Here is a 72,089-nt window from a genome sequence, read left to right as displayed (position 1 = left end):
ATAACATCTTGGACCACTCCGGTCCCTTGTGGAGACCACCTCTCACTGGCCCAACTCATGGAGATAGCCAAGTTGCAAAAGGAATTTTCCGACGTGTTCTCACCCCTTCCTGGTCATACCCACCTCATAGAACACCATATCGAAATGCCCCAGGGGTGGTAGTGCATAGCTGCCCTTACCACTTGCCCAAACACAAGAAAAATGTAGTTCGGGATGAACTCAAGGCCATGCTCAAAATGGGCATAATTGAGGAGTCCCACAGTGACTGGAGCAGCCCAGAGGTCCTGGTTCCGAAGACCGACGGGTCTGTCCGGTTCTGTGTGGACTATAGAAAGGTCAACATGGTGTCTAAATTTGACACATACCTAATGCCTCACATTGATGAGTTGCTTGATCGGTTAGGTGCTGCTCACTTTTATTCGACACTGGATCTAACAAGGGGATATTGGCAGATCCCCTTGACTCCTCTATCCCGAGAGAAAACAGCCTTTACCATACCATTTGGTTTACACCAATTTGTCACACTCCCTTTTGGGTTGTTTGGGGCGCCCGCTATGTTCCAGTGGCTTATGGATAGGGTCCTCCGCCCTCACGCTGCCTACGCGGCCGCCTATCTAGACGATATAGTAATCTACAGTCATGATTGGCCATGGCATTTGGAACACCTGAGGGCCATTCTAAAGTTGCTGAGGCGAGCGGGCCTCACAGCTAACCCGAAAAAGTGTGCGATTGGGCGGGTGGAAGTACAGTATCTGGGGTTCCACTTGGGCCATGGGCTGGTGCGTCCCCAAATTCACAAGAATGCAGCGTCCAAGGCCCAAGACCAAAAAGGAGGGGAGACGGTTCTTGGGGCTGGCTGGCTATTATTGTAGCTTTCTACCTAGTTATTTGGACGTCACCAGCCCGCTAACAGATCTCAATAAAAAGGGGGCTCCAGATCCAGTCCAGTGGACGGAGCAGTGCCAACAGGCCTTCTCTGAGGTAAAAGCTGCACTGTGTGGGGGGGCCACTTTTACACTCCCCTGACTTCTCTCTTCCCTTTATTTTGCAGACTAATGCATCGGACAGAGGGCTGGGGGCCATTTTGTCCCAGGAGGTGGAGGGCGAGGAGCGCCCAGTGCTATACATCAGCCAGAAACTGTCGATGCACAAAAGCAAGTACAGCACAATTGAGAAGGAGTGTCTTGCCATCACGAGGGCGGTCCTCGCCCTCTGATAGTACCTGCTGGGGTGCCCTTTCACTCTCTGTTCGGACCACGCACCCCTCCAGTGGCTCCACTGCATGAAGGATGCCAATACATGGATCACCCGTTGGTATCTCGCCCTCCAGCCATTTAAGTTTGAGGTGATCCACAGGCCGGGGGCACAGATGGTGGTGGCAGACTTCCTGTCTCATCGAGAGGTGCAGTATGGGCCAGTATATAACCCATTATCTGGACACGCTTTCGGCTTTGCAAGGAATAAGTATTTCGGAGACCAAATGGAATTGAACAGAAATGGACAGATATGGACGAAATGGACAGATATGTTAGGGTTTTGCTGGGATTCAAACCTGGTTGGCTGGTGTGATAATCCAGCAAACCCCCACTAGGCCACCAGGGGGATGACTCAAATGCAGAGGCGTGAGGCGGAAGTAGAAAAAGTATCAAAAGGTTTATTTACAATATATGCACAAAAAAATCCAAAAAGTAATAATCCAAAAATGCTCAGAAGATATAAGGGAAAAAATAAAAAATCCAAAAGTACAAAACAAAAGCCAAAAAACCAGAAAAGAAAAGGCAAAAATACCAAAGCTCAGAAGATCCAAAAACACAGTCACTACTAGGTTCAAAAGAAAAGGAAAGTGCAAAACAAAGAACACGGTACAGAGGAAACTGGAGATAAACATAACAGCACAAAGACTCCGTGACAAGAGGACTGAACTCAGGGGGTATAAATACACAAACTAAATTGAACACAGGTGAAAATAATCAGAACTAAACAGGCAATCAACACAAACACAAAACACAGGAACAGTGGCGGCCTCTAGAGGCCAAAACAAACATGACATGAAAAGGAAATAACAGTGGCCTCTAGAGGCCAAAACAGTCCCAGTCCTAACAGGACCCCCCCCTCTAGGAGCGTCTCCTGACGTTCCCAGGGCGATCCGGATGGGCCGAATGGAAGTCCCGACACAGTTCTTTAACTAGGACATCCCGAGCAGGAACCCAGCAGCGCTCCTTAGGACCATAGCCCTCCCAGTCCACCAGATATTGCAGCCCGCCGCGGACCTGGCGGGAGTCAAGCAGGCGATGCACAGTGAACACAGTCTGACCCTGGAAGATGCGGGGGGGTGGGGGGTTCCTAGGGGCAGGGGCATACGTAGACGTCAGTACGGGCCGCAACAGGGAAACATGGAAAGTGGGGTTGATCCTCAGAGTCCGGGGCAACTGGAGCTGGTAGGAGACAGGGTTCACCCTGCGCACCACCTTGAAGGGGCCAATGTAGCGAGGAGCAAGCTTGCGGTTCTCCACCCGCAGCGGAAGGTCCTTAGTGGACAGCCAAACCCGCTGCCCAGGGCGGAAAGTGTGGGCAGGTCTTCTGTGGCGGTTGGCCTGAGTCTGGTTGGTTCTGGAGGTCTGTATGAGGGTCTTCCTGACCTTGCTCCAGGTCTTGCGACACCGTCTCACATATTGGTTGACCGAGGGCACCCCCGCGCCCTCCTCCTGGTCCGGGAACAGAGGTAGCTGGAACCCGAATTGGCACTGGAATGGCGAAAGCTTGGTGGTCGATGACTGCAGGGTGTTGTGGGCGTACTCTGCCCATGGCAGCCAGGTGCTCCACGATGTCAGGTTATCCATAGCCAGGCCTCGCAGGGTGGTTTCCAGGTCCTGGTTGAGCCTCTCCGTCTGACCATTGGACTGTGGGTGAAACCCAGAGGAGAGGCTGGCAGTGGCTCCGATGACCTTGCAGAACCCATGCCACACTCGGGAGGAGAACTGGGGCCCTCGGTCTGAGACGATGTCCTGTGGGAGACCAAAGACTTGGAAGACATGATTAAACATAAGTTTCGCTGTTTCAAGAGCAGAGGGGAGTTTGCACAGTGGTATGAAGCGGCAGGCCTTGGAGAATCTGTCAACTATGACCAAAATGACAGTGTTACCTTGTGACTCAGGGAGACCCGTGATGAAGTCGACTGCCACGTGGGACCAGGGACGCCGGGGAATGGTCAGAGGATGCAGGAGACCCTGGGGACGCTGTCGTGGGTTCTTGGTTCTGGTGCAAACCTCACAGGACAGGACAAATGACCTTACTTCCTTCTCCATGTTAGGCCACCAGAAGTGTCTTTTCAGGAAGTCCAGGGTCCTCCGAGCTCCCGGGTGGGTGGTGAGAGGGGAAGAGTGACCCCACTGGAGAACCTTGGCCCGGGCTTGATGAGGAACGTACAAGAGGCCCGGTGGCCCCATCCCAGGACCGGGGTCCTGGCGTTGGGCTCGTCAGACAGCCTCCTCAATACCCTAGCGGACAGGGGCCACAATCCGGGACACAGGGATAATAGGCCCGACTTCACTCTCCCTGTTAGTGGCAGAGAACAGCCTGGACAGTGTGTCAGGTTTGGTGTTCTTGGAGCCGGGGCAGTACGAGAGGGTGAAGTCAAACTGACTGAAAAACAGGGCCCACCTAGCCTGCTGTGGGTTCAGTCTCTTGGCTTTCTGGAGGTATTCCAGGTTCTTGTGGTCAGTCCAAACCAGGAATGGATGTTGTGCTCCCTCCAGCCAGTGCCTCCACTCCTCAAGGGCCAGTTTGACTGCTAGCAGTTCTCGATCCCCCACATCGTACCGGGACTCCGCCGGACTCAGGCGGTGGGAGAAGTAAGTGCAGGGGTGCAGCTTTCCTTCTGAATGTTGAGAGAGCACTGCGCCGACACCACTGTCCAAGGCGTCCACCTCCACGATGAATGGTTGGGAGGTGTCCGGGAGGACCAGAATGGGTGCTGTGCAGAAGCGGTCCTTGAGGTCTTTGAACACCTTTTCCGCCTGAGGAGACCAGACATAAGATCCACCTGTCCCTTTGGTGAGGTCCGACATGGGTGCTGCTACAGAACTGAAGTTCCTGACGAACTTGCGGTAGAAGTTAGCGAATCCTAAGAACCGCTGAACCTCCTTAACGGACTTGGGAGTAGGCCAGTCCCGGACGGCCAGGGTCTTGGCTGGGTCCATTTGGAGTTGGCCTGTCCGTACAATAAATCCCAGAAAGGAGACCTCGGGAACATGAAATTCGCATTTCTGGGCCTTGGCGAACAGATTGTTCTGTAGCAGCCTCTGGAGAACCTGGCGGACATGGTGGCGGTGCTCCTGCACGGTCTTGGAAAAGATAAGGATGTCGTCGAGGTAGACAAAAACGTACAGGTTAATCATGTCCCTTAAGACGTCGTTGATTTGGGCCTGAAAAACAGCTGGTGCGTTGGTGAGTCCGAAGGGCACCACCTGGTATTCGTAGTGCCCAGACGGGGTGTTAAAGGCAGTCTTCCACTCATCTCCCTGTCGGATACGGATGAGGTGGTATGCGTTCCGTAGGTCCAACTTGGTGAAGACGGTGGCGCCTTGGAGCAGGTCGAAAGCTGTGGACATCAGCAGAAGGGGATATCGGTTGTGCACAGTGATCTTGTTCAGACCCCTGTAGTCAATACATGGTCGGAGCCCCCCATCCTTCTTGCCGACAAAGAAGAAGCCGGCACCAGCAGGTGAGGTGGAGGGTCGAATGAACCCAGAGACCAGGGCGTCTTTGAGGTATTCCTCCATGGCCTTGCATTCTGGCTGAGAGAGGGAAAACAGTCTGCCATGAGGGGGGGGTAGTCCCAGGGAGCAAGTCGATGGCACAGTCGTAGGCCCGGTGCGGAGGAAGAACGGCGGCCCTGCTCTTGCTGAAGACCTCTTTGAGATCCCAGTACTCTGTGGGAACTTGAGATAACTCGGTGAGATCAGGGGGCTCGGCAGGAGACACAGGAGAGCTAGAGAGCAGACAAGAGGCATGGCATGCAGGGCCCCATTCTACAACCTGGCTTGTTACCCAGTCTATGCAAGGGTTGTGGCGAGTAAGCCAAGGAAGGCCTAGAATAACTGGGAACTCAGGTGAAGGAATCAGGTGCAGGGATATTTCTTCCTTGTGACCTTGAGACTGGAGGAAGACTGGAGAAGTAACTTGGGTGACTCTTCCATCACCTAACGCTTGGCCATCAAGGGCAGACACAGACAGTGGGACTTCAAGAGGTGCAGTCGGAACATTGATACTTTGGGCGAAGTGAATATCCATAAAGTTCCCAGCTGCCCCTGAGTCTAACAAAGCTTGACAAGAGTGGACAGACTCACCCCAAGAGATGGAGACCGGGATGTAGATTCCTTGGCCAGGGAGTCCGGGAGAGAGGGTAGGCCCCGTCACAACCCTCCCTCGGCTAGACAGGGCGGTCCTTTTCCCGAGAGTTCGGGACATGATGCTCGGAAGTGACCAGGCTTGCCACAGTAGATGCAGCACTTGTCCCTCCTTCTGCGCTCCCTCTCAGATGCGGAGAGGCGTGTACAACCCACTTGCATGGGTTCTGGACAGTCACTGAAGGAGGTAGACGGGCTCCAGGTAGAGGTAGGGAGGCTGGGGGGGCTCAGGACTTGGCGGCGTTCTCTAATCCTGTTGTCCAGACGAATAGCATGTGAGATGAAAGTATCGAGGTCACTTGGGCATCCAATAGAGGCCAGACCATCCTTGATGGGGTCAGACAGACCATGGTGGAAGGCTGACACCAGGGCAGTCTCGTTCCATCCACTTACTGCTGCGAGCGTCCGGAACGAGATGGCGTAATCTGCGACGCTTCCTCCTTGCCGGATGGACATGAGCTTTCTGGCTGCGTCGGTACTGATGTCCGCCTGATCGAAGACCCAAAGCATCTCTTCAGAAAACAGCTGGAAATCAAAGCACTCAGGTCCCTGTCTCTGCCAGATAGCAGTAGCCCAGGGTCGCGCCTTACCAGCTAATAAGGTTATCACAAAGGCAATCTTGCGGTGATCCGTAGTGTAGGTGGTAGGCTGAAGCTCAAAGGTGAGTTGACACTGGGTAAGGAACTCTCGGCACTCACTGTGCTTGCCGCCATACCTCTGTGGTGCAGGAAGGCTGGGTTCGCGAGGTGAAGAAGGCAGCATGGCAGGAGGCACTGGAGCGGGAGCTGGATCAGGAGATGCAGGCAGAGGTGTCAGCTGTGCCAGGGTTTTCCCAATTTGCTGAAGCAGTTCCTCGTGGCGAGCAAGGGCCTCACGTTGGCTGGTGAGCGTTTGTCCATGAGCGTCCATGGTCGCTCCGAAGCGTGTCAAAGCTGCCATAATTCCCTGAAGGTTGGCCGGGTAGACAGTTGAAGCAGCCTCTGCTGAGTCGGTCATGACGGAGTCTTTCTGTTAAGGGTTTTGCTGGGATTCGAACCTGGTTGGCTGGTGTGATAATCCAGCAAACCCCCACTAGGCCACCAGGGGGATGACTCAAATGCAGAGGCGTGAGGCGGAAGTAGAAAAAGTATCAAAAGGTTTAGTTACAATATATACACAAAAAAATCCAAAAAGTAATAATACAAAAACGCTCAGAAGATATAAGGGAAAAAATAAAAAATCCAAAAGTACAAAACAAAAGCCAAAAAAACAGAAAAGAAAAGGCAAAAATACCAAAGCTCAGAAGATTCAAAAACACAGTCACTACTAGGTTCAAAAGAAAAGCAAAGTGCAAAACAAAGAACACGGTACAGAGGAAACTGGAGATAAACATAACAGCACAAAGACTCCGTGACAAGAGGACTGAACTCAGGGGGTATAAATACACAAACTAAATTGAACACAGGTGAAAATAATCAGGACTAAACAGGCAATCAACACAAACACAAAACACAGGAACAGTGGCGGCCTCTAGAGGCCAAAACAAACATGACATGAAAAGGAAATAACAGCGGCCTCTAGAGGCCAAAACAGTCCCAGTCCTAACAAGATATGGACGAGTGGTGTGGACGTGTATAGACTGTGTCTGTTCGAAAGACCAAACAATCACTATCTTATCGACATTCGGCTCCCTGAACAGCACTGGCCTCGATCAAGGCCGTTGCTGAGGCAACATTTGCCCCAGAAGGTCACTGCTGGGAGACACTCTCGCATTCTTTGCATTCCTTCCCCAATTTTTTGCGGTCGCCGTTTTTCACCCCCAGTGTGACAAGCGGGTGCGTGACCAGCGCTGCTTGCATGGCTGCAGGAGCGGACGGCTGCTTGCTTGCGCTGGGTTACCTCTACCTCTTCCCCTCCCCTCCTACCCCCTTCCCCCCCACCCCTGATTGCCCCCTCCTTCCCCCCTTTCCCCTCCCTCAAGTCCCATGTTTTAAAGTGTACTTGTATTATCGTGTGCTTTTGCAGAGGTTTTTTAAATGCTCCCACACTGTACTCCTGATAGGAGCATAGTGGGGGGGGGGTTCTTTTTTTCCTCATCTTTCCTCATGTTGCTACTGTGTTTCTTTTTCTTTTTTCCCGGTCTTCCTCTCCTGTTCCCCCTCTGTAAGGACAGGTTGATGGTCAATTTCACTGGTAACAGTGACAATAAAGGGTTCATTCATTCATTCATTCATTCATTCATGTTCTGGCCATGATTCATCCACTGGTGGTGCAGCAGCGTCTGTTTGTACACCTGTAAGCAGGATTATGCAAACACCACACACCCTATTTTCACAAAATAATGTGGAATTTCACCATCACCCATGCATGATTATACCTGTTGCACTATGCTCATAGATTTCACATACAATACTAATATACTCTGCCACACAGTGGTAACCTTTAGGTTAACAGACATAAACACACACAATCAGACAATATTAATGTCTCTTACAAATTAATGCCTTAATTCAGCATAATGCTACTGTAAACAGAATGTAAATTTAATATGCTATTTAAACTTCAAGAATGATTATAAATTTGCTAATTGAGGATATCACACTGTTGTATTATTACATTTCAAAGTAAATAAAAACGCAGTCTTCATCGGGTCATGGACAGCGGTCATGCCAACACTATTTCCAGCCAGAACTAAGCTTTCACACAACATTTTTAATGGACTATAAAATAAACAGTTCTGTGCTTTTCTGTCGATAACGTAGGCAATCGAGGGGTTCAAATTGAATAGAAGAGAATAAATTATCTTTGTCATTGTATAATGACCAAATGATTGACTGACACAAATATAATACTTGGTCATTTATTTGTTGAGGAAAATGATCCAATATTACATATCTGGGAGTGGCAAAAGTATGTGAACCTCTAGGATTAGCAGTTAATTTGAAGGTGAAATTAGAGTCAGGTGTTTTCAATCAATGGGATGACAATCAGGTGAGAGTGGGCACCCTGTCTTATTTAAAGAACAGGGATCTATCAAAGTCTGATCTTCACAACATATGTTTGTGGAAGTGTATCATGGCACAAACAAAGGAGATTTCTGAAGACATCAGAAAAAGTGTTGTTGATGCTCATCAGGCTGGAAAAGGTTACAAAACCATCTCTAAAGAGTTTGGATTCCACCAATCCACATTCAGGCAGATTGTGTACAAATGGAGGTAATTCAAGCCCATTGTTACCCTCCCCAGGAGTGGATGACCAACAAAGATCACTCCAAAAGCAAGGCATGTAATAGTCGGCGAGGTCAGAAAGGACCCCAGGGTAACTCCTAAGCAACCGAAGGTGTCTCTCACATTGGCTAATGTTAATGTTCATGAGTCCACCATCAGGAGAACACCGAACAACAATTGAGATATTTCACCTGACGTCACAGGGTCACGTGACGCCCCGGTGTCCGCCATTTTGAACGTCAAGCTAGCTAATGTCAACAACAGTAGCTGGTATGTTACTGTAGCAATGTTTACGTTCAGTCATTTGGATGACTGTTAAAACCTTTCAGTCTCAAGTTTTTCCTTTACTGGATTTACTAGTTTACTGAGCTAGCGCGCCGGCCGCCGGCAGGCTAGCGCGCGCTAGCTCCCAGCTTGCCCGAGCATGCTAGCTCAGTAAACTAGTAAATCCAGTAAAGGAAAAACTTGAGACTGAAAGGTTTTAACAGTCATCCAAATGACTGAACGCAAACATTGCTACAGTAACATACCAGCTATGATGTTGTTGACATTAGCTAGTGCTAACAGCTAGTTGCTAATACACTGCTTCAACTACACCGACCCTAATAATACAGTTCTTGGTCATTGCCTGGTAACAGCAAATTTATAACGGGCCATGTCTCAACAGACTAAGAAGTTATTTCAATGACATTTAATAACATTTTGTTTATCCTGAGGACCGAAAGTAAATGAAAATGTGAACAAACCTTAGCTGTAATAAGATGGCGACCACCGGCTCCAGGGACGACCCGCTGATGTAGGCATGTTACCCAGCCTGACACAAAATATTTGTAGGTATCCAAACTCTTGTACGCTTTCAGATCAATACCTGTGTATGGCGATGGGTTTTTAACGACATAGGTATACAGATCATGTGGGCCGAAGTCAGGTAAAGACGAGGGCTTCGTGTACTTCCGTACGTCAGTGAACAATCCTGGTGGAAGCAGGTAAACGTCGTTCTCTAAGCCTGCTAACCTCAATGTGGCAGCGGGGGCGTGGTCAAGCGCCGGTCTGTGACAGGAGGGCGGAGTCAGGGAAGGTAAGTGGCAGAATCACGTCACCTGAGAGCAATTAACCTGTTTGTGTGTCTTCCCAGTGACTGCGCCCTATATCAGGAGGGAGAGCGAGAGCAGAGGGGCGCAACCCTGAACCAGACGCCAGTTGTGTGTGTGTCTCTGTAAAAAGTATTGCTAGACTGAAAAGTGTGGCAATAAAGCCAGTTGATAAAACCTGATCTCTGTCCTGCCGTCCTCTGTGCTCCACCCACACGTAGGGTCGTTACAGTGGTGCTGAAACCCGGGACAGTGGAGCACCAAACCCGCAGCCCCATGGAATCCTCCCCGTTCGCCGATCTGATCCACGCCCTCGCCACGGCTCAGCAAAGCCAGCACCAGGCACTCGTCACGCTCCGAAAGGAGCAGGAGCAGCGCTTCAAAGCCCTGGTGCTGGCCCAGCAGGAAGATCGCGAGGCGTTCCGGCATCTCCTCGCGTCGGCGGGGTCCACCAGCGCTCCGGCCGCGGGCCCGTCTCCCCTCATTGTCACCAAGATGGGCCCGCAGGACGACCCCGAGGCTTTCATCACGTTGTTTGAACAGGTCGCCGAAGCCTCGGGGTGGCCGATGGAGCAGCGCGCGGCGCGCCTCCTCCCCCTGCTCACGGGAGAGGCACAGCTGGCCGCGCTACAGCTCCCCGCCGACCGCTGGCTGGCCTACGCGGACCTTCGCCGGGCCGTCCTCCAGCGCGTGGGGCGCACACCGGAGCAACAGCGCCAGCGCTTCCGCGCGCTGCGACTGGAGGAAGTCGGCCGGCCGTTCGCGTTCGGCCAGCAGCTCCGGGACGCCTGCTGGCGGTGGCTGAGGGCCAACGATCGCGACGCCGAGGGAATCGTCGACCAGGTGGTACTGGAACAGTTCATCGCCCGCTTACCAGCCGGAACCGCGGAGTGGGTCCAGTGCCACCGCCCGGCGTCGCTGGATCAGGCAGTCGAGCTGGCGGAGGATCATCTGGCGGCTGTCCCGGCGGCAGGACAGCAGATGGCATCTTCTCTTCTCTCCTCTTCTCTCTCTCTCTCTCCCCCTCCTCCTGTGTCCTGTCCTCGCCCCATTCCCCCTCCGCGGAGGCGGGGGCCGGCACCCCCCCAGCCGGCCCGCCGCACCCGCGGTGCCCTCCCGTTTCTCCCTTCTGTGTCTGTCTCTCCCCCACCTCAGGTGAGTGAGCCCCAGATCACCGGTGCAGAGGGAAAGCCCGGGCCGGTTTGCTGGCGCTGCGGGGAGCCGGGCCACCTTCAACAGCAGTGCACGGCAACGGAAGTGGGCGCGGTGGTTCGGATCCCCGATGCGCCAGAGGCCGCCCTCGATCGGGCCGGAGCGTATCGCATACCGGTGAGTATCCAAGGGGCTACATATCAGGCGTTGGTGGATTCTGGTTGTAATCAGACCTCAATTCGCCAAAGCCTGGTTCAAAACGAGGCATTGGGGGGAGCACAAGGGGTGAAGGTGTTATGTGTGCACGGGGATGTTCACAGCTACCCTTTGGTGTCGGTCCACATTATTTTCAGAGGGGAAAAATTCATAGTAAAGGCGGCGGTTAATCCTCGCCTTACCCACTCTCTAATTTTGGGGACTGATTGGCCGGGATTTCGGGGTTTAATGACACGCCTAGTCGAGAGTGGGTCCTGCCATTTGACAGGGGGAGGTCCCGGTGTCGCTTTGGCGGGAGCAGCTGTCACAGAGCCGTCTACGTCATCTCCGCGTCAGAGTGAGGAGCCGCCGGCTCCTCCTCTCTCTCTTGGGGAATCCCTCGCGGATTTCCCATTAGAGCAGTCGCGAGACGAGACTCTGCGGCATGCGTTTGACCAAGTGAGAGTAATCGATGGTCAAACGCTCCCGCCGAACGCCACCCCGTCCTTCCCCTACTTCGCGATTATGAAGGATAGATTATACCGAGTGACGCAGGACACTCAAACTAAAGAGCGAGTCACGCAGCTTTTAATTCCGAAGAGCCGCCGGGAATTGGTATTCCAGGCGGCTCACTTTAATCCCATGGCCGGACACTTGGGGCAGGATAAAACACTAGCCCGAATAATGGCCCGTTTCTATTGGCCGGGGATTCGCGGCGATGTCCGTAGGTGGTGTACGGCATGCCGCGAATGCCAGTTAGTAAACCCAGCGGCCATTCCAAAAGCGCCTTTGCGCCCTCTACCGTTAATCGAGACCCCGTTCGAGAGAATTGGGATGGATCTCGTCGGGCCATTAGATCGGTCAGCACGAGGGTACCGCTTTATATTAGTTCTGGTGGACTATGCAACGCGATACCCGGAAGCAGTGCCTCTGCGCAATATCTCAGCACGCAGTATTGCCGAGGCACTCTTCCGCGTCATCTCCCGAGTTGGAATCCCGAAAGAGATTCTGACTGATCAAGGCACTACGTTTATGTCACGAACACTGCGCGAACTGTATGGGTTATTGGGGATTAAGCCGATCCGCACCAGCGTGTATCACCCACAAACGGACGGTTTAGTGGAACGATTCAACCGCACCCTCAAAAATATTATTAAAAAATTCGTAAGTGAGGACGGACGTAACTGGGATAAGTGGCTCGAACCCTTGCTGTTCTCAGTGCGAGAGGTCCCCCAAGCCTCCACGGGGTTCTCCCCGTTTGAATTATTATATGGGCGTAAGCCGCGCGGCATCCTGGACGTGCTGCGGGAAAATTGGGAGGAGGGACCTTCACAAAGTAAGAACGAAATTCAGTACGTTATGGACCTGCGCGCAAAACTCCACACACTCACGCACCTAACTCAGGAGAATTTGCGGCAGGCCCAGGAACGGCAAGCCCGCCTGTACAACAAGGGTACGCGCCTTAGAGAGTTCACTCCGGGAGATAAGGTACTCGTACTGTTGCCCACGTCGAGCTCCAAATTGATCGCCAAGTGGCAAGGACCCTTTGAGGTCACACGGCGAGTCGGGGACGTCGACTATGAGGTGAGGCGAACGGACAGGGGTGGGGCGCTACAGATTTACCACCTCAACCTGCTTAAACTCTGGAACGAGGAGGTCCCCGTGGCGTTGGTGTCGGTAGTTCCAGAGAAGGCGGAGCTGGGGCCGGAGGTTCAAAAAGGGACATTGGCATCGCGTACCTCTCCGGTCCCCTGTGGAGACCACCTCTCCCCGACCCAACTCACGGAGGTCGCCCAGTTGCAGACCGAGTTTTCGGATGTGTTCTCGCCCCTGCCCGGTCGCACTAACCTCATAGAGCACCACATAGAGACGCCCCCGGGGGTGGTAGTGCGTAGCCGCCCTTACAGGCTACCCGAACACAAAAAAAAGGTGGTTCGGGAAGAACTTCAGACCATGCTCGAAATGGGCATCGTCGAGGAGTCCTACAGTGACTGGAGCAGCCCGGTGGTCTTGGTACCCAAGGCCGACGGGTCGGTCCGGTTCTGTGTGGACTATAGGAAAGTCAACGCGGTGTCTAAATTCGACGCGTACCCAATGCCTCGTATTGATGAGTTGCTCGATCGACTCGGCACTGCTCGCTTTTATTCGACACTGGATTTGACGAAGGGATATTGGCAGATCCCCTTGACTCCACTATCCCGAGAAAAAACGGCCTTTTCCACACCGTTTGGTTTACACCAATTCGTCACCCTTCCGTTTGGGCTGTTTGGGGCGCCCGCGACGTTTCAGCGGCTGATGGACAGAGTCCTCCGCCCTCACGCCACGTATGCAGCAGCATATTTAGATGACATAATCATCTATAGTAATGACTGGCAGCGGCACCTCGAACATCTGAGGGCTGTCCTTAGGTCACTGAGGCGAGCGGGGCTCACAGCCAACCCAAAGAAGTGTGCGATTGGGCGGGTGGAAGTACGGTATCTGGGCTTCCACTTGGGCAACGGGCAGGTGCGTCCCCAAATTAATAAGACGGCAGCAATTGCGGCCTGCCCGAGGCCCAAGACCAAAAAGGGGGTGAGACAGTTCCTGGGGCTGGCTGGCTATTATCGCAGGTTTATACCTAATTATTCGGACGTCACCAGCCCGCTGACTGATCTCACTAAAAAGGGGGCACCAGATCCGGTCCAGTGGACGGAGCAGTGCCAGCGGGCTTTCTCAGAGGTAAAGGCTGCACTGTGTGGGGGGCCACTTCTACACTCCCCTGACTTTTCTCTCCCTTTTATGTTGCAGACCGATGCGTCGGACAGAGGGCTGGGGGCGGTTTTGTCCCAGGAGGTGGAGGGGGAGGACCGCCCTGTCCTGTATATCAGCAGGAAGCTGTCGGTGCGTGAGGGGCGCTACAGCACCATAGAGAAAGAGTGTCTGGCCATCAAGTGGGCGGTTCTCGCCCTCCGGTACTACCTGCTGGGGCGCCCTTTCACCCTCTGTTCGGACCACGCGCCCCTCCAGTGGCTCCACCGCATGAAGGATGCCAACGCGCGGATCACCCGTTGGTATCTGGCGCTCCAACCCTTTAATTTCAAGGTGGTCCACAGGCCGGGGGCGCAGATGGTCGTGGCGGACTTCCTCTCCCGTCAAGGGGGGGGGGAGTCGGCTGCAGGCCGGACGGCCGCCCGGCCTGAGTCGGGCGGTGGGGGTATGTGGCAGCGGGGGCGTGGTCAAGCGCCGGTCTGTGACAGGAGGGCGGAGTCAGGGAAGGTAAGTGGCAGAATCACGTCACCTGAGAGCAATTAACCTGTTTGTGTGTCTTCCCAGTGACTGCGCCCTATATCAGGAGGGAGAGCGAGAGCAGAGGGGCGCAACCCTGAACCAGACGCCAGTTGTGTGTGTGTCTCTGTAAAAAGTATTGCTAGACTGAAAAGTGTGGCAATAAAGCCAGTTGATAAAACCTGATCTCTGTCCTGCCGTCCTCTGTGCTCCACCCACACGTAGGGTCGTTACACTCAATTTTTGCAAATACCTCTCCCTCTGCTCACCCTGTAAATGCCCTACGTCGCTGGATAGTGAAGGTGTTTTCTGCATCTCGCTCCTTTTTTTTTTATTTTTTTCATTTGTCGCCTTGCTCGCATTCAAACTGATTCGAGCCGTGACGTCCAAAATGGCAGCATCACATGACTTGGTCACGTGGGTGAAATACCTCAATTGTGTTCATGTCAGGGTTGCAAGGAAAAAGTCACTGATCTCCAAAAAAAAACCATTGCTGCTCGTCTGCAGTTTGCTAAAGATCATGTGGACAAGCCAGAAGGCTACTGGAAAAATGTTTTGTGGATGGATGAGACCAAAATAGAACTTTTTGCTTTAAATGAGAAGTGTTAAGTATGGAGAAAGGAAAACACTGCATTCCAGCATAAGAACCTTATCCTATCTGTGAAACATGGTGGTGGTAGTATCATGGTTTGGGCCCGTTTTGCTGCATCTGGGCGAGGATGGCTTGCCATCATTGATGGAACAATGAATTCTGAACTATACCAGCGAATTCTAAGGGAAAATGTCAGGACATCTGTTCATGAACTGAATCTCAACAGAAGGTGGGTCATGCAACAAGACAAAGACCCTAAGCACACAAGTCGTTCTACCAAAGAATGGTTAAAGAAGAATAAAGTTAATGTTTTGGAATGGCCAAGTCAAAGTCCTGACCTTAATCCAATCAAAATGTTGTGGAAGGACCTGAAGTGAGCAGTTCATGTGAGGAAACCCATCAACATCCCAGAGTTGAAGCTGTTCTGTATGGAGGAATGGGTTAAAATTCCTCCAAGCTGGTGCACAGGACTGATCAACAGTTACCGGAAACATTTAGTTGCAGTTATTGCTGCACAAGGGGGTCGCACCTGATACTGAAAGCAAAGGTTCCCATTCTTTTGCCACTCACAAATATGTAATATTGGATAATTTTCCTCAATAAATAAACGACCAAGTATTATATTTTTTCTCAATTGTTTAACTGGGTTCTCTTTATCTACTTTTAGGACTTGTGTGAAAATCTGATGATGTTTTAGGTCATATTTATGCAGAAATATAGAAAATTCCAAAGGGTTCACAAACTTTCAAGAACCACTGTATGTCCCACTATGCCTCTGGGACTAGCTGATCGCCTGGGCACACACTTTCTCCCTCCCTTCCCTCTGTCTGTCCCTCTGAGTTACATGTCAATCCTTAGACACCAGTAAGATGCTGACCTTTTCTGCTCCTCAGACCTGCCTGATCCATTCTGATGCCCTACATCTGGCTTGAGTCTCATTTTATCGCTCCTGTGGAGGACAGCCCCATATGGACAGTTGAAAGTTGCACTCGGAAGAAGGCTCTGGACACGTACAGTAATACATTTGTGTCTGAGGACAACAGTTGACTTGCTAACTTTAGGACTGCAGTTGTCATGAGCAGTTTTGCACTCAAGTTTCTCTCAATGAATAGTTTACAACTTCATCAAAAGAGACTTCACATTAAAACTAATGATTTTCCTGTTTTCACAGTTCTACATTGTGACTCTATAGGGTACAGTTATCGAAGTGAGTTATTTGTAATCACACTATCTGTTATCACCCAAATGAGGATGGGTTCCCTTTTGAGTCTGGTTCCTCTCAAGGTTTCTTCCTCATATCAAATGAGGGAATTTTCCTTGCCACCATCACCACAGGCTTGCTCATCGGGGATAAATTAGGAATAAAATTAGCTCATGTTTAAAGCCTTTAATTTTCTGTAAAGTTACTTTACAACAATGTCTATTGTTAAAAGCGCTATACAAATAAACTTAACTTGACTTGACACTACTCCTGCCACTGGGCATCCTGGCAGTCATCATACTTCCAACTGTTCCAAACCAAATACACATTAACAGATATCAAATGTTAAATCTTCTCATTTTCAGCATGTGAAAATGGGGCCAAGGTACCCCAGGTGCTTCCAGTAGGCAAACTCATGCCACTTCTCATGCCTCAGTGTCCGTGGTCCCACATAGGCATATACTTCGTTATAGATCTTCCCAAGTCCCAAGGCAACACAGTAATTGTGGTTATCATCGACCAGTTCTCAGAGTTTTTGAGGCTCATCCCTCTACCCAGCCTCCATGCAACATTTGAAATAGCAGAAACCTCCAGTATAACCCAGGTGATTGAGTATGGCTGTCCACCAAGGACATAAAGATCCCGCAGACCTGCAAGAAACTCAATGCTAAGTACATTGGCTCACTCAAAGTCATCTAATGCATCAACAACATCACATACAAGCTTGACTTGCCCAGACACAGTAGACTCTTGCCCATGTTTCATTTCTCTTGCCTCAAGTCCACCATCCTAGGTCCCCTATCCACTAAAGTCTTCTCCATGACACCTCCTGCTCCCATTAACATCAACAGCCAGCCTGCCTACACCATCAGGAACCTCATAGGAGAGATGGCAGGCTGGAGTACCTGGTGTAGTGGGAGGGTTGCGGTCTTGAGGAGCAGTGCTGGGTCCCAACACAGGACATCCTGGACCCCCTACTCTGTCAAGCATCTAGATAACCAGGCTCTTGACCCCAGGGCTGTCTAGGAAAACTATCGTTCCCAGATTCAGCTCTTCAGGGTGGAGGTGAGGGGTCTGTCACATCTGCACCTGCTTGCACTCAAGACTCCACTTCCCAGCATTCACAGAGTGGCCTTCATATATGACTGCCATGGACTACAGCATCCATTCTACACTTCACCACTCACAGTCCCCTAATTATTAATTGCACTTACCTGTTCACAACCACTTTACAGTCTCACGGCTCATCATTTAAGGAATTCAGTTTCTCAGTTCATTGTGAAGTAAACGTTCAGTTACTGTTGGTCTGACTTTTCCAAGCCTTTGATATCCTGCTCTGTTGTTCTGGTTTAGACTTTGTTTTTGGATTTTGCTGTTTTGCCTTTCTACCTCTGCCTGTTTGTGCCTCACCTGACCTCACCTCACCTGTATTTTGACTCTGCCTTTTGCCTTATGTTTTGGATTTGTCTGCCTACTTTTCTTGATTAAACTCTTTCCTGCTTTTACATCCAGCTGTTGCCTGCATTTCTGGCAAATATAAACCAAATTGACACATCATTTGTATTTAATTGGTTTAAATTATGCCACATTACAAAGAAGTTGTAAAGTTGTGCATTTTCAAAGACACAAAGACTAATAGTAAAATAATCATAAACAGGATTAACAGCAATGTTAATAAATGGTTCAAGTATCCTTTGTATGATACAGAACACTTCAAAACTTATAATATAACTTATATCTTAACAAAATAAAGGTCATTGATAAAAGATCAATAGCTCTCATAAATATATTTGATTATTTTTTTCTTAAAATGCTGCAGGTTGTCTCAGACATCTCCATACATAGGGGAAAGTAAAACTTTTTAGCTTTCAGGAAATGAACTTCATTTAAAAACATCCTCAACATGATTGGCATTTCTTTTTAAACACACAGATGTCTTTCCTGCTCAGGATGAACAATACAGCTGGTTCCTCCTTCCCGATGACCACCCTAGCATCTTCCTTGCTGCCTCTCTTACTAGTACAGCAGTAGTATTCCAATCTTCTGGCAGACTTCCATGACCACTCAATGCTCATCTCATTTCTTCCCTAAACTCCTTCTGATGTTCAACCTCTTTTAGTTTCCACCACTTAATCTTCGGCTCCACTATTTCATGCTTCTGCTTTTTCACTTTCAAGCTCATCCTGCACACGACCACTTGATGTTGTCTAGCTACACTCTCCCCTGCCATCACTTTACAGTCTCCAATCTCCTTCAGGTTACCCCTCCTGCAGAGTATGTAGTCCACCTGTGTAGATCTTCCTCCACTCTTAAACATCACCCTGTGCTGCTCTTTTGTATGTATTGTCTATTGCCAAATTCATCCTCTCTGAAAAATCAACCACCATTTGCCCTTCCACATTTCTCTCTCTTTCACCATATCTGTCCATCACATCCTCATCTCCTCTGTTTCCCTTGCCAACATGTCTGTTGAAATCTGCTCCTATCAGCACGTGCTCCTCCCTCGGTATACTTTCTACCACTTCATCCATCTTTTTCCAGAAAGACTCTTTCTCTTCATCCTCACATCCAACCTGTGGCATGTATGTGCACACAACATTGATTATATATGAATGTGGTATATATCATGCCTTTAGCATGGTAATGAAGAAGTAAACTAAAACTGTCTTCAAAACAAATAGACAATTTGGCAGCCTTCAGCTTGCTTGGCACTTTGTTTTGTTCTGCTCATGGCAACACACACACACACACACAACTGCTCAGTGAAAGAAAGAGTGTGAGATCCAGAAAGAGAGTTCACATAAATATCCAGTACCAGTCAAGAGTTTGGACACACTTACTCACTCATTCACAGTAATGAGCAAGCCCAACCTTTTGGCAGGTACTATATATGAGCTTTCTCTCTGGCTCTCAGACTCTCTTACCGAAATTCCTCCAGATTTCTTGAATAGTTTAATTATATTTTGCACCGTAGAGGCTGAAATGTCCAAATCCCTTTGTATCTTTCTTTGAGGAACATTGTTTTTAAACATTTCAAAAATTTTCTCTTGAATTTGTTGACAAACCAGGGATCCTCGGCCCCGCTTTGCTCCCCAAAAACGAAGCCTTTCCTGGATACTAATTTTATACCAAATCATGATTACAATCATCTGTTGACATCATCTTTTTCAAATCACATCATTATTTGATTGTGTTACCTCATTACTAGCCTGAAATTGCCCCGTCCCGACTAGTTTGCCAGAGTTATCAAATTGGCTCACCGTCAGACCCCACAAAACTCAATCAGGTAACTGAACACTTAGTCAACGTGAGAGTATACTTTAGATAATGTCGCGCTACATGAAAAGGAAAATAATTAGAGAGGAAAAAATCAGCACCCTGATATAACAATTACGCATGCCCCTTAAAAGAGACCACTCAAAAATTAGAACCTCACTGGCACCCAACAAAAAATGATTTCTCGAACAATGTATCCCTCCACCCTAATAGAAGATAACAAAAAGAATCCTTGATTCTTATCTAATACTCCAGTAAAATCAAATAGGAATAAGACCACCACAGACACATGCACACCTTCAATATACAGTAGTCACGACTTCATACATTTTTTTTCAGTGGCAAAATTGAAAATATCAGACAAAAAATTCAAGCTATTTATTTAAAGACAGATAATTTAAGATGACGACAATATTACTATCAGATCAGTAATTCAAATGATTTACTCCCCTTTGAGAAATTAAACTAACTTCACTAATTTCCTCATCAAAACCTTCAACTTGGGTACTGGATCCCTGACCAACATGAATCTTCAAACAGCTCATATCAGAAGCAACTGAACCTCTTCTAAAAATAATCATTTCTTCCTTTATCACTGGCTATGTACCTAAATCCTTTAAACTAGCAGTTATCGAACCCGTGATTTAAAAAGAGAGAAAAATACATACTTTAACACCAGTCAGCTGTCCAACAATAGGCTGATATCAAACCTCCCCTTTATCTCCATCATCATTTGCAGTCGGTTGGTTTCGACAAGGACTGTTTACGGTGGCTTGATGTTCTTTCTCCAGACCGGCTTGTTTTTGGCTACTTGCTGCCATGAGCGACTGTCAATGTTTCGCCATTTCATGTTCCTTTTCATAGCATCCTTGAACCTCAGTTTCGGTCGACCATGATTTCTCGTTCCCTCACAAAGCTGGGAATACAACAACTGTCTTGGTAGCCTCTCATTACCCATCCTGTGAACATGGCCTAGCCACCTCAGCCCTTTTTCGATAAGGATATCCACCATGGACGGTAGATCTGCTCGATTTAGGATGTCAATGTTGGTGATCTTATCCTTCCACGTGACTTCCATGATTGCCCTCAGGTGTTGCATCATGAAGGCATGAAGTTTTTTGACTTGTTGGCAATAGATGGTCCAGGTTTCTGCTCCGCAGAGTAAGGTTGATAATACAATGGCCCTGTACACTTTGCATTTCGCTTTAGTAGAGACGTGTTTGTTGTTCCATAAATGATTTTGCTGTTTTGAGAAAGCAGTGCTGGCGTTCCCCATCCTATTTAGGATCTCTTTATTGATTTTGTTGTTGCTCGAGACGGTGCTTCCCAGGTATTTGAAATCTGAACATGAAGCAAGCGGTTTGTTGCTGACGGTGATGGTGTCAGGTTCAGGATTGATCAATTTCACTGGCTGATAGAGGCACTCTGTCTTTTTAATGTTGATCTTCAAACCGAATTGTATGGCAGCTCTGGCAAATTTGTCAATCAGGTATTGCATGCCCTCGAAGCTGTGAGTCACGATCGCACTGTCATCAGCGAAGAACATTTCTCTCACTAAGTTTTTAGTAGTAAGGGTTTGTGCTTTGAACTGGGATACCTTGAACAGGTCTGCGTTTTGCCTTGTCTGGATGTAGATCCCTTCCTGGATACCATCAAAGGCTACCTTGAGCATGGCCGCCAGGTACAATGAGAAAAGCAAGGGCACTAGGATGCAGCCCTGTTTAACCCCGTTTGTCACTTCGAACTTTTCAGATGTGTTTCTTTCCTGTGCAACTTGCACCTGCATTCTGTCATGGAAGGATTTCAGCAGATTGATGATTTTGTCCGTGTATCCGTCTTTCTGAAAGACAGTCCAAAGCGCTTCCCTGGAGACGGTGTCAAAAGCCTTTGTGAAGTCGATGAAGACAGCATACATTGGCATGTTTTGTTCCGTGCATTTCTCTTGTACTTGGCAAAGACTGAATATCATGTCTGTGGTACTTCTACCACTACGGAAGCCGCACTGTGTCTCTGGTAATATGTTGGGGGCGAGCAAAGCATCTAACCTGTTGAGTAGTATCCGGGCCATAATTTTACCGGCGATTGACAGAAGCGATATTCCACGATAGTTTCCACAGTCCTTTCTGCTACCTTTCTTGAAGATCGGGATGATATTTGCATCCTTTCAGTCTTGCGGCATTTCCTCATTTTCCCAGATTTTCAGAATGAGTTTGTAAAGTTTCCTTTTCACCTTTGTTCCACCTTACTTCCATATTTTGGTAGGTATCCCACAGACGGCTGGAGCCTTATTTTCTTTCGTTGCGTCGATGGCTTTCAGCATTTCTTCAAAGCTCGGTTTCTCGTCAAGTTCAAGTATCTTTGGCCTCTGGGTAATGCTGTTTAGTGCTTGATGGTCTATGTCACTCGGAATGTTTAGTAGCTGGCTGAAGTGTTGGGCAAATCTGTTGAGTATTTGGTTTTTGTCATCTAAGATCGTTTCCCCATCTGCGTCCAACAGCTGTGTCATACTCTTCTTTTGTGGTCCGTACACCTCTCTTAGGCCGATGTAAAAGGCCTTCATGTCGTTCTTGTCAGCAGCTAGTTGTAGTCCTTCAGCTTTCTTTTCCCACCACTGCGATTTAAGCTTTCTTGTATGCTTTTGAAGCTTCCTTCGAGTTTCGACGAGTCTAGCTCTGTTCGTTCTTGTGCTTACTTGTAGGTATTTCATCTTCACTGTGTTACATTCCATGATCAGTTTATTTAGCTCCTCGTCATTGTCGTCAAACCAGTCTTATTTTTTCCTTTCTGGTCTCCCGAGGTGTTCTTTGGCTGTATCAAGTACAGCAGTCTTAAGTGACTCCCATTCACCTTCTACGCCTGTGTCTGGGGTACTCAGTTTGTCCATTGTCTTGTCCATGTGTTCTGCGAAGTTCACCTGAAAAGCCTTGTCTTTCAGCTTTTGAACGTTGAGTTTAGTCGGTGATCTGGCCCCAGTTTTTGAGCACTGTTTTTTCAAGGAGAAAGTAAACTTTGATCTTATCATGTTATGGTCAGTTGAGCAGTCAGCACCCCTCATCACTCTTGCATCGAGGATATTTGAGCGGTCCTTTTGCTTTGTGATTACGTAATCTAGGAGGTGCCAATGCTTTGATCGTGGGTGCATCCATGTAACTTTATGGTGGGGTTTGTGCTTAAAGACTGTGTTGGAGATAACTAAGGAATGTTCTGAGCAAAAGGTTAATAGCAGTTCGCCATTTGAATTGCACTTTCCTATTCTGTGTTGCCCAAGAACTCTGGGCCAGTTTTCAGTGTCTTTTCCGACCCTGGCATTGAAGTCACCTACTAGGATCAGTTTATCATTCTTTGGGACGTGTGTCATGGTCTCTCTAAGCTTGTTGTAAAATTCCTCGTTTGTCTCCTCAGGGTTTGTCATTGTAGGGGCGTATGCACTGATGATGGTTGCAAAGGTATTTTTCTGTAGAGGGAGTCTCATTATTGTGAGTCTGTCATTTATCAGTACCGGATCTTGTTCAAGTTTCAAGGCAATTTCATTTCTCATTGCAAAGCCGACTCCCGATTCACGTTTTTCATTTTCGTTTCTTCTGCTCCAGAAAAACGTGCATCCGTGATCTACAAGGCTGCCATGACTGGCCAGTCTTGTTTCGCTTAGTACTGCTATGTCAATGTTGTATCTCTCTAATTCTTTGGCAACTAATGCTGTTTGTTGTTCTGGTCTTTTGGAGCTGTCAAGAAGTGTCCTGACATTCCATTCTGCGATACTGATCGTTTTTCGTCTTCCTAGCTTACTTTTCGCTGGACACTGGAAAGTGGATGTACCAGCGCGAACCTTTTTGACCTGGGCGACATTCTATCTGGTATTAGAAATAATATCGATGTCCATATCCATAAACTGCATGCAAGTTTGTTTTGAAGTGAGACTGGCTTTTGTGTTACCAGAACCACTGTCTCTGCATGACTTGACTGTGGTCTAACTGGCAGGAAAGTTGATCGAGACTTGTTAGCAGTTTCGACATGCTGCAGCGGTTGGCCGGATGATAGGTATGTTTATCAGCGCCCTAAGTGCTACCACGAGGCACTGGCTAGGTTCAGCATACGACATGTGTAGGTTTCATGAAAGAAAAGCTTCACTGTATCCCTAGCATGGGTGGCTGCTGGGTGCTATGCCTTGCCAAAGGGCAACCCAGGAATTTGGTCTGGGACAGCTTATTTCCATATTCACTGCTAACCTCATGGAGGCCGTTCCCCTGTCCGCCACCGGGGGACCTGGTGGATGGGCATTATCTTCACCACACCACCATCTTTTTCTCCAAGATCCTAGAAAAAGCTGTGGCACAGCCCACATCATCATAAGAATAACATCCATGAAATGTATCAATCAGGATTTAGACGTGTAAAAACTGGGATTTGGGTTAATTAATATTTAGTAAATAAATAATAGTAACCTATAAATAATAAAAAAAGACTTTTTGCAGTTTGGAATCACTCTGAGCTGAAATCAACCAACTTCATGATTTAATAACTGCATTTTACTCAGTTTTTGTTTGCATAAAATCAGCTGTGAAGAAATGAGTAGAATTTAACTACATTTTAGTGTGAAAGTCAAAGATGCAGGAAATCGATGAATTTTATTCATTGAGAGGTATTTACTTTTAATCACCTTACACTTCCGGTTAAGGCAATTTGTGCTGCAGCCATCAAAGTCTGCCACCTGTTTCAGCATTTCACAGACTGCCATTTTCCTAAAGGTAAGACCTGTTTAATTATTGTTAGCTGACGAATAGTTTCTAACCAAGGTGCATAGTTGAACGTGTTTTGTGTTACTGTTAATTTAACGTGCAAACTTTACTGTGCTGTAAATCAGAATTAAACTCTATAGGGATTCAAACTCAGTCTGTGTTGTCTTTTTATTCAGCTACAAGCATGAGAAAGACTGAAGAGGTGGTCGGCTCGGTGTCACAGTTTCATGTGACTTTCTGAAGTATAACGCTGTATACCGTGTCTAATGCTCTTTTATCATACCATCTAATCTACTTTTATCAGGTTTCCTGACTGAGCTAGCAAGCAAGCAAGTCGCGACCGCAGAGTGAGGTAAGATAAATATGAGATACAGTTACAGCACATCATGTTCTCAAGTAAACTGTACTCAAGTAATATTTTATTACTCAAGTAACATGCCGTTAAAAGCAGTATATGTTTTTTTAGCTTTTATGCTTCTATTTATTTATTTATTTGTTTATTTTTTGGGGGGCAGTAGGATTTGTCTCGTTACACTTAAAAACTGAGTGCGTTATTCGCTCCTCCTCACTCTCTTTTTTTAATTTGTCCTCATTTCCATCGATGGTGTTATTGTGTTTTGTGCCTGCTCTGAGTTTCTCTGAAGAGGCTGCTGTCGGGCTTAACCACAGTTCACACGGCTCTGTTCCTTTCGATGCGATGCAGTTTCATGTCTCTGTTCACGTGACACTGAGGCCACAGCAGGAGATTCAGATTGTGTAACCAGCCTTTTTCACTGTTTTTCTGTCGGAGTAAGCTGTGAAACAGTGGCTGTAGCCCCTGCTGTTACATTACACCCTGTTGTGATTGTGAATGCTGAGTTGAGGTCAGTAAATTAGTGCATGGTGCAGACTGTAAATTGCCAAAGATTTCGTCAATCCGTCTTTTTGCGACGGCCCATCGAACACTGTACAGATTATGTTTGCATGTCACATCTGTATGGCCAATATTTATCCTTTCTAATTAATTTGCCTGATAATATTTCAACCACTAAGGGTCTTCCTCAAGTGTAAATAAAAAGGAGAACACAAATGTTGCCAGGCAAAACAAACCTCACCCGGCAGTACTTATTTTATACCTATGTGCTGATAATGGTAATATTTCTCCATCATCAGCCATCAGGTTATAGTCCTATGAGCATTAACCATTTCAACCTTTTGAAAACCCATGACATTGAGTTTGAACTTTCAAGGTCACTCAAGGTCAAATATCATGGTGCCAAATGAAAGCTCATGGGACATTTCACCGAATGGGTGCCATTTGCTTGTTGTACCACTCCCAAATTAAACTTAATTTGTTATATCTTTTCAACACTGATTATAATAACACACATATTTAACTATTCAAAATGTGTATTGGTCAACCTCAGGCTACGTTATTTATTTTTTTTACAAGGTTTCAAAGTCAAAGATGGCTGTATACTCTTTATATGAGTAACAGGACTGAAAGTAACAGGACTGAGTTTTTAGCCTAGGATTAGCTAATACATGGAATTAAGCCACATGGCGTCATCGCTAATGGCATGACCACACTTAGCACATTCTAGTGATTTACCAGAAATCTGTATTTTTAAAATAAACAAATATCATCTAAGAAATAATTTAAGTAACAGGACAGTATGTTGACATTGACCTTATCAGTCAAAGTTAAAAAAAAATCATCAAATATACAGAAAAGTAAATGAGAGAACTAACTTTTGGTCTTCCCATGGCCTTCAGAAGACACAACTGAACTTCCTGTTGAGCATGTGATTCATGGAATGTTCCAAATTTGTCAGATGGGGTAATATGTTTGGGTAACAGGACTGAGTGAAAACCCAGGGACATGACTAAAATGTGTATTTTAACTAAGATATTGTGGATTTCTTATGAAAGAAATATATTTAAACCATGGATAGGATATGGAGCCACACAACAGTGCAAAAGAAATACTGTTTCTGAAGGATCTTAATCATAATACAACCCCAATTCCAAAAAAGTTGGGACAAAGTACAAATTGTAAATAAAAATGGAATGCAATAATTTACAAATCTCAAAAACTGATATTGTGTTCACAATAGAACATAGACAACATATCAAATGTCGAAAGTGAGACATTTTGAAATTTCATGCCAAATATTGGCTCATTTGAAATTTCATGACAGCAACACATCTCAAAAAAGCTGGGACGGGGCAATAAGAGGCTGGAAAAATTAAAGGTACAAAAAAGGAACAGCTGGAGGACCAAATTGCAACTCAATTGGCAATAGGTCATTAACATGACTGGGTATAAAAAGAGCATCTTGGAGTGGCAGCGGCTCTCAGAAGTAAAGATGGGAAGAGGATCACCAATCCCCCTAATTCTGCACCGACAAATAGTGGAGCAATATCAGAAAGGAGTTCGACAGTGTAAAATTGCAAAGAGTTTGAACATATCATCATCTACAGTGCATAATATCATCAAAAGATTCAGAGAATCTGGAAGAATCTCTGTGCATAAGGGTCAAGGCCAGAAAACCATACTGGGTGCCCGTGATCTTTGGGCCCTTAGACGGCACTGCATCACATACAGGCATGCTTCTGTATTGAAAATCACAAAATGGGCTCAGGAATATTTCCAGAGAACATTATCTGTGAACACAATTCACCGTGCCATCCGCCGTTGCCAGCTAAAACTCTATAGTTCAAAGAAGAAGCCGTATCTAAACGTGATCCAGAAGCGCAGACGTCTTCTCTGGGCCAAGGCTCATTTAAAATGGACTGTGGCAAAGTGGAAAACTGTTCTGTGGTCAGACGAATCAAAATTTGAAGTTCTTTATGGAAATCAGGGACGCCGTGTCATTCGGACTAAAGAGGAGAAGGACGACCCAAGTTGTTATCAGCGCTCAGGTCAGAAGCCTGCATCTCTGATGGTATGGGGTTGCATTAGTGCGTGTAGCATGGGCAGCTTGCACATCTGGAAAGACACCATCAATGCTGAAAGGTATATCCAGGTTCTAGAGCAACATATGCTCCCATCCAGATGACGTCTCTTTCGGGGAAGACCTTGCATTTTCCAACATGACAATGCCAAACCACATACTGCATCAATTACAGCATCATGGCTGCGTAGAAGGGTCCGGGTACAGAACTGGCCAGCCTGCAGTCCAGATCTTTCACCCATAGAAAACATTTGGCGCATCATAAAATGGAAGATATGACAAAAAAGACCTAAGACAGTTGAGCAACTAGAATCCTACATTAGACAAGAATGGGTTAACATTCCTATCCCTAAACTTGAGCAACTTGTCTCCTCAGTCCCCAGACGTTTACAGACTGTTGTAAAGAGAAAAGGGGATGTCTCACAGTGGTAAACATGGCCTTGTCCCAACTTTTTTGAGATGTGTTGTTGTCATGAAATTTAAAATCACCTAATTTTTCTCTTTAAATGATAAATTTTCTCAGTTTAAACATTTGATATGTCATCTATGTTCTATTCTGAATAAAATATGGAATTTTGAAACTTCCACATCATTGCATTCCGTTTTTATTTACAATTTGTACTTTGTCCCAACTTTTTTGGAATCGGGGTTGTATTTAATGGTCAGAGCATTTTTTTTAATTATTATTTTGCAGACATTTATACCCTGTATAGTTTACAAGTGAGACAGCATCCAATCTAAACACAGCTGAGCAACTGAGGGCTCAAGGATCCCAGGGAATTATTTCAAAATGGAACTTTCTTGTATAATTTTTGTAAATATATGTGTCTGTATCACTGACTCATCTTAATGCTTCTAGTTTCTGGTGGACGAAAATCCATGGAAATATGCATGATTTAAAATTAACCTTACTTATTATTTTAATAGAAAACTTGCCAAAAAGGTTCACAGAGCATCTGGTTGAGACTAGAGATTTCACTGAGAAAAAAAAGTGTGCAAGTCATGCAGGTTTATAAACACAATTAACATAAACTCAGTTAATTTAAAGCATTAATTTTTCTTTCATCTGTTGTTGGGACTTATTCAAATATACAGATCTAATTATGAGGCTCAAAGTTTTGGTCTATTTTCAGTGGTTTGCTCCAAAAACCTGACGTAAACAGTGCCTTACTGAGCTCCAAAATTAAACTATATTTATATCATATATTGACACAAACTGGGCTGAAATTCATAATAGAAAATACATTTATTTATAGATCCAGTGCGCCCATAAGCCCACACAGACCAGACACTGTGCACATGACAGCATATTTCTGCTGGGGTCTTATGAAAGTGTAAATTTATTGTACAGTTTCATTGTTCTTAAATATAAATGGTCTCCATTGTTACTAAAAGTAAAGCTTCCCAGAAAATCATCAGACATTTTAATAACCTGCTGCTTAAAGAATCCCATTTTGACTCACAGTAGCACTGTGTCCCAGCTCCACAGATACTGACGCAGATATTTAAATCATTATACAGATACAGTTAATAGCATTGCATTATACCCCTAATATATATGACCCCCCCCCAAAAAAAATATATATATAATAATAAATTAATAAATAAATTTCCTCTTCAAGTAAATTCTTTGGTCTTTCCCAAGAGTCTGAGTCCTTTGAGTTTAAAATCTTCTACTAACTCCTAATGTAGAACTTTACAAAAGCCATTATAACTGCACCCAAAATTATCTTCTCTAAAACAGCTTTCAAAAATATTGCTCCCATTTTTCATTCATTCTTAAGCATTCATTTTTCTTCAGTAAGTCCTTTACCCTCAGTGGATCCACAACCTATACCAGAAACACCAGAAGCAAGTCAGGCAGTGGCGGCTGCTGGTTTTTAAAACGGGAAGCCCATTTTACGTATTCATCGTAAAACCTGTAGGCCGGATATCAAAGCATAGAAAGGTGTGCCCCATTAGCATAGTGAACTAGACAACCCTACCTAGTGGTAGAAAGTATTTTTGCTTGTACATTTCATGTTATAGTCTGGCTTGCCAGGCTAGTGCCTCATATCCTTAATCAAAAATATCAAACATCCAAAAATCACTGGCTATTCAACGAAGAGCCTTGAACATCATACCCTGATATGCAACACAGAGTCTTTAACACAACACCCAGCTGTGTAACACATCCTTGAACATCTTCTGCAACACAGTCTGGAAATTCATAACCAGGTAGGCTATGCAACACACAGAACCTTGAATATTATACCCAGGTATAACCTATAACACAGAGCCCACCATTCTCTTAACATTACTGAACAATATACACACTTCAGATTCATGAACATTATATGATGCACACTATTTATGCACAAATTCTGCCCTCTGCTCCTTTTCCAGAAAATGGTCTGTGACCCTGTCATACTAGCTGGTTGTGCTTTCCAGAGACTTCACCAATTTCTGTTAGCAGCTAGCACTGCAGATCCCAATAAGGCTCAAGCTAGCCTACAACCAGATTGAACTACAAATGAAATAAACGAGTGAATTCGCGAATGATCAAACTGATAGAATGGATGAAAGTTAATGGAGCACAACGCGTAATATTTACATTTATTTACAGAGTAATGTACAGAGACATCAATGAGAAGAAACGTTTATATGAAAAGAAATTCGAACAGCACTTTGGCACACGACTACACTTTCTCGACATCCGCTAGGGACTGATCATGCTGCCGTGTTCCTCGCCGAGGCCGAAGTACAGAGCCTGCCCTCCTCATGTCTTTCAAACACTACCTCCAATAATCATTCATCAGCCCGGCTTCTTGCCCCTCCCACTGTCTCGTTTAGTCCCAGAGAAGCCCGGCTTCCCTGGAAGTGACGATTTTGTCGATTTTAACCAATAACAACTAGCCAAAATTGGCTGTTCAGAGCCGTCTCATAGACTGCAACGGATACCCGGCTGCCAGTCCATAGAGCCCATTGAAATAATAAAGGTTACAGCCAGTGTTGCCAGATTGGGCGGTTTTAAGTGCATTTTGGTGGGTTTTGAACATATTTTGGCTGGAAAACGTCAGCAGTATCTGGCAACGCTGGTTACAGCCTGGCAGCAAAGGTGATTCTCGTAGCGAACTGCAAGTTCGTCAGACATCACTCAAATAAGTTACAGGATAGTTATGAACGTAAATACAATCTTGGGCATATATTATGTTATGCAAGTTATTGTTTTAATGAGAATTCAACGTCATAGATGCCGCAGTTTGGGGAGAGAATTTTAGGGGAAGCTCGGCTTCCCTTGTTGTCTCTGAGAAATCGCCCCTGAAGTCAGGCATACCCCCTTTGGACACAAGGAAAAATGCTATGGAACTAAAATGCTCTGGAACTTCGTGTGTACAATTGTACACATTATGTCCAAAGGGGATACACCCTGGGTGGGATATCAGTGTGTACACAGACACACACACACTCTTATCCAAACCTAGAACTAATGTTGAGTAGCCATATATGTATGTTTTAAAGAGGTGGAAGGAAACTGGACAACCTGGAGGAAATCCTCATAGACACAAGGAGAACATATGAAACTCCACACAGGTAGTGACCTAAGCTTGGAATAAATCCATTTTCCCCACCAGGACAGCTTAAACAACAGTAGATTAAACAGGGGAGATTTTTTTAACAAATAAAGTCCTTTTTGCTTGAGCTTGAATCATTCGACCCCTATCACTTTAACCATTCTCAATGCAGAGAACCATGTAAACCCACATCAGTTTTATTTTCTCTCTAAATATTTTCTCTCTTCCTGAAAGTAACCTAGTAGAACATAATCACATTGTCCATCGATCCATCCATGAGATAGGTATGCTAAATCAGGATCACCTGCATATTTCAGTGTCATGTAAGCATACACCAAAACCATAAGCTTCTCTCAAAGGGTGAGCAAAAACATTTACTGATTATTAGTGTTTAGGTTTTTACTCAAACTATGACAGATCAGGCCTGCACACTGTTGCCAAATCCTTGAATCGGAAATCTAAATTTGTAAGGATGTCTGGATCAAAATCTATCTCCAAAATTGAGCTGGTATCGAGGTCGTCATCTGTCTCAGATTCTCCTTCGTTTGCATAGCAGTGTGGCTCATAATCGCATAGGTCCTCTTGCGTTTCAACTTGGAGGAGACGCTGTAGAGAAAATAACCACCATGATTACATTATAAGTACATGTTGTCTGAAAGAAAAAACATTTAAGGGTGTGACAAAGTCCAGTAGGAACTGGGAGTAAGTTCTTATCAACTGTAGCTTTTGTTTCTTTTAAGAGATGGAATAATAATTTAAAAACACACTGTATATCTTTAAATATATTATCTGGGGTCTCAAAATGCAACATTTTATTTGAGTCAGGTCACTTAAAGCTGTTTACAAGACTAGGTTTTTAGTGGTTGAAGTATTCTTTGCTCCATCTGAAATGCTAGAGAACAGAGAGAACAGATGAAAATGTACTCCTACTTTGTTTCCTCCTCATTAGATTAGATTAGATTAGATTAGATTAGATTAGATTAGATTAGATTAGATTAGATTAGATTAGATTAGATTAGATTAGATTAGATTAGATTAGATAAAACTTTATTGATCCCTTTGGGAGGGTTCCCTCAGGGAAATTAAGATTCCAGCAGCATCATTACAGATAAACAGAGAAAATAAATAGAGAAAACTTCTAGATAAATTAAAATAAATTATTTACATATACAAATATAAAAAGAATAAGATATGGGGAAGGGGGGAAGGAGGGGGAAAAAGGAGAAGGGGGGGCGGTGGCAGGAGAGATATTGCACTTTATATTGCACATTATATTGCACATTGTCCGGTATTGCATATTGTTAGGCTAGGCTACTGCTCCTTCCCATCCTCTGTCCTCCTGTTACCCCTCCTCCCCCCCAGAGAGGAGTTGTACAGTCTGATGGCATGAGGGACAAAGGAGTTTTTAAGTCTGTTCGTCCTGCACTTGGGAAGGAGCATTCTGTCACTGAACAGGCTCCTCTGGTTGCTGATGACAGTGTGCAGAGGGTGACTGGCATCGTCCATGATGTTCAATAGTTTGTCCATAGACCTCTTCTCTGCCACCGTCACCAGAGAGTCCAGCTTCATGCCAACCACAGAGCCGGCCCGCCTGATCAGTTTGTCCAGCCTGGATGTGTCCTTGGATGTGCTGCCCCCCCCCAGCACACCATGGTGTAAAACAGGACACTGGCGACCACAGACTGATAGAACATCCACAGGAGTTTCCTGCAGATGTTAAAGGACCACAGCCTCCTAAGGAAGTATAGCCTGCTCTGTCCCTTCCTGTATAAGTGTTTGGTGTTGCAAGTCCAGTCCAGCTTGCTGTCCAGCCACAGCCCGAGGTACTTGTAGGAATCCACAGCCTCCATCTCGACTCCCTCGATCAGAACTGGTCGTAACCTTGGTCTGGACCTCCCAAAGTCAATGACCAGCTCCTTGGTCTTTGAGGTGTTGAGCTGCAGATGGTTCCTGTTGCACCACACAGCAAAGTCCCTCACCAGGCTCCTATACTCCTCCTCTCTGTCGTCACTGATACACCCAACAATGGCTGTGTCATTGGCAAACTTCTGAATGTGACACAGCTCCGAGTTGTAGCAGAAGTCTGCGGTGTACAGGGTGAAGAGAAGAGGGGCCAGCACCGTGCCCTGGGGTGCTCTGGTGCTGCTAATCACAGTGTCAGACTTGATGTCCTTCAGCCTGATGTACTGCGGCCTTTCAGTGAGGTAGCTGGAGATCCAGGTGACCAGGCAGGGGTCCACTCGCATCCTGTTCAGTTTGTCCTGAAGCAATAGGGGCTGGATGGTGTTGAAGGCACTCGAGAAGTCCAAGAAGAGGATCCTCACCGTGCCATTTCCCTTATCCAGATGCGAGTGGGCTTGGTGTAGCAGGCAGAGGATGGCGTCTTCCACACCAACACCTACCCGGTACGCAAACTGCAGACAGTCCTGGGCATGTTGTACCTGGGGTCTGAGGAGGCTGAGGAAGAGCCGCTCCAATGTCTTCATCAGATGTGAAGTGAGTGCCACCGGTCGGAAGTTGTTCAGCTCATTGGGCCGATTCTTTTTGGGAACTGGAACGATACATGATGACTTCCAGAGGGTTGGCACTCTCCCCAGCTGCAGGCTGAGGTTGAAGATGCATTGGAGTGGTTCACCCAGTTCAGCAGCGCAGGTCTTCAGTAGTCGGGGACACACCTTGTCCGGGCCTGCTGCTTTCCTGGGGTGAAGCTTCCTCAGTTGACCTCTGACCTGGTCTGCAGTAATGCATGGAGGAGTCTGTGTTGAGGTGGGGGAGGAGGGGACTGCTGTGATGACTGGGGGGAGGTGTGTTGAGTGAAGAAGGAGAGATGGCTGCAGTGAGGGAGAGGGTGGGGGGGACGTGGGCTGGTTGAACCGATTGAAAAAGTCATTCAAGTCATTCGCCCTCTCCACTGTCCCCTCAACAACTCTGGTCTTTGTATTGTGACCTGTGATGGTTTTCACACCTTCCCAGACCTCCCTCATGCTGTTCTCCTTCAGCTTCTGCTCCACCTTTCTCCTGTAACTGTCCTTAGCTTCCCTCATGCAGCGTTTTACGTCTTGCTGTGCTGCTTTCATTGCCTCCCTATCCCTGCTCCTGAAGGCAGCCTTCTTCCTGCTGAGGACAGCTTTGACTTCTTGTGTTACCCATGGCTTGTTATTAGGGTAACACCATACAGTCTTAGTGGGGGAGACCACATCTGCACAGAAGTTGAGGTAATCCGTCAGACAGTGTGTCAGCCCCTCTACTGAGGTTTTTCACCTGACATCACAGGGTCACGTGACGCCCCGGTGTCCGCCATTTTGAAGGTCAAGCTAGCTAATGTCAACAACAGTAGCTAGTATGTTACTGTAGCAATGTTTACGTTCAGTCATTTGGATGACTGTTAAAACCTTTCAGTCTCAAGTTTTTCCTTTACTGTATTTACTAGTTTACTGTAATTATGATCCGGCAGCTATTTACACCGGATCCAGTGTAAATAGCTGCCGGAGCCGACGTCCCAGCCTGCCCAAGCGTGCTAGCTCCCAGCCTGCCCGAGCGCGCTAGCTCCCAGCCTGCCCGAGCGCGCTAGCTCCCAGCCTGCCCGAGCACGCTAGCTCCCAGCCTGCCCGAGCGCGCTAGCTCCGGCAAGCTCGGATGTCGGCTCCGGCAGCTATTTACACTGGATCCGGTGTACATAGCTGCTGGATCATAATTACAGTAAACTAGTAAATACAGTAAAGGAAACACTTGAGACTGAAAGGTTTTAACAGTCATCCAAATGACTGAACATAAACATTGCTACAGTAACATACTAGCTACTGTTGTTGACATTAGCTAGTGCTAACAGCTAGCTGCTAGTACACTGCTACAACACAGACACCGACCCTAATAATACAGTTCTTGGTCATTGCCTGGTAACAGCAAATTTATAACGGGCCATGTCTCAACAGATTAAGAAGTTATTTCAATGACATTTAATAACATTTTGTTTATCCTGAGGACCGAAAGTAAATGAAAATGTGAACAAACCTTAGCTGTAATAAGATGGCGACCACCGGCTCCAGGGACGACCCACTGATGTAGGCATGTTACTCAGCCTGACAAAATATTTGTAGGCATCCAAACTCTTGTACGCTTTCAGATCAATACCTGTGTATGGCGATGGGTTTTTAACGACATAGGTATACAGATCATGTGGGCCGAAGTCAGGTAAAGACGAGGGCTTCATGTACTTCCGTATGTCAGTGAACAATCCTGGTGGAAGCAGGTAAACGTCGTTCTCTAAGCCTGCTAACCTCAATTTTTGCAAATACCTCTCCCTCTGCTCGCCCTGTAAATGCCCTACGTCGCTGGATAGTGAAGGTGTTTTCTGCATCTCGCTCCTTTTTCTTTTATGTTTTTCGTTTGTCGCCTTCCTCGCATTCAAACTGATTCGAGCCGTGACGTCCAAAATGGCAGCATCACATGACTTGGTCACGTGGGTGAAAAACCTCAATTACCCCTTTTCCACCAAGTCAGTTCCAGGGCTGGTTCGGGGCCAGTGCTGGTGCACAACTCGTTCAACTTGCGAGCCAGCTGAGAACCAGTTTGCTTTTCCATAGCTCGGGGTGCTAAGGGGAGCCATGTCATTACGTCGCTGTATACGTCAGTTACGTCGCTGCGTTTGCGTAAACCTTGGCGCGAACATCGACGCAACAACAACACGGAGAAGAAGAAGCAGCAACAACAACAATAATGGATGACTTTGCGTTTGTACAGCTGCTGCTTCTCGTCGCTTAAAAATGGCGACCTTTCGCAGTCTTGCTGTTGTTGTCGGTCTTAACAACTCCCCCCCCCCACTGACGTAAGCAGTTCTTTCCTCTGGCCCAGCAAAGAGTTGGTGCTAGCCTGGAACCTTTTTTCTGGCCCCAGAGCCAGTTCTTTGTCAGTGGAAACAGAAAACCCGGTTCCAAACTAAGCACTGGCCCCGAACCAGCCCTGGAACTGCTTTGGTGGAAAAGGGGCATATGTCCTCACAGTGTGGGCTAAGCAGCACATCCCAGTCCGTGATATCATAACAGTCCCTGAGGGCATCTTCCATTTCAGGGGACCACCTCCTGATGGAGCTAGTTGTTGCAGGCTGCCTTTGAACCAGGGGGGTGTACTTCGGCTGTAGAAGAACCAGGTTGTGGTCAGACTTCCCTAGTGGGAGGAGGGGTGTGACTCTGTATGCATCCCTCACATTAGCGTCTGCGTCTGCCCTCGGAGGGATGTAAACACAGATGGTGATCACGTGACTGAACTCCCTCGGCAGATAATATGGCCGCAGGCTAATGGCTAGCAGCTCCAAGTCCGGGCAGCATAAAACTGTCTTTACGGAGATATGTCCTGGGTTACACCAGCGATTGTTCACATAAATGATGAGTCCCCCACCTTTGCTTTTCCCGCATGTGTTAGTGTCTCTGTCGGCTCTCACAGCAGTGAATCCCCGCAGGTCCACGTTAGCATCTGGTACGAGGTGTGTTAGCCATGTCTCCGTAAAGATAAATAAGCTGCTCTCCCGGTAAATCCGCTGGTTGTTCAGAGCGGAAATCTCATCGACTTTATTCGGCAGCGAGTTCACATTCCCCATGATAACGGAGGGAATGGATGGTTTGTAGCACCGCCGGTTGTCCGCTAGCCTAGCCTTTAGCTTAGCTCCAGCCTTGCAGCCCCTGGGTTTCCTCCTCAGCTCCGCCAAGATGGGGTGTCGTATCCCGGCTTGTCCCATTGTTTTCAGGGCCAGCAGCTCCTCTCTCGAATAAGAGAGAAAACTGGCTCCTGGTTGCGTGTTAAGGTTAAATATATCCATGTTATATAGTAAAACACACTATGTCTTCGTAAGAAGAGCAGAGAAGTAAAAAAAAGGTGGAAAAAAAGAGGTTTAAAGAGCTAAAAACTACAGAGCTACTGGAGAGGCAGCCGTCTCACACAGCGCCCATAAGCATTTATTCAGTGTTATTCTCAGTGACTGGGTGTATCGCCCATAATCCAGTATGAACATGGATTTGTATTAACATTTATAATGATGTAAATGACTGGCCAGTTTACAATCAACTGATCTCATCTCATCTCATTATCTCTAGCCGCTTTATCCTTCTACAGGGTCGCAGGCAAGCTGGAGCCTATCCCAGCTGACTACGGGCGAAAGGCGGGGTACACCCTGGACAAGTCGCCAGGTCATCACAGGGCTGACACATAGACACAGACAACCATTCACACTCACATTCACACCTATGGTCAATTTAGAGTCACCAGTTAACCTAACCTGCATGTCTTTGGACTGTGGGGGAAACCGGAGCACCCGGAGGAAACCCACGCGGACACGGGGAGAACATGCAAACTCCACACAGAAAGGCCCTCGCCGACCCCGGGGCTCGAACCCAGGACCTTCTTGCTGTGAGGCAACAGCGCTAACCACTACACCACCGTGCCGCCCACAATCAACTGATTATGTAATAAATCACACCAAAGTGTACTGATGCATACAAGAATGCTATTTCCTTTTCTCACCTCTTAGCTTATTAGCTATTCAGTAAATTTTGATCGGGTTAACTTTTCTTTACCTGAGCTACTCTCATGAGACTGGGTTGTTAGATCACATAAAATGAAACAAAAGAAAAATCTTGCAGTATTACCTGCTCAAGCAGAAAGGACAGTTTATGTCTCAGAGAGACATCTGAGGAGTAGGTAGAGTACTTTCTGCTCATTGTGCCCTGGATGGGGAAAAGATACCAGCATATCAGCTGTGTTCAAATCTTACTAACTGCATAATAATGAAAAACATATACCAATCTCTGAAGTATAAACTTCACAATTTTAGTGAAATTGTCCTGTTAAAAGGATTTGACTGACACAATGACACTTGCACACACATAGCAAAAAACAATTACATGCGATTTGCATTTTAATTCATAAAAATGAGCAATCATTGAATTCAGTTAATATTTACATACAAACCCCATTTCCAGAAAAGTTGGGATATTTTCCAAAATGCAATAAAAACAACTAAAAATGTTATTAAAAAGACAGGTAATTTAAGAGAATGGTAATAATGCCTCTGTCCCATCTTTTTTTTTTTGAGTGTGTTGGAGAAATCACATTCTAACTTCATTTATCTTCACAAAATACAATTAAGTTGATCAGTAGAAGTATTGAACAATTTTTATTTGTACCTTTGTAAGTTAAATAAAGGTTCATGTGAATTAACACGTCACAGACTTTTTGTTTTTATTGCATTTTGGAAAATATTCCAACTTTTCTGGGAATGTACAAAACATATGATACCATATAACATGTATGAAAGAATACAATATGTAGCCTAAATAGCCAAATCTTTTCCAGAATGTTACAAATGACCTCTTACCATCGCATCATACTGCTTGATCTCCTGGTATGACCGTCGTGTTGAACTCTGAAATGTGCACACAAGAAAAACATTGTGTCAGATACAACCAGTATGACTATTTTTTTTCTGTGTGCTATCTTGCTATGTTTTTATTTATTTTTGTACATTGAATTTCGTCTAGTCTTATTTTAACTGTCTTTTATTTTGCCTGATCTAGTCTTTGCTGCATATAGTATACATGTCTGTGATCACATCTTTAATATTCATTTTAAGTTCAAGTTAGCTTCATGCGACACAGCACCTAAGCCCGAGGTACTTCTAGAGTCTCACAACAGATGATACACTTCTTTCTAGTGATTGTTGATTTTGTCATCTTATACTTTGCTTTAATTCCTTAATTCTTTAATTATTACCTCTGGGTTCTTACACTGTAAAAAAAAATAAGATATGTCTCGGGTATTTACATGAAATACCGGGGTATTTAAATAATACTTCAGTGTCTTCTAGGAAGACATGGGTGTATATGGAGGATGCAAGAAAACACGTGTGCCTATTATAAAGACACCAGCGTCTATCAGTAGACACAAGACATGTCTTCCAGGCATTTCTAAATACCCTAGACATGTCTTCTAAGTGTTACATTTAAGGGTATTTAAATAAGACATGTCTAAGCCCTTTTTTTTATTAACAGTGAACTGCTTCCCAGGCACTGTCGCATAGCTGCCCACTGCTCTGGGTATGTGTGCTCATTGCTCACTTGTGTGTGCATGTGTGTGTTCACTGTTTCAGATGGGTTAAATGCAGAGGAGGAATTTCACTGTGGGCGGCACGGTGGTGTAGTGGTTAGCGCTGTCGCCTCACAGCAAGAAGGTCCAGGTTCGAGCCCTGTGGCTGGTGAGGGCCTTTCTGTGTGGAGTTTGCATGTTGTCCGCGTGGGTTTCCTCCGGGTGCTCCGGTTTCCCCCACAATCCAAAGACATGCAGGTTAGGTTAACTGGTGACTCTAAATTGACCATAGGTGTGAATGGTTGTCTGTGTCTATGTGTCAGCCCTGTGATGACCTAGCGACTTGTCCAGGGTGTACCCCACCTTTCGCCCGTAGTCAGCTGGGATAGGCTCCAGCTTGCCTGCGACCCTGTAGAACAGGATAAAGCGGCTACAGATAATGAGATGAGATGAGGAATTTCACTGTGTTTCAGTGTACATGTGACAAATAAAGGCTTCTTCTAAACAAGCAGCAGATATCATCACATGTGAACCAGACACCACTGCATTTTTATGCAAAATGGTTTACAGTTTAACAGAACATAGTACCGAATAGTTCTGTTTTGCAGTTATGCTGTACCTGAATGAATATTGCCATTATAGTTTATAGAAGCATACTTTCAGCTCGATCTCAAGTATAAAGACACCACATTTTTTGTTGCCAGTCATAGTGGATACATTATCACCAAAAAACCTTTAAAAAGTATTTTGAAGTCTAAGGGGCTTATAAGAACTGCAGCCGCATAGGTCAGCTCCATGGTTACAGGTCATGCACAGCAAATGTTAAGAACCTAATTTGATTGTGAACAAAGATATTTAATCTTAAAGCTCCTGGATCTCAGAGAATTTCAGCTCAGAAAAGTTAAGTGTGCACTGTTGTCAGTACATTGCAAGAGGATAAACCTGCATTTGGCATTTTGATTCCTGTGATAAACTGGAACCATTTGGTATTTGTCTCAAGATGTGACTGCAGCTTCTACTCATTCAGTGCACATTTAAACATGTTTTGAGAGTCTTGTTGAGATGTTATGTACAATGAATTTAACAAAATTCATCTACAGCTTGTAAATGTTCAATTTACAGTGGCAATTCTAACTCACTTCTGTTCATTTCATATGGAATTAGGCATTAAATGAACTTTGTTATTATTGCCATGTGTTTATTCCAACGCAAACTGACTCAGAGATTGCAGTATGTGTGTAACACGATCAATCACCACCTCATTGCCTTGAACACAAATACCACTGTCCTATATCAAGCAGTACAAACTACAGGCATTCTGTAAAAAGAAAATGAACAGACATGGCGTTTTTACAAAGTTATATTTACCCTTTGGAGAGTTCTCCTGCTCATTTTTTGTTCAGTGGATGTTGCAAATCTTTGATGGGAAACCTGCAGGACAGAAATGGGAAAAAAAAGTGAGCATCACGGAGATGGCCAGGATTGATTAGTTTGAGGAAACTGGTGCCTGTGTGACATTCTGTTCATTCAGCATAATCTCCAGCCTAACTAAATTGCTGAGGCTGTATTTATAAAGAATCTTGAGGTTAAATTGCTCCTAATTATCTGAGTTTATAAATAAATAAATAAATAAATAAATAAGTGTGTGTGTGTGTGTGTGTGTGTGTATGAAACTATTAAGAGTAATTCACAAAGCATTGTGTGCTAAAAGCAGCTCCCAAACTTGTGAAAACATAAAATCACGAACACGCCTGAAATATTTAACCAAGTAGTCAAGTTCATGTATTTGACATGTGTAATGACAACAAACATCAAAAAGTATTGCCTAATTTTAGGCTGTTTTTTGTCTAATATCACTCACAATATAAATTTTATAACTATACAAAGGTGCTTTAATTATAATGCAAACAAAGTAGCCATCGTTATGATACTGAATAATAACATGCACTGTGTTGTACTAGATTTGTGCTTTGTGGTATCACATACCTGTACCTTGTGAAGCACTGACTCCGGTGTGGAAATTCCATTTTGAGCTCCTAGAGAATTATAAGTTTTCACACTGTTCTCGCTCATGCCCATTTGGGTTATTTTATTTGGCACCTTTATGGAAAAAGATAAGTGTTATCAGTGCTTGCCAAAGAGAGTCATGACAATACTATAAACAGAACCAAATTATGTGACACACACACAGCTTATTATGAATCAGAACCTCCATTTTTGCATTTTAAAAAAAAAACTTTTTAAATGCAAAAACACTGATAGGAATAATATTTGATAGCCATTAATTTGGAAGGTGTACATTTGTATGTATTTATTGTAACTAATAGTGTAGATTTGTCCATGCATTTAAAATAATGCTTAAAACTGTAATAATGGGGAAAAATCATATTATAGTGTATATATAATGTATTTTCAGTAACCTTCTGGTCAGTGCCAGGTGCCTCAGTGTTATATTTAAGAAGATAACTGTCAGCAGCCTCATCAATTGAGATAATAAATTTCTTCTCTTTGCAGGATATTAAATAAGCCACCAGAAGAGAGACTGCACATGGGGGGCACACACACACACACACACACACACACACACACATTTTCAGTTGTTTTATCTGTAATACAAATTCAGAGATATAGCTTCCAGATATAGAAAGATGTAGAACCATCTTTTAAATCTTATTTATGAGTAAAATGATTCATTATGAATATATTTTCAAAATGAAAATTAGGTAAGATAAATGTTATTAAATTATAATGTAACTTGTGTTCATACAGTGTACTCCAAAAAAATGTATTCCATCATTTATTCAGCATTAATCAAATATTTTACTAATCCAATCATAAGTATTGAGTTCTACAGAGCCCTGGAATTGACATGAAAGGGAAAAAAAAAAAACATAGCTAACATAAAAAATGCAGTTTTGTGAGGCCCACATGGAAACAGGACTGTAGTGGAGGCTAAACACATGTAAATGGTGTTTATACACCACCTACTTTTCTGAAATAGCATGTACACAACTCTAAATAGAGTTTACCCAATGTTAAACGCATTAGAGTTTACTATTTTCCCTGCGCTAGCTGTAGTATATTCAAAATGGCACTGCATTATCAGTATTTATGGTATCTGTGTGACCATCTCTCATATGCAAAAGTCACTGCAGTTACAATGTAAATTTCCTCTTATGGGATAATAAAAGGCTATCTTATCTTATCTTATCTTATCTTATCTTATCTTATCTTATCTTATCTTAAGTGGCTACCTTAGCATTAGCATTGGTGTTCAACTCAAATGCCATGAAAACACACAAACACATCTACAAAATGGATTTAATATATTTATATTTGAGCCTAATCTCAAGATTCTGTGAACCTCTCCCACTGGTGTGTGCACTCCATTACTGTGGTTTCCATCAGTTTTTTCATGTAGCTGAACTGACCTGGAAATACATTAAAATAAATGAAAAAGTTTACCGAGATCTCACAAAAGTACATATTTGTTTTTTTTTTTTCTCTCTCCATATCCCTTCTAGGGCTCCATAGAGTTCATTGTTTAATAAAGAGAAATATTTTATTTTTCAACTGAAACTGCATGTTCATTTTGATGCCCTATTTCACAGTTATTTAAAATCCTTGTGTCACTTACTTAATTCAAAAGAAAAACACAAAGTGTTTATTTCTGTAATTCTTCAGTAAAAGCTACACCTATGCATAATGTGAATATTCCTGAATTTCAGATTTACCTAGCAGTAACAACAAAGCAAAGATTATGATCCCAATGGCAGTAAGGCTCAGCCCTGCAGTCATGTATCTGCGAACATTGCAGCTGGGTGTGATGCTGCAGTTACACACAGTGACGGACAGGTTTTGGACTAAACCAAAGCCCTGGCTGTCGGATATTTTGACCTGAAACTCATAAGGGCCTGAATAGACGTTCTTCTCTCGGATTAGGTTCACAGTTGTGCCTGCAGAGAGATCAGAGAATATATTTTCTTTGTCACATTAATTCATCATTTTGATTTTTGTACAAGAACAGTAATTAATTGTTTAATATGATACAACTTGTTTTTCTTCCATTATGTCTAAGAATTTGACTTAAACTGTGCATAAATAAATAGCTAGTATTTGTCTATTAAATTATGTTTAATAATTATTTAAAAAAAAAGAAAACTGAAAGATTGGAGTGCTTTTGGTCATAGAGCTCTGTAGTTTTGTAAAGTACAGCCACAATCAGAAAAAGTTGAGACGGTGTGGAAAATGAAAATAAAACAAGAAAGCAGTGATATCTAAATTTAATTTGACTTGTATCTCACTGGATATGGTATAAACACAAGGTATTTCATTTTTTCTCTGGTTGACTTCATTTCATTTGTTAATATACATCCATTCCTTCATTTCAGGCCTGCAGCATATTCCTAAAAAAAGTCATCATTTATTTCTTTATCCCTTTTCACAATAGACACTGTTGCAAAACAGCTTTACAGAAAAATAAAGACTGTAAACATATGAACTAATAATTTTATCTCATCTCATCTCATTATCTCTAGCCGCTTTATCCTTCTACAGGGTCGCAGGCAAGCTGGAGCCTATCCCAGCTGACTACAGGCGAAAGGCGGGGTACACCCTGGACAAGTCGCCAGGTCATCACAGGGCTGACACATAGACACAGACAACCATTCACACTCACACCTACGGTCAAATTAGAGTCACCAGTTAACCTAACCTGCATGTCTTTGGACTGTGGGGGAAACCAGAGCACCCGGAGGAAACCCACGCGGACACGGGGAGAACATGCAAACTCCGCACAGAAAGGCCCTCGCCGGCCACGGGGCTCGAACCCGGACCTTCTTGCTGTGAGGCGACAGTGCTAACCACTACACCCTCATGTCGCCCGGTATGAGTCTATATATATATATATATATATATATATATATATAATGTGTGTATAAAAATTTAATGCATGCTTATCTGTTTTTACACACTTGATTACTGTAGCTTCATAATTGCCAGTTTATGTAAATTGCAGTATTTTGATTGGAGTTTCTATTCATTTTACATTGCATGCTTTTAGCAGACACTCTTATTTAGAGTGATGTATAACACACCCAACACAGCTTGGGGAGCAGGTGCCTTGCCAAAGGGCAGTTCAGCTATTACTGTTGGTTCAGGGAATCAAACCAGTGATCTTTTGGTCCCTAAGCTACTTTTCTAACCATTAAGCCATGACTTCCCCTTTAAGCTATGGCTTCTGCTCCTATCATTTCTGAGTGAGATGTTTAAGATATTTTAACATTTTCTTTTAAGCTGATTGCACACTTTCAGCCTTTTTTTTTTCTTGTTGCAGACTAATTTTGGGGATCTGGGACAAAAATGGGGTCAAATTTATTGTGCATCCAAATTGTGTCATATAAATATAGCTTTCTCAGCTTATAGGATATCGCAAATGTGCTGATATTTTCAAGCATGTTTGAAACTGTAGGCAGTAAGCACTGTGTAATTGCCTCTACAACATACAACCCTTCCTCCACATTTTCCACTTATTTCCATTTTTTTCTGTTTCCTTGATTTTTGTCAGAGGCAGATGCTAGTTAGATAATTTGCCTCGCTCGTAATAACTTTTTGTTATTGCTACAACCTATTTCTTTGCTCTTGTGGTTATGGGAAGCACCAAGCTGTTAAGGTAATCTTGGTAAATTAGAATCCTCACATCTCTTATTAGCCAAAGATAATTAAAAATTCATCCATCTAATCATCCGTTATCTGTATTTCTTATCCATCAGGGCCATAGGGGAAGCTGGAGTCAATCACAGCTGACTTTGGGTGAATGGTGGGGTACATCCTGGGCAGGTTGCCAGTCTATCTGGCTAACTAATGAAAAATCATATTCAAGTCCACAAAATCGAAATTTCTGATCATTTGGGTCTTAGAATGCTTCCAAATTTGCAGCCTTGAAATCATGCTACATGTATATTGTTATCCCAATTTTAGGTGAAAAGCAGTGATGGTGTCAAATGTTTACCAGAGTTTGGTTCAATTCTCCATTTTCCCTTGACATCTCCCAGGAGCTCGTAGTGGAATGGTGCACTGTATGGTTGAAGATGCAGATCTACAGCAGTGATGTTAGTCTTGGTTTCCTTGTCTGACAAACACACATTTGTTTTGTTCACCTCCAACAGTGGTACATTATCATTCTCATCTAAAAGATGGATGACCAGCGTCCCTGTACCTGTTAGTCGAGGTTGAGCTGTCAGTAAAATGGGGGGAGAAGAACAAATTCGTGATTATGTTGTCTATGGAGTGTAGTCCATTCAAATCGAGGGGTCAGAAAGAGCATTTTATTCAAGATCTGCTCTTACCCTGTGGGCATCTGGTTAGAATCCTGTAAAAAGCCTAAGAGGAGTCTTGGAAAATAAATTGGAACAAGCCTACATGGCCAACAAAGACCATTCAAACCCATGAACTTCATGAAAAGTTTGATGATGACAATTAAAACATTTAAAATAAAAACTAAAAAACATATTTTCAACCTGAACCAGGATTTACTTTTAGCACGTTGAATCGATTGCTGGTCTTATATTTGATTATAAATACATGTGAATAGCATCCCCCCCCTTCTTCTGGGATGCTTTTTTTCTTCTGTTTTCCCCCCCTTCTTTTAAGAGCTCTCTCATCATATTTGACTGAATTTCTGGATGTTGTTGATATTTGGCATTCGCTTTGCATGGTAGGCACAGCTATGAACTGTGTTTACCGATGATGGTTTTCTGAGGGGTTCCTGAGCCCATGTAATCATATCCTTCATACAGTCAGGTCAGTTTTTATGCATTGCTGCCTGAGGGATTGAAGGTCATGGGCATTCAGTGTTTGTTTTTAGCCTTGTCCGTTACATGCAGAGATTTCTCTGGATTCTCTCAATCTTTTGATGATATTATGGATTGTTGATGGTGAAACCCCTAAATTCTTTGCAGTTGTACATTGAGAAACGTTCTTAAATTGTTGGACTATTTGTTCACACAGTTTCTTGCAAAGTGGTGGATCTTGCATCATCCTTGCTTGTGAAAGTCTGAGCCTTTCCAATTACCAGTTAACATGTTTACCAAAAGAATGCTGCAAACAGGTGCTTTTTGAGTATTCCACAACTTTCCGTGTCTTTTGTTGCTTCTGTCCCAAGTTTTTTGGAGCATGTTTCAGGCATCAAATTCAGATTGAGAGTATATTTACAAAAAGTTTCAGTTTGAACATGAAATACCTTGTTTTTGCTTTATATTCATTTGAATATAGGTCAGAAAGGGTTTTCAGATCATTGCATTATGTTTTTATTTACATTTTACACATCTTCCCAACTTTTTTTGGAATTGGGGTTGTAGATTGTTGATAAAAATATCCGAGAAAACCAACATAAGAATTACACTGACAATTGGTGGATGCTGTTATCTAAAATGACTTCCAGTTGAGCTTGGGAGAATAATGAAGATGAAGAATAATGGCATTGCTCAGAGGCACAACAGTAGAAGCTTGAATGTGCTGGGATTTGAATTCACAGCCTTCTGGTCAACAGCTCAAAACTATTGAGTTCCAACTTGTTAGTACTTGCAGTATATCAAAAGTCAAAGAATCACTCTTACTGTTTCTTACCATTTTCCACAGCATACATGATGACACTGTAGCCACTATTGTTCACAAATGGTGATTCTCTGTCCATAACCTTGGCCACAGAAACGTTGCCAGTTTTTGAATCTACAGTCACCCAGTTATCTTTATCTTCTCCTTTCACAAAGCTAGAAGAAATACAGATATTGAGATGGTATAAATATCCAGTTGCAGTTCTTGGTAATTAATTCCTTTGAACATTTGGATCCTAGTGTACTATGCATTTTTAATTGTTGTTTTAGATCAGGTATGGACAAACCTGGGCCCAGAATCTGGCCTGGCAACCACTTGATGTGTTTTAAAAAAAACAAACAAACTACAAATAAGCCAATATTTCTCACTTGACTACAGACAAAAGCTGAGCCAATTTAGAATTTGTCAGAAAAAATGGGTGGCATAGTGGTATAATGGTTAGCACTATCGCCTCACAGCAAGAAGGCTCTGGGTTTGAGCCCAACAGCCAATGGGGGCCTTTCTGTGTGGTGTTTATATGTTCTCCCTGTGTCTACATGGGTTTCCTCTGGGTGCTCTGGTTTCCCCCACAGTTCAAAGAAATGCAGTTAGGTTAACATGGGGCAGCCTTAGGCTGAGGTGCCCTTGAGCAAGGCACCTACCCCCCAGCTGCTTCCCGGGCACTGTTAGCATGGCTGCCCACTGCTCTGGGTATGTGTGTGTGTGCTCACTGCTTATGTGTGTGTTCACTGCTTCAAATGGGATAAATGCAGAGAGGAGTTTCACAAGTGTACTTGTGATGAATAAAGTTCTTCTAATTAAAATCCTGTGTGTATGTCACATTTTAGCAAAAATATTTTTGTCACACTCACAAATTGTACACATTTCTCAATTTCTACAGCCAGAATTATTTTATGGTTTTAAGAGTCAAGCACACAGTTATGATAAATGTTGCTCCACTTACTGAAATAAACCTCCAGATGACACATCTGGGTCGATGGCTGTAAGGGTGTAAAAGGAGGTTCCTACTTTTGTATTCTCCCTGATCATTGTTACTTGAATAGGTGGTACAAATTCTGGTGGTTCGTTGATGTCCTCAACAAAAATTGTGACTGGGTAACGCTTGGGTGCACCTGTGCTGGACCCTTCAGCAGAAGTCTCTATGTCCCATAAACTTTGCGGAGGACGTTTTTTCACCTTACAGAAGAAGTAGGGCACTTCATTTTCCACACTGATTGACACATTTTTTGAAGTTTGCTTCTCATAATCCATTGCCTATTTAGAAAAGCAAAAAATTAAAATTAACAGGTATGGACAAATTAAATAAGACAGCTCTAATTGTGCATAATGTTTTGAAATGTACAGAAAAAAAAATTTCTAGAAAATGAACTTCAGCAGTATCCATTTCTGCAGCTATAGCTGTCAAATTAAATTGCATAGATTTGTGGTGGTCTGGGAAAACTCATTGGATGTCACTGTGGCACTCGTTGGCAAGTTCTGGAAAACTTACAAAAGATAAAAACATATGATGTTGACTGTAATTGTTTTTCTACCAATACTATGGTTTGACATTTCTACTTAAAGAAAATTTCCTTGTAACCTTATAATCCTGGTAACCAGATTTTAAAACACTATAAATTATAGTGGTTTACATAAATATTTACTGCCCTTGAAACTTTATACAGTTTGCAGTTTAATGACCTGGAGCTGAAATGGACTTAATGGGGAACATGTCATGAATCTTGAATGTACACAAAATAACCCGCAATATGTGAATGGGGACATTCAGTACAGTTTACTAAATTAATTACAACTAAAACTCATGGAAATATTCACCCCATTGCTGGGAAACCCCATAAGTTGCTATTATAAGACACATAAATTATTCAGTGTAGTTGACCAGTGTGCAGAGTTTGTTAGAAAAACAAAACAAAAAACCTAAACTTACAGCACAATTAAGGCTATCAAAAGACTATCAAAATCAAATATCAAAAGAAACCTTGGCCGAAGTTCTGTAAAATTATTAATCAGGGTTATATTCCATTCACCCATCCATTATCTGTAGCCGCTTATCCTTTTCTACAGGGTCGCAGGCAAGTTGGAGCCTATGCCAGATTACTATGGGCGAGAGGCAGGGTACACCCTGGACAAGTCACCAGGTTATCGCAGGGCTGACACAGAAACACAAACATTCACAGCTACAGTCAATTTAGAGCCACCAATTAACCTAACCTCCATATCTTTGGACTGTGGGAAAAACCAGAGAACCTGGAGGAAACCCACACAGGGAGAACATGCAAACTCCACACAGAAAGACCCAAACTGGCCACTGGGCTCGAACCAAGGACCTTCTTGCTGTGAGGTAATAGTGCTAACCACTACACCACCATAGGTTATGTTCTCAATAAACAAATAAATAAATAAATAAATAAATAGATAGAATATCCCATGGACCATTAAATCAAGAAATTGCAAAAATGGAAAGCATTTGGCATAAAATGACTCAGCCTAGAGAATGATGTCCCCTGTATGAGAGTGTCAGAGAGACTAAGAGACCATGGGTAACACTAAGCATTATGCTACCACCACATTTAAATGTGGAGGTTCTCAGGCCAAAGCCAAAAAGTTATATTTTTTCACTTGTCTACTGAATATTCATCTGAGTATGTCTTTTGGCAAACACTAAAAGTAATTTCATATGGATCACCACCCATAAAGCACAGCTTTTTGGAGCACTAGCATTGTGGTTATCCTAGTGAGGATTTTTCCAGCTCCTTCAGTTACTCTTGATTGAATGAAGAAGAAATGGCCTTTATATATCATATCCCAGTTAGTCTGGTTAACACCAGACCATATCACAAGTGAAATATGGTCTGGAATCCGCCTATTGAATTTCTCGTAGGGGAGGTGTGGTTTACGATTGTCAACGGCCGTTTATTGGACGTTGCGAATGTCTATCATTTGGCGTATACATAGCCCATGGCCAATCATGGCAGTTGTACCCGGTGACGTAGTTAGAGCGACGAAGAGGCGAAAGACTGTAACGCCAAACGCTGTTCTTTTTTTTAAAACAAACTTTCGCTCTAAACTATTCAGAACAGTGTCTAAAGCTTGATCGAAAGTTTGGTTCGTATCGCTCGCCGCCATGTTAAATGTGATCCGTAAACAGTCCCAAATAAACTACAAGCTTCCGTTTGTCGAGTAGTACGCGTCACCGTCTTTCCACCCCTCCCCACTCTCTGATTGGCTCCCTAACTCAGGCGAGCCTTTAGACCATAGTTTCCATGCTGTCTTTTCAGATCGGAACAATTGTGCAAAGCAGCATGGGATTTCCCAGGCTATATCCCAGTATGTTTGGATGCTGGAGGACAAAGAGCTGGGTCAGCCATGATCAGGCCCGCTGACAGGGGGGGACAAACGGGTATGTTGTCCCGGGCCCAGGAATGGGGAGGGCCCAGAACTGGGCTCTCATGAAGTTGTGATTATTTTATTTCATTTCAAAATAGGGCTGCACAATTAATCGAATTTAATCGAAAATCGCGATTTTGGCTGCCACGATTAAATTAAATGAAAATCGCGATTTATTTCCATTTAAAATGTGAGCTCTGCTGCATATCTGATCAAGCACTTTTTGACCAGTACTCTGCCAAACCATTGGGGGCGAACCGACGCATGTAAGGTTTCATTACTCCGCCTAAATAAGCAAGCAAGCCAAGTGCGCAGAGCTTCAGTGCAGCGGTATCTTCTTCAAGGGGTGATAGCGTGAGAGGAGGTAACAGATTGAGCGTATTTAGCACTGGAGGCAATGTTGTGACCTGCCTTCACTCATGTTTAAAGCCAGAGCATGTTGATGGTCTGGTCTTTCTAGCTAAAAACTTGTAGGCCTCAGTATAATGCTATGTAATTGTTGCAATTGAGTTTTCAGTTCCTTCATCCTTTGGTAATTTCTTGGATAAATTTCATTTAGACTATTTGTCATTTGGAAATCAGAATTTCTCTTTTAAATTTCATTCTGCACTGAAAGCTGTTTATATTGTTTGTTTGAATATAGTGAAATAAAATTTAAGTGATTTCCCTAATATCAAGAATAATCGTGATTAATAATCGTGATTACAATTTTGATCAAGATAATCGTGATTATCATTTTTTCCATAATTGTGCAGCCCTATTTCAAAATGTGTTGATTTGGGGGAGAAATGTGCTATATTTGCATTCAATAAATGATTTCTAGATCTTTTGCCTTTATTGTCTTTGAAAAAGGCATCAAGAACCCCCTACCACCCCTAATGCAAAAATGGTTTGGTCTGACTCTTTGATTAAGGGGAAAAAAACGACATCGTTCGATCATAGCGCTTCGACAATCAGCGTGCGTGCCATTTGCCAACATGCACAAGTCAGGAGCACAGAAAAGAAAAGAGAAAAAGAGAGGAAGAAACCAAGAGACTCAGGGGCTCACTGCATAAATATTTTAAAAAAGATTGGGATGATGCAGCAGGTACTAGCAAAGGCAGTGGGGCAGCTGAGCCAGGTAAGACACAGCCAACTTTTTCCAGCCCCGTAAAGTAACCCCAACCAAGGCACGCGCGGCACGCAATTCATGTTACAAACGAGGGGAGAGCAAGTCACACTGAACACCATATCAAACGCACAGGGCACTGAATCATTTCATAACCACAACGGCTTAATAACATTGTGTTTCATATATCTGATTGAAGCTAAGAATATTCACATTAGCCCGCAATCATATCCCGCCGTTTCTCGAGCGGTGTGTTCTTCTCTGCTTTTCACACTGTACAGTACGCACGCACAGTATACTATGTTCACCCCCAGCCCTGCCCGAAATCCCCCGTCCATCGATGCTCCTTCAAGAGCACCCCAATCGCGTGATTATAGTAGACTATCCACGAGTTTAGGAAGGCATTGCGGGGGTTGTCGCATGCAGGCTTGGGGCGTAACGGAATACATTTAATGGCGTTTGGCGGGGGGGCCCATTCAGAGCATTTTGTCCCGGGCCCAGCCAAAGCTGTCAGCGGCCCTGGCCATGATACACCACCCTGGAGTAGAGAGGAGTTAAGGCCCAACAGAGAGTTAAGGCCCCAAACCCAACAATAGGGGTTTCTGGGCTTGAAACCCCAGCTTCCTGATCAATAACCCAGAGCTTTAATCATTGAGCCACCACAGCCACACCTGCCTGCCTGGTCACTGACATATGGTGGACAGCTTCCTCTAGCCAGAACCCAGTTCAGTATTATGGGCTGTTTTATGAATTGAAAGTTATTAATTAAAGTAGATTTAAATAATAATCCCTTTTTTAATTCAGTTACAGGTTGTAATATTATAAAATATGTAAAATTTAGAACTACATATATTAGAAATTGTACAATTTGATCATGTGAAGTGATTTCCCAGGCCTCCCCACATACATGCAATGAGTTTCACTGTGTATGCTGTCTATGAACATACCATAGACAACATAGATGAGAAGATGACTGGTTTCTAGCTTGCAGTTTGTCAAAAAAAAAAAACTAAGTACCTTTACAACAGTCAGGATTCCTTCATTAGTTTTGGGGTCGGTTTGGATTTTAAAATAGTTTTCCTTATCTCCATGAAGGGTGAATTTAGCTTTCCAGGCTGGTGAACCTGGACTGTTTTTGTCATTGACATTCAAGCGCAGAACTTCCACTCCACTATCTCGTTCTTTTATTGTTCCTTTACCCTGAAAAAAAGATTATTATATAAAAGTCTGAAAATATCAAAATCAAGCTTTTAGTTTGTTAGCTTAAAGGGTACCTGCACCAAAAATAATCATAGGCTAGAAATGCTACACATTTTGCACAAATACATTCTGATGACCCTGTATTGTCACACTGTGTTGCATAAAGCAGTGCTTTAAAATTCTTTTGTATTCTCGTTCACTTAAGTTCCACTTCAGAGCGCTGCCATATTGCCATTTTGTGGCCAGTGTCAAACATCAGCATGACAAAGAATCAATGATAGTATTTTTTGATACACTCACTGATAGTATTTCTATCATTGATAGAATCATTCATGTATCTTGATTGGCTCACTGCTCCTGACACTACGATGTAACAAAATGTACAAAACATTGTTGAAAAATGGTGGAGTGCAATGTGTATGGTCACAAAAACAATAAACAGGGTAATAAGGGAAAGCATTTTTTCTGTGTTCCATTGCCGACAACTGAGCAATGTATATAACTTGCTCAACAGTGGCTACACAATTTGGGAATAGGTCACACTTTGGAAACACTCTCCTTTGGTCAAAATTTTGTTGATTGTGAGGACCATTTTGAGGCCGATTGCTCTGAAAGGAATCTACAGGCTGAGCTCTTGGGCTACACAGGTCACATTAGACTCAAAACCTGTGTTGTGTCAGCAATATTTCCACAGCATCCACAGAAAGGGGATTCAGGCCATGTAAACCAATTAGCTAGAAGAAATGCAAGAAAGGTATAACATTTAATATATTAATTCACTTGTAATATAAATTAGAGAGACTGTTAAATCTAGATCTAAGCTTCAGTCAAAAACGCTGCCTCGCTTAAAAAAAAATAGTGTTGCTTCACTGTCAAATTTTCAGTGTCAAGTTAAATGAAGGCACTTCCTAAAAGCAGAGCTCCCAAGGAGTGTAAAATGTGTTAATAAATAGCCCCACATTTTTTTTTAAAGCAAATTAAAAATAAATGCTGGATAAAAACCCATCTATCTTATGAAAATGAAGATAGAAATTTCATTGTCCGATGGTCAAGTGTTTATGAAACACATTGCCTTGCACTTGCGATTGGGTAACGTATGGTCATAAAAGCCATCCAAAATCAGGTTGATGCTTTAATATATTCTCTTAAGTATGGAGCTTTGCTCCATTTGCTTCACGTACAGGGAGCTCCACTAATATTCTCTGAAGTATGGAGCCTCACTCCACGCACGGGGAGCTCCACTGTAAAGTCACACTCAGCTTCGAGCTGTCATTAGCCTATATTATGACCATATAAACTATTGTGACATATTGCATGCCTATACCTGCTTTCACACACATCATAAATAAATGGGCTTTATATCTAGTATGGACACACACATGCACATTAACACACACACTACACTGAGTTTCTATATATACTAGGCTGCTTACAGATCTGTGAGTTCTCCATCTGGTGCTTGCCCTCTCACATGCCTGGTTGTCATGGCCTATATACAGGCCATTTCCAGTGCAGGCTTGCGTTCAATATCTGTTTCAAAACCGTTCATCCATGAAACAGTGCAGTGACTGTGCCTGTATTATCTCATCTCATTATCTCTAGCCGTTTTATCCTGTTCTACAGGATCGCAGGCAAGCTGGAACCTATCCCAGCTGACTACGGGCGAGAGACGGGGTACACCCTGGACAAGTCGCCAGGTCATCACAGGGCTGACACATAGAGACACACAACCATTCACACTCACACCTACGGTCAATTTAGAGTCACCAGTTAACCTAACCTGCATGTCTTTGGACTGTGGGGGAAACCGGAGCACCCGGAGGAAACCCATGCGGACACGGGGAGAACATGCAAACTCCGCACAGAAAGGCCCTCGCCGGCCACGGGGCTCGAACCCAGACCTTCTTGCGGTGAGGCGACAGCGCTAACCACTACACCACCGTGCCGCCCTGCCTGTATTATATCATATAAAAGTTTGTGCTCTTTACAACAAACACATTCACTGTCAGTTTTCTGCTTGGCACACTTTACACATCGGCACCAGATAGCTGCCGAACCATTTGATCTGCCTTTCTGACTTTGCACTTGCAAAGCACCACCAATTTCCTTACAGTCATCTGATGATTCACTGCTTAAAGTAAAACAAAACCCAAAAATAAATGCTGTTTGCCAATGACGACAAGTGCTCTGATATGCCACTTGCAGACTTAAATTAAAACTAAAACTTTATAACAACAATTTATCCATTTTAAAAGTTATGATATTGCTAAAAAAAAGTAACACAGTCATCAAATAAAGGCTTCTAATTAAAAAAAAAATCCCCAGGCATCTCTCTCTATCTCTCTCTCTCTCTGTGTGTGCGTGTGCGCGGGGGCGTTTTCACTGCATCAGATGGGTTGAATGCAGAAAAATAAATTCACTGTGCTGTAATGGATATGTGACAAAGGCGTCTAATTCTAAAAATCTAATCAGAAATTTTCTGTAACCATGTGATTTTTACTGGCAACAAAATATGCAAATCAACAGACTTCATTTTTAGGAAGTTTTAATCTCACTCAGTTAGATAATGCATATGCAGTACTGACACAGACACTAGTTAACCAATGTCATTTTCATAATCCCTCCCACACCAGGAACTGATCTTACCAGGCAGTCTCCTGTCTCAGTACAAACCAGCTCTTGAGGCGCATGGGTGCGGCACTGATCTCTGTTTCTATAGCCCTCGGCCTCTCACCTGTGATATAGCTAGGTTTACAGTGGGGGACTGGTCTTCTGGTCACTGCGAGAGTTTAACTCCCTACTCGCATCTGTATTGCAGCATGTCTTGCCAGATGGCAGTAGGTACCATTTTTTTATGATGGTCTTTGGTATGAACCGACTGCGAGTAGAACTTGCAATCTCCCGGTTGAGAGGCAGACATGCTAACCACTAGGTCAGTTCATGGTGTCATTGTAATAGCAATGCGATTCTTGATGTCTAAAAAGGTCACTTTTTTCGGTGCATAAAAACAAACAAAAGCATGTCACATAATTTTCTTTTTTTTTGGGGGGGGGGGGGGGGGGTTAAAAAAACCCTCTTTTTGTTTGTAGACAGTGATGGTGTACAGTGTCTTGCAAAAGTATTCATACCCCTTGGTGTTTGTCATGTTTTGCTGCATTACAAGCTGGAATTAAAATGGATTTTTGAGGCATTAGCACCATTTGATTTATACAGCATGCCTACCACTTTAAAGGTGCAACTTGCTTTTTTATTGTGACGCAAACAATAATTAAGATGGAAAAAACAGAAATCTCGAGATTCTCTCGCATAATTTGTACTCAGAGCGCGATATCTGAACCACGGAGCGAGTAAGATGTCAGTGCCCAGGTACATTTTATTTTAAAAGAAAAACAGTCTGTACACAGGGTACGGGTACAAATATGAACAAGTGAAAACTCTTGTATGGATATACATACAAATAATTTCCCAGATGCGGATAGTCCTTTTTCCGAGGTTCATACAAGTATCCGGTTTCTCCACTGTCCATACTGACTTGAAGATCACTTTTTTGTCTGACTAAATCCAGGCTAATAAGTATGGTTACTTGGCTATCAACAACTTGACGTCACATCCTGGGCACCATATTGGTTGCCTGTGTACAATAAAATGACGTGCTTATGGACTTTTAAGCACTTTAAACTACTTATTATCACTATTCAGGTAGCTGCACTTGAGTGCATTATTATAATTATGGTTTGTACTATCAGTATCGATCATATTTAAGTGCTGTACAGGTACCCTTTAAATAATTGTATTACATTTTCATTTGTTTATTTGGGGGATGATTGTATTCAAACTTCAGTCCAATCTGGTATGAGCAGACTGACTAGCAAGTTTGCTTAATGATTTAAACAGTTAAGTACTTACTGTGTGACCAGTGATTTCAGGGAGGTGATTGTTTTGGTCGATGATGTTCAGGACCACTGTGCTTGTGCTGGACAGCTGAACTTTGTCCCCATGATCTTTGGCTTCGATTTGGAGGGTATATTTCTGTGCTTTCTAGAAATAATTAATAAAATTTAAGTCATTATTACATAATTTTATATTTTTAATATGTTACAAGCAAAAAAACAATTTTCAACTTTTAATGAATATTCTCTGGAACAGCAGTGTCAAACCTTGGGCCCACAGCCAAGAAGAAGAATTGGCCCTGGTAAGGTTCTAATCCTGCCCATCAAACTTATATTCTGAATTCAGGTAATTTTGTGGGCTGTCACTGAATTGAAACCTTCAGGGGACATGGGACTAGTCTCTGTTATTCCACTAGGGGGCACAAAGTCTCATCTCATCTCATTATCTCTAGCCGCTTTATCCTGTTCTACAGGGTCGCAGGCAAGCTGGAGCCTATCCCAGCTGACTACGGGCGAAAGGCGGGGTACACCCTGGACAAGTCGCCAGGTCATCACAGGGCTGACACATAGACACAGACAACCATTCACACTCACACCTACGGTCAATTTAGAGTCGCCAGTTAACCTAACCTGCATGTCTTTGGACTGTGGGGGAAACTGGAGCACCTGGAGGAAACCCACGCAGACACAGGGAGAACATGCAAACTCCGCACAGAAAGGCCCTCGCCGGCCACAGGGCTCGAACCCGGACCTTCTTGCTGTGAGGCGACAGCGCTAACCACTACACCACCAGGGCACAAAGTCAGGGCTATAAATTATGCTGTAAAGGCTTTGATCCCTTGGAAATGAAGTGAGCATACCACAGGGTTTTTGACCTCTCCGTTTGACACCAAGTCCCATCGAATGTTCCCCCCCCCCCCCCATTTTTCCTTTTACATTTAGAAATCTCTCTAGTCCCCCCCCCCATGATGAATTGCTTTTGGTAAATTAAAAAAAAAAAAATCAAATAACTTTTTTTTTGTTCAAAACGATTTGTACATCCAATAACAAAGCAAAACCTTCCCATACTGTTCAATAATGACTAACATGGCTGAATAAAGCACTACAAGCATGCCCCCTGTCATGGCAGTGTAGTTACTGTTGCTATGGGGGTCATGTGATGGTGCAAAGCCTCTATTGATGAAACATCAAAATGTGCTGATATTTAATTTGCAACCTAAAAATATCTTTTTCAAAATAACTTACTTTAGAAGCTTTTCAAAAACAGGGGCAAATACTTATGCAATCACAACTTTTACATTTGTGTTGATGAGCGATGATTATTATTTTTTTTAATTGTTATTGGCCTTATTGTTAATGGTAAGTGTAAAGTGGCCCTTTACCTAAAATGAGTTTGACACCCCTACTTTAGAGCAGTAACAACAGCCAGTATGTAGTTTATTGAGCAATAGGCATTTATTTACATAAACAAAACTGTTCTGTGATGGGAACATAATGATACAAGTTGTCAAATGATATTTTTAGACTTAATATTCCACAGCAACAATATATGTTCTCAGCTGGCAAAATCAGGCATTATTCCAAGGGCCGTCTCTAAATGTAATTGTAAGGGGCAGTCATCAAGTTTCTCCTTGACCTGGCTATCCATTAACCATGAATACTTCAATATCATGGGCTACATTGTGTAGATTCAGGAGATAAAGTCCCAGTTAGGTCCAATTCACTTCAGTTCACAAGTTGTAACACTACAAAATGAGGAAAAGTTCAAGGGCTCGAATACTTATGTAAGCCACCATACATGGTTCAGTGTGCCCATGATCTCTATGAGGCTTCAGCTGACTGTGAATTTGTGGACTTTTTTTATGAGTGTTGCATTTTTTTTTCTCCCACAAACAGATGATTGGTATAAACTCTGATTACACCCCGTTTCTCAAACTTTTGTTGGTTGGTACTTAAAGGTTTTCAAACAGGTTATCAAGAGAACCATTTACAAAACCATGTTTGTGGGGAAAAGACTATAGCACAGTAGGATAAAACACTATATACAGCAGAACACTGAAATGTATTTACCTCATAATTCAAGCAGCCTTTGAAATAAATATTTCCTATGTTGTCGTTCTGTCTTATATAAAATTCAACATTATCTGTTTCTGGGGTGGCGGAGACAAGTCTGAATGTGAAGGTTCCATTGGGGGTTGATGAATCATCACCATCTGATGCAAAGACTGTTGTAACTGATTTACCTGTTGAGATATTTTGTTTTAATACATAATAGCATAGTCTCAGCATTGAAAATTTGTAACAATTCACAGAAAATGTTCACAGAAAAACATCCACCCATCCACCCATTATCTGTAGCCGCTTATCCTGTTCTACAGGGTCACAGGCAAGCTGGAGCCTATCCCAGCTTACTATGGGCAAGAGGTGGGGTACATCCTGGACAAGTGGCCAGGTCATCGCAGGGCTGACACAGAGACACAAACAACCATTCACACTCACTTTAGAGGCACCAATTAACCTAACCTGCATGTCTCTGGATTGTGGGGGAAACCAGAGCACCCAGAGGAAACCCATACAGGGAGAACATGCAAACTCCACACAGAAAGGCCCTTGCCGGCTGCTGGGCTCAAACCCAGGACCTTCTTGCTGTGAGGCAACAGTGCTAACCACTACACCACCGTGCCACCCACAGAAAAACATGGTTATTAGAATGAGGGATATAGGGTTAACTTTTGAACATTATGTCTTTGAAGGTATGAAATCCAACCTTGTTTCGCAAGCTCAATTTCAGTCACTTTCAGGAAGCCATAATCATGATTAAGCTTGTGATTATTTCTAAATAGTGAATAATAATCTTTTATAAATAGAAAGTATTTACCAATAAATGCTTTGTGCACTATGTAGGCATACACATGTTACATTGGCTAAAGTTTATATTTCCCTTTTTGTGCATTTTGTGAATTCATCAAACTCTTTCCATGCTTGTTTCTTCCCTGGAACAAGTCAAGATTACTGACAACAGCCATGCAGAGTATACTGAGAAACCTACCCGTGAAAACCTGCTCATTCCAGGTTTGGGGGAAAAACAATTCAGTCAGGATTGAGGTTTTTAAAGTTTTAATATATGATAATCAAACAATTGTCTTTTTGAAATTGCACTGATATAGTTACCGATTGGGTACATATATGACCATGCTCATGTGCTGAGTGCAATGCAAGCTGTCTGATAAAGTAAATGCATTGTAACATCCCAAAACAATTTAATTACACACTAGCAGGTTACCCAGGCGTTGCCCAGGTTTTTGCAAAATTCTGGGTTGCCTCCAGACTTCCATGTTAAATTTGGTGAAGATCCATCAAGAAATGGTGGTGTTCACCCAAGACAAACAAAAATCCAAACATCCACCACCCAGGGGCCCACCAGGGACCCCCTGGGGCCCAAATATGGAATTTCTGAGTTCTGCCAAATTGTGGCTACAGTGGTGCTTGAAAGTTTGTGAACCCTTTAGAATTTTCTATATTTCTGCATAAATTTGACCTAAAACATCAGATTTTCACACAAGTCCTAAAAGTAGATAAAGAGAGCCCAGTTAAACAAATGAGACAAAAATATTATACTTGGTCATTTATTTATTGGGGAAAATGATCCAATATTACATATCTGTGAGTGGCAAAAGTATGAGAACCTCTAGGATTAGCAGTTAATTTGAAGGTGAAATTAGAGTCAGGTGTTTTCAATCAATGGGATGACAATCAGGTATGAGTGGGCACCCTGTTTTATTTAAAGAAAAGGGATCTATCAAAGTATAATCTTCACAACACATGTTTGTGGAAGTGTATCAAGGCATGAACAAAGGAGATTTCTGAAGACATCAGAAAAAGTGTTGTTGATGCTCATCAGGCTGGAAAAGGTTACAAAACCAATCTCTAAAGAGTTTGGATTCCACCAATCCACATTCAGGCAGATTGTGTACAAATAGAGGTAATTCAAGCCCATTGTTACCCTCCCCAGGAGTGGTCAACCAACAAAGATCACTCCAAGAGCAAGGCGTGTAATAGTCGGCGAGGTCACAAAGGACCCCAGGGTAACTTCTAAGCAACTGAAGGCCTCTCGCACATTGGCTAATGTTAATGTTCATGAGTCCACCATCGGGAGAACACTGAACAACAGTGGTGTGCATGGCAGGGTTGCAAGGAGAAAGCCACTGCTCTCCAAAAAGAACATTGCTGCTCATCTGCAGTTTGCTAAAGATCATGTGGACAAGCCAGAAGGCTATTGGAAAAATGTTTTGTGGATGGATGAAACCAAAATAGAACTTTTTGGTTTAAATGAGAAGCATTTAATCCAATAAATAAATGACAAGTATAATATTTTTGTCTCATTTGTTTAACTCTGTTCACTTTATCTACTTTTAGGAATTGTGTGAAAATCTGATGATGTTTTAGGTCATATTTATGCAGAAATATAGACAAACTTTCAAGCACCACTGTATCTCCTGTACCTATTTGTCAAGTATAGTGAAGATCTGTGAAGAGTTTTTGTTGATAAATGTAGCATGAAAGGCCCCCAGGCATCTCCATGGGGCCCATACATGAATTTTGCTTATATCTGCAAAATTCTGGATCATCCCTGGACCTATTGTCAAATTTGGTGAAAATCTGTTGAGAAATGGTCACATTAGCTCAAGACAAACCAACCAACACACTTTGCTACTTATTATATAGATTACACAACATGCATTACATTTTAGAAACATGTTATAAAATTATATAACAAATTCAGGAAACTGAGCCAACACTGAAAGACCCAGCCACAAAGCAATGGAAATGTTTTAGTGATGCTCAGATGAACCCTATCTGCAAAGGAAATTTTCTGATAGAAAAAAAACCATGCTAAACTTGGTCTTAGATCAGGCATTTGATACCTTAAATATGCCCAAAAAGTTTGACCCTGTCTTTACTCTAGAGAGGACAGTCAAATATATTATACTGCTGTGGCCCTGTGAACAAGCTTTTAACATCACCAGCTTCATGATTAGAGGAGGTTTATTAAGGAGTTGTCAAAAAAATGAGTGACTCAGTAAAAAATTATCCCTGATAGAAATGAGTTTCAATAATGAAAATTAAAGCAACCGTTCCATAAAAACAAGTGCAGTTGCAATACACTGAGAAGGAGCCACAGCACAATTAACATTTTCTGTGGTTTTGTTGAGTCGAGAATCCTTGGGTGAACTAATTTTAATGACTGAGTAAGTAATTTTGTAAGTAAATCAAGTAAAAAGATAAATAAATAAAGATACAATCGAAGTAATTATACATGTCATAACTGTTGTTAGTATACTTGCTGAAACATTTTTAACAATTATTTGTATTTTAATGTAATTTTATTTGAGTTATTGTTTTAATATATTTATTGGATTACTTTAAAAATGTTTCAGAGAAGATTTAGCAAAAAGTGGCCCAGTTCATTGTATTGTAACTTTGTAGCTAAAACGATATATGTTATTTGAACATAATGTGTGTAGTGTTCTGCTACCTTGAGGATAAGACTCGTCAAGTGTGGTTTCAATGTTACGAGGTACAAAAACAGGGGCATGATCATTAATATCCTGGACCTTGATCTCAACAGCGAGCCTTGTGTCCACTTTTTCCGAAGCGACATCTATTGCTTCAAACTTGAGCTGCAATAGGAACAGAGATTTTATTTTGGATTAACATTCTTAATTTCCCTGAGGGAACCCTCCCAAAGGGATCAATAAAGTTTTATCTAATCTAATCTAATCTAATCTAATCTAATCTAATCTAACATCTGTGCAGTTTAATGAATGGTTAAAAACAAATGAGTGAAAATCTAAGAAAATCAGACTCTTGCAATTGCTGTTAAATTACTTTTGTGTTCTTATTAATGAATTAATTCAAATGAAAATAATAAATTATGTAAGATACTTTAAATTGTAAAGTGTATAAGTTTATCATTTACACAACTGATTTATGTATATAATTGTAATTATTTTGATTTTAATTGTTGCTTGAAACTTTAAGGTCATAAGTTCATACATACCGTGAGAAATGTATCGCGCTCGTAGTCAACTTTTTTATGCACAAGAACCTCACCAGTATTTTTGTTGATACTCAACACACCTTTGGGCTTTTCAGTAACACCCTTGCCAGTGAGTCTGAATTCTACTAAATATTTCCTGTCCACATTAATCTGAAACAAAAATACATAAAAGGGGTTACATAATAATAATAATAAGAAGAAGAAGAAGAAAGAAATGTATGCAATATTCTAGTGAGTGCATAACCATTTAGTGGTGCAACAAATAATTTGCCTGATCATCATGAGATTGTGAGTTTGAATCCGGATGATGCCACAGTCATCCATGACTGGAAGTGGGTGGGAAGGGCATATTTTCTCTGACATTCATATTCTGTGTGCTCATGTATGCAGAACAGGGCTTTATAATTGGTTTCATAATACACTTTAAACACACCCAGAAATACTGGTTTGATTGCAGAGCAAGCATGTTATCATTAAGTCCAATTTAGAGCAGTTGAAAGTATGACATTTGTTTTTATGGGTGCACATAAGTACAGGTGGGTAATATCACAAAAACATCATATCATGATACACAAAGACATTTCTATGATAAACGATTAGGTTTGCTTCCAAGCTGCCAGCAAAGTAGTTGTGTTACATTTAAAAACTAAAACAGATGATACTTTGTAAAAGATCTACAAAATGTTTTTTTTTTTAGTTTAAAAACAAAATAAAATAAATACAAAAATTGTTAACACTGAAAAAGCTAAATATCTAAAAAAAAAAGTAAGCATTTTTAACAGGTAACAATTATAGATTTAAAGATTACAAAATATTCGCATCAGATCAGCTGCTTCTAGTCATAATTATGATAGTCTGTGTTTTAACGTTGATATTACCGTATATTCTCATATCACCCAGTCATGCAAATAAGGGTTTTTAATAAATAAGGTTAATTTTGTTACATATATTGCATATAGTTTCTGATATTTAATAGGAGGAATGTTGTGACTTTAAATAAGAAGAAAATAATGAGTCTCCAAGACTCAAAATTTACTATAAAAAAACATATAATCTTGATAATTAAAAACAATAAATCTTCCTTCCCTTTATAGTTTTATATCCCACAATACCTTGCTTGTTTTTTGAAGGGACAAGCGGTATCACACACTAAACGCTTTTTTTTTTCATCACACCATAATTGCATCAGCACAACAGCGTTTGTTTTATATCATAAAGAAGAGAAATCTTTGTGCTCATGTACACAGTATTTCAGAAGAGGCACCTAACATAAAGTTTTAACAAGATGTGTCATGCTGTGTTTAATGATAAAAGAGTTCCAAATAAGATACGTACAGGACATGCAAATTCCACAGTGTGTTTTCAGAGTGTATTGAAGGTAATGAACAGCTAATAACCTCAGCTGTGTAACTGTGTGTGAAATTCCAGTTTGTCTGCTCACAAAGATTCCATATGTACAGGTTTATTTGAAATGGAGAAGACACTCACGATGCCGAGTGAATATGGGAAAGGGCCAGGGCTTTCTTCCTCTATAGTGAAGGAGTCAAGAATCCAATCTCTCTTCTGCCTGATTTTGCTGTGGCCTGACACTGCAACCACACACTAAGAGAAATAAAGAAGCCCTCCATGAGATAGACCACAAAAATGCTAAACATTTGAGCTGCTGCAATTTCACAATTTGTTTTGATCTATCTGTTAGTAAAATGCACTCAGATCTTGTTTGGCTACCAGTCAAAAATAGGTTTCCCATAGGTACATTGAAATTGTTCTTCAGAATTCTTATCACACATGAACCAAAAAACATCCACAAAGTTCTGGTCCCGGTAAACACAGTTCATAAATATTCTACAATACAATCTTTATACTTCACTCTACCGAAAACTAACAGCAGGAAAAGGATGTTTACATATCGAGCAGTAAATATGAATGCATTACAACACATTTACAGTCTGTATCTGATATTCAGAAATTCAGAAAGGAAATCCATCAATTGTATGAGATATTTTCAACAATTCTGACCTCCGATATCTTTTAATTGATACCTTTTTAAAATTGATATAATGTAAATTTTGTGCCTGTATAGGTATGTTTTGTATATTTTATGTATTATGTTTACCAACCCTGGAAAATTAGCCCTATAAGTTGCTAAAGGGTATCTCAGTAAACTCAATAAACTCAACTCTTCACACATTTCAGTGTATTTATTCTGATCCCTTCCTAAGTGAACAGTTGTAGAACTGAATAATACATAAACAATTTTTAAAGTATGATAAATGCTTATGATAAAAAAAAATCATATATCTTGCTCTGGAAAATTTTTTCTTATTTTTCAGCGTGAAATGAACCGATTTCACTAAAAGGTGTAGTTATTTCAAACCATTTTACTCATTTTTACAAGGGGTGGCAATAATGGTGTACGGGCGGCACGGTGGTGTAGTGGTTAGCACTGTTGCCTCACAGCAAGAAGGTTCTGGGTTCGAACCTCACGGCCGACAGGGGCCTTTCTGCGTGGAGTTTGCGTGTTCTGTCCGTGTGGGTTTCCTCCGGGTGCTCCGGTTTCCCCCACAGTTTAAAGACATGCAGATTTGGTACAATGGGGCCACTGTAATTGGCGCAATCTGTTGTGGTTTCCCATGCCATAATGTATGTACATATATAGATCTTCCTATGGCAAAAGATAAATAAATGTGTCACACATATATATAATCTCAGGTCATCACAGGGCTGACACACAGACAACCATTCACACCTACGGTCAATTTAGAGTCACCAGTTAACCTAACCTGCATGTCTTTGGACTGTGGGGGAAACCGGAGCACCCGGAGGAAACCCACACGGACACGGGGAGAACATGCAAATTCCATAAAGAAAGGCCCTCGCCAGCCACGGGGCTCAAACCCAGGACCTTCTTGCTGTGAGGCAACAGTGCTAACCACTACACCACCATATACAAGAATAAAATAATGAAATGAAATAAGTAATAATTACTTATTTCATATTGAACTATGAAATCATTGCTGTTATTGCTTACTGAATTAAGTAATTACCTGGTATTCATTAGTAGTAGTGACGCGGTTGTTAATATAGTATGCTACAACAAATTTGTTCCTGTTTATCCCCTCAAATGAACAGGGATGGGTTTCCCAAAAGCCTCTTAACAGTAAGAGCATCTTAAGTAGGAGAGAGAGCATTCATTGTGCTGCTCACTCTACCATTTAACGATGATCTTTGCACTGTAAAACCCGATAAGGTCACTGAGCTCAAAAATTTTATTGAAACCAATTACGTAAAAATTTTTGAGGTAAGTAACTTAAATTTTTTAAGGTAAGAGTTCTTAAAAATTACACTATAGTTACACTTAATTGTAATTTTTAAGAAATCTTACCTTAAAAAATTTAAGTTACTTACCTCAAAATTTTTTACCTAATCGGTTTCAATAAAACTTTTGAGCTCAGTGACCTTATCAGGTTTTACAGTGTGTGCTACGATGCTTTTAGGAAACTCAGGCCAGCACTGTCTTGTTGCTATACTTCTGATTGATTGACCTTCTTTTAATCAGCAGTGTTCATTAGGTGATTATTTGAAAGCACCTAAGTCTATGTGGAGATGAGAAGAAATATAGACCAACAACATTTCATTTTTATCCAGGTTCACCTTTTGATACAAGTCAGTAATTGTGAGCATAGTGTGAATTTACTTCATATTAATTTTTGATAAATAGCACACCTGGTCAACTTTTGCCATGAACTGTTTTAAAAACACTGATCTCAAAGCTGAAATGCTTTGAATATAATTGTAAGAAAAGTAAATACTGAACATAATGCAAAAATATATGTGATTAATGTCCCTGAAATTGATCATTTTATTGATTAGATCTTGAGTCTTTACCTGAGACAATGGTATTTATCAGCAGTGTTCATTAGGTAATGATTTGAAAGCACCTAAGTCTATTTGGAGATGATGGGAAATACAGACCAACATATTTTTTATTTATTTATACAACATATTTTTATTTATTTATATTAACATTATGTGGCATATCTGTGATTCCTACATAATCCTAAATTCATTGTATCAAACATTAATATAATTACTATTATTCTGGAAAAACAAACAAAAACAGTATGCATCTACTGCTTCGACTATTCGTTCTGTATTTTTTTGTCCCTTTTCCCTCTACTGTATCCATATCAAGAATTTAGAATATAAATAACATTTAGGATGCATGCAAGAAAGTTATTTAATCAGTTTACTCCTTGTAAAAAATGTGAATGTAAAAATAAATACAGGCCTTTAAAAACTTACGGTCATGAACAGAATGATCATCATAGTAATTATCGTCCTCATGCTGTCCTGATCGTGTTTCTTCTCTGATCAGGGTGTAGCTTAAAACTAGAATGTGTGTGGGCTTTCTCTTCCTTTCCTTCTCTTTCTTTTTTGTGGTCGGGGGTGTTTTTGTGTTGTATTATTTCATAGCTTTTAATAGTTTAATGGGAGGAGAGTTCAGATGAATTTCTCTTGAAATGCTATGCACCATATCTTTGCAAACATCATTACAAAGACATCTGGTGCTGTTTGCTTGATCACCAGTCTGCGTCTAGAAGTCCCAGCATTTTTCTGTCTACCTAGTTTTCTAGGTAAAAAGGCCAAATGGCCCCTCTCTGGGACTTCTCGTGTTAAACCAGTACTTCAGCATTGCTTTCTAAACCCTTCATATCCTCACTCGAGATCAGAGGAGAAGTAGTCCATTCAAACAATGATCACACAGGACTTTTTTGTGTTTGTTTCTTTTTTCTTTCTTTCTTTTTTTTTTAAAGAAGCACAGGGAGATATAAATTGATTTTTACCTCAAAAGCTTGTCTATTTTTGAGAAATTCATTGGTATATAATGCAACACGGCGGTACGGTGGTGTAGTGGTTAGCGCTGTCGCCTCACAGTAAGAAGGTCTGGGTTCGAGCCCCGTGGCCGGCGAGGGCCTTTCTGTGCGGAGTTTGCATGTTCTCCCTGTGTCCGCGTGGGTTTCCTCCGGGTGCTTCGGTTCCCCCACAGTCCAAAGACATGCAGGTTAGGTTAACTGGTGAATCTAAATTGACCGTAGGTGTGAATGTGAGTGTGAATGGTTGTCTGTGTCTATGTGTCAGCCCTGTGATGACCTGGCGACTTGTCCAGGGTGTACCCCGCCTTTCGCCCGTAGTCAGCTGGGATAGGCTCCAGCTTGCCTGCGACCCTGTAGAAGGATAAAGCGGCTACAGATAATGAGATGAGATGAGATAATGCAACACCCCACTTTATCTATGTCTGAATACACTCAGGTCCAACAGGCAGCTAAGATTCTTTTGATTTTCGACCTTAAGAAGGTCAGGAACCTCATACAGCAGTGTAACAAAGGGAAAAAAAACGCTCCTCAATTTTTTGTTTACCAAGCCAGGTACCTTTTCTGTTCCATAATTAGATGAAATGTTAAAAATAACAATGATGTTAATTATAATAATTATTATTATTATCAGCTAGTTAACCTGTACTAGCCAGGACTTAATGATAGAGTTGCAATCGTTAAAGTGCTAATGTCACTTGAGCCAATTTTTCATTGAACAGAACTTCTATATTTAGACAATATTATTTTTTAAATTATTGAGTAAAAAGACCAAGGAAGAACTTTCAATACAAAAGTACAATAAGTAAGCAAGAAGGTCTGGGTTCGAGCCCCGTGGCCGGCGAGGGCCTTTCTGTGTGGATTTTACATGTTCTCCCCGTGTCCGTGTGGGTTTCCTCCAGGTGCTCCGGTTTCCCCCACAGTCCAAAGACATGCAGGTTAGGTTAACTGGTGACTCTAAATTGACCGTAGGTGTGAATGTGAGTGTGAATGGTTGTCTGTTTCTATGTGTCAGCCCTGTGATGACCTGGCGACTTGTCCAGGGTGTACCCCGCCTTTCGCCCGTAGTCAGCTGGGATAGGCTCCAGCTTGCCTGCAACCCTGTAGGACAGGATAAAGCGGCTAGAGATAAAGAGATGAGAAGTACAATAAGCAATGAAATTCCTACTTGCATGTTGTCCCGCATCATTGTCACAAACATATAGAGGGCCTGCTTATGATTCAATAGTGGTCACAACAGATATTTTCCTTCCTGCTGTCTTACTATTGCTTAGTGCACATCTGAAAGAAAAATCTCAAGCATGTAAACAAAGAAACAAAGAAACATTTTATATATATATAAAAAAATCTCCTTCTCACCCCCGGCGGGGGGGTGGTATCCATGTCATCCTCAAGCTCGGGTCCTCTACCAGAGGCCTGGGAGTTTGAGGGTTCTGCGCAGTATCTTCGATGTTCCTAGGACTGCGCTCTTCTGGACTGAGGCTTCAGATGTTGTTCCTGGGATTTGCTGGAGCCACTCTCCCAGTTTGGGGGTTACTGCCCCAAGTGCCCCCACTACCACGGGGACCACGCAACCCTTGACCTTCCACATCCATTCCAGCTGCTCTTTCAACCCTTGATACTTCTCAAGTTTCTCATGTTCCTTCTTCCTGATGTTGGTGTCAGCTGGGATCGCCACATCTATCACCACCACCCTCTTCTGCTCTTTGTCCACCACCACTATGTCCGGTTGGTTAGCCAGGATCTGTTTGTCAGTCTGGAAGCTGAAGTCCCACAGAATCTTGGCCCTGTTGTTCTCAGCCACCTTCTGTGGTATGGCCCATTGGGACTTGGGTATTTCTATTCCATACTGGTTGCAGATGTTCCTGTATACTATCCCAGCCACTTGGTTGTGCCTCTCCATGTACGCTGATCCAGCTAGCATCTTACACCCTGCTACTATGTGCTGGACTGTTTCAGGGGCTTCTTTGCACAGTCTGCATCTTGGGTCTGATCTACTCTGGTAGATCCTGGCCTCTATGGCTCTTGTGCTTATGGCCTGTTCTTGTGCTGCCATGATTAGTGCCTCTGTGCTGTCTGTCAGTCCTGCATTATCCAGCCACTGGTAGGATTTCTTGATATCAGCCACTTCCTCTATCTGACGGTGGTACATGCCATGTAGGGGTTTGTCTCTCCAGGTTGTCTGTTCCTCCTCCTCCTCTGCACTCTCATCAGGGTTCTGCTGCCTGAGACATTCACTTAGCAGTTCATCCTTTGGGGCCATCTTTCTGATGTATTCTCGGATTTTCGATGTTTCATCCTGGACCGTGGTCTTGATGCTCACTAGCCCTCGGCCTCCCTCTTTCCGCTTAGTGTATAGTCTCAGGGTGCTGGACTTGGGGTGGAACCCTCCATGCATGGTGAGGAGCTTTCTAGTCTTGATATCTGTGGCTTCTATCTCCTCCTTTGGCCAGTTTATGATACCAGCCGGGTATCTGATGACTGGTAGTGCGTACATGTTGATGGCTCGGGCCTTATTCTTACCATTCAGCTGACTTTTCAGGACCTGCCTTACTCTCTGGAGGTATTTGGCTGTGGCTGACTTCCTTGTGGCCTCTTCATGGTTTCCATTAGCCTGTGGGATGCCAAGGTACTTGTAGCTGTCTTGGATATCACCTATGTTGCCCTCTGGTAGGTCAATCCCCTCAGTCCGGATCATCTTGCCTCTCTTTGAGACCATCCGGCCACACTTGTCCAATCCGAATGACATCCCTATGTCATCGCTGTAGATCCGGGTGGTGTGGATCAGCGAGTCTATTTCTCGCTCGTTCCTGGCATACAGCTTGATGTCATCCATGTAGAGCAGGTGGCTGATTGTTGCCCCACTACGGAATCGGTACCCGTAGCCGCTCTTCGTGATGATCTGACTGAGGGGGTTCAGGCCTATGCAGAACAGCAGTGGTGATAGCGCATCTCCTTGGTATATGCCGCACTTGATGTTGACTTGGGCAATGGGTTTTGAGTTGGCCTCTAGGGTTGTCTTCCACATTTCCATCGAGTTCTGGATGAAGGTCCTTAGGTTCCTGTTGATCTTATCAGCGAGTCTATTTCTCGCTCGTTCCTGGCATACAGCTTGATGTCATCCATGTAGAGCAGGTGGCTGATTGTTGCCCCACTACGGAATCGGTACCCGTAGCCGCTCTTCGTGATGATCTGACTGAGGGGGTTCAGGCCTATGCAGAACAGCAGTGGTGATAGCGCATCTCCTTGGTATATGCCGCACTTGATTTTGACTTGGGCAATGGGTTTTGAGTTGGCCTCTAGGGTTGTCTTCCACATTTCCATTGAGTTCTGTATGAAGGTCCTTAGGTTCCTGTTGATCTTATACAGTTCCAGACATTCCAGTATCCATGTGTGTGGCATTGAGTCGTAGGCTTTCTTGTAGTCAATCCAGGCAGTGCACAGGTTGGTCTGTCTCTTCTTACAGTCTCGGGCGACTGTTCTATTGACCAGTAGCTGGTGCTTGGCTCCTCTGGTGTTACTGCCAATTCCTTTCTGTGCCTCGCTCATGTATTGAGCCACATGCTTACTCATTTTTGCCGCAATGATGCCTGACAGGGCCTTCCATGTTGTGCAGAGACAGGTAATTGGCCGGTAGTTGGATGGGATGGGTCCCTTCTGGGGGTCCTTCATGATTAGGACTGTCCTGCCTTGGGTTAGCCATTCTGGGTGGGTTCCATCCCCTCAGCAGCTGGTTCATCTGTGCTGCTAGGCGTTCATGGAGTGCAGTTAGCTTCTTCAGCCAGTACGTATGGATCATATCGGGGCCTGGTGCTGTCCAGCTCTTCATCTTTGACACTCTTTCTTGGACGTCTGCCATTGAGATGGTGTAGCACGTATCGAGTGTGGGTGGAGCACAGAGGACGGCAGGACAGTGTTTGGAGGCAGACAGGCGATTTATTTTTACAACTTTTCAGTATAATCGCATTCATTCATTCACACGCACACACTTGTCTGGTCCCGGGTTGCGCTCCCTCTCCTCTCTCTCTGCCTCCTTAAATAGGGAGCGGTTACTGGGAAAACACACACACAAACACAGGTTAATTGTCCTCAGGTGTCGCGATTCTGCCACTCACCTTCCCCGGCTCCACCCTCCTGTCACAGATCGGCGCTTGACTATGCCCCCGCTGCCACATACCCCCACCGCCCGACTCAGGCCGGGCGCTCGTCCGGCCCGCAGCCGACTCCCCCCCCCCCTTGACGGGAGAGGAAGTCTGCCACGACCATCTGCGCCCCCGGCCTGTGGACCACCTTGAAGTTGAAGGGTTGGAGTGCCAGATACCAATGGGTGATCCGCGCGTTGGCATCCTTCATGCAGTGGAGCCACTGGAGGGGCGCGTGGTCCGAACAGAGAGTGAAAGAGCGCCCCAGCAGGTAGTAACGGAGGGCGAGGACCGCCCACTTAATCGCCAGGCACTCTTTTTCAATGGTGCTGTAGCGCCCCTCACGCACCGACAGCTTCCGGCTGATATACAGGACCGGGCGGTCCTCCCCCTCCACCTGCTGGGACAAAACGGCCCCCAGCCCTCTGTCCGACGCATCGGTCTGCAACACAAAAGGGGGAGAGAAGTCAGGGGAGTGTAAAAGTGGCCCCCCACACAGTGCAGCCTTTACCTCAGAGAAAGCCCGCTGGCACTGCTCCGTCCACTGGACCGGATCTGGCGCCCCCTTTTTAGTGAGGTCAGTCAGCGGGCTGGTGACGTCCGAATAATTAGGTATAAACCTACGAGAGTAGCCAGCCAGCCCCAGGAACTGCCTCACCCCCTTTTTGGTCTTGGGCCTCGGGCAGGCCGCAATCGCTGCCGTCTTATTAATTTGGGGACGCACCTGCCCGTTGCCCAAGTGGAAGCCCAGATACCGTACTTCCACCCACCCAATCGCACACTTCTTCGGGTTGGCAGTGAGTCCCGCCCGCCTCAGCGACCTAAGGACAGCCCTCAGGTGTTGTAGGTGCCGCTGCCAATCATTACTATAAATGATGATATCATCTAGGTAAGCGGCGGCATAGGTGGCGTGGGGCCGGAGGACCCTGTCCATCAGCCGCTGAAACATAGCGGGCGCCCCAAACAGCCCAAAAGGAAGTGTGACGAACTGGTGTAAGCCGAACGGTGTGGAAAAGGCCGTTTTTTCCCGGGATAATGGAGTCAAGGGGATCTGCCAATATCCCTTCGTCAAATCCAGTGTCGAGTAAAAGCGAGCCGTGCCTAGTCGATCGAGCAGCTCATCAATACG

At 43.4% G+C, this 72,089-nt stretch overlaps 1 protein-coding gene across 3 annotated transcripts; it reads right to left on the bottom strand.

Annotated features, from left to right (window-relative positions):
- Positions 1–30,028: 30,028 nt before the first annotated feature.
- Positions 30,029–66,358, bottom strand: LOC132896401 (cadherin-like protein 26). Of its 3 annotated transcripts, XM_060937203.1 has the most exons (18): positions 66,250–66,358; positions 63,433–63,546; positions 61,945–62,094; positions 61,420–61,564; positions 57,954–58,126; positions 55,900–56,031; positions 51,811–51,993; positions 47,242–47,552; positions 46,311–46,453; positions 44,902–44,919; positions 44,695–44,814; positions 42,419–42,640; positions 41,105–41,226; positions 40,671–40,784; positions 40,053–40,115; positions 37,978–38,025; positions 37,250–37,327; positions 30,029–31,217 (listed from the first exon to the last, which is right to left on the bottom strand). In XM_060937203.1, exons 1-18 carry the CDS (start codon positions 66,289–66,291, stop codon positions 31,020–31,022), a joined length of 2,376 nt encoding a protein of 791 aa, XP_060793186.1. In that variant the 5' UTR covers positions 66,292–66,358; the 3' UTR covers positions 30,029–31,019. The 3 variants fall into 3 exon arrangements, with proteins under 3 accessions (XP_060793186.1, XP_060793185.1, XP_060793187.1); XM_060937202.1 differs by having other exon boundaries at positions 44,695–44,919; XM_060937204.1 differs by lacking the exon at positions 51,811–51,993 and having other exon boundaries at positions 44,695–44,919.
- Positions 66,359–72,089: the final 5,731 nt, after the last annotated feature.

The sequence above is a fragment of the Neoarius graeffei genome, chromosome 13 (assembly GCF_027579695.1).
Source record: "Neoarius graeffei isolate fNeoGra1 chromosome 13, fNeoGra1.pri, whole genome shotgun sequence".
Classification (NCBI taxonomy): Eukaryota; Metazoa; Chordata; class Actinopteri; order Siluriformes; family Ariidae; genus Neoarius; species Neoarius graeffei.
This window is presented reverse-complemented; position numbering and strand designations above follow the sequence as displayed.

Excerpts from the sequence above, each read along its gene's own strand:
- LOC132896401 (XM_060937202.1), bottom strand. The coding sequence starts at position 66,291 with ATGAGGACGATAATTACTATGATGATCATTCTGTTCATGACC. Across the intron at positions 61,565-61,944 it reads AGCGCGATACATTTCTCACG|CTCAAGTTTGAAGCAATAGA; the intron begins GTATGTATGAAC and ends TTCCTATTGCAG. Across the intron at positions 56,032-57,953 it reads AAGGCTGCTTGAATTATGAG|AAAGCACAGAAATATACCCT; the intron begins GTAAATACATTT and ends AATTATTTCTAG.